This window comes from Mustelus asterias, unplaced genomic scaffold (assembly GCF_964213995.1).
Source record: "Mustelus asterias unplaced genomic scaffold, sMusAst1.hap1.1 HAP1_SCAFFOLD_87, whole genome shotgun sequence".
In the NCBI taxonomy this organism is placed as follows: Eukaryota; Metazoa; Chordata; class Chondrichthyes; order Carcharhiniformes; family Triakidae; genus Mustelus; species Mustelus asterias.
The window spans coordinates 807,251-879,339 of NW_027590140.1; the positions used below are offsets into that span (position 1 = coordinate 807,251).

Here is a 72,089-nt window from a genome sequence, read left to right on the forward strand (position 1 = left end):
TGTGTGAGAAGTAGTTCGGAGAAGGTTTACTTGACTGATTCCTGGGATGAGGGAATTATCATACGAGGAAAAGTTGGACATGTTCGGCCTGTATCTATTGGGGTTTAGAAGAATGAGAGAGGATCTGATTGAAACATATAAAATTCAGAGGGGACTTGACAGAGTGGATGTTGATTGTAGAGAGAGGAGAACTAGAGGCACAGTTTAAAAATAAGAGGTCTCCCATTTAATGAGGAGAAGAAACCTTTTCTCTCAGAGGGTTGTTAGAGTGTGGAATTCTCTTCCACAGAGAGTGGTGGAGGCTGGCTCACTGAATATTCTGAAGTCTGAATTTAATAGATTCTTGATTGACAAGAGAGCCAAAGGGTGTGAGGGGTAAGAAGGAAAGTGGAGTTGAAGCTACAATCACATCAGCCAGGATCCTATTGAATAGTGGAGCAGGCTCGAGGGGCCGAGTGGCCTTCTCCTGCTCCTAATTCACATGTTCACATTGTGACAGTTGGAGTTTGTTTCTGCTGATGTTAATTTCCCATAAAACTGAGCTGCAGCTTAATCTACAGAATAGAACCAAATAAATCTTGATGATAATCTGATTGATCAGCCAGAGTCTAACTGAATGACAGGGCGGACTCAAAGGGCTGAACAACCTACTCCAGTTCCTGTGTAGTTTCTCCCCAGGCTTCTCCCACTCTCTAACTCTGCCCTAGTGCTGGTTTCTGATGAAGTCTCTTCTCCCCAGTTCTCCCATCACTTTCCATTCATCAGCTGGTGTCTGAGTCCAAGTTTACCAGGAACAGGAGGAGGCCATTTATCCCCTCAAGCCTGTTATGTCATTCAGTGAGGTCAGGGCTGATCTGTGACCTAACTCCATTTACCTAGATATTATTTTAATCCTGACTTCCCCAGCCTGTTACAATGTGATTTAAAAATAACTTTCATTTCCATCAGACCGTTAATGTAGGAGAGTGTCCCAAGGTGAATCTCAGAAACATCAACTGACAAATCAGACAACTGACACTGAGTCAAAGAAGGGGATGTTAGGAGGGCTCAGCAAAGACTTGCTGCAGTGTAAAAGGTTCATGTTAAATTTATAAATATTCTACACAGTGATGATTGATCAGATGACAAGAGCGTGCTGAGATGGTTCTCTGTGAAGCCTCGTGCTGAGCCTTGTACTGTACATAGTTCGAAGAATGTGCAATTAAAGGTTACGTTTATCAACAGCCTTGCCTCCAGCAGTCTCTGTAGATCCTGACCAATTTCCTTCTTCACTTGATCTAAACCCACAAGGCTGAGTTCTCAGCCCCCTTCTATACTCCTTATACACCTATGACTGTGTGGCCAAATTCCCCATCAATTTGATTTTCAAGTTTGCTGCCGAAACCACCATAGTGGTTCGGGTCTCAAACAATGACGGGACAGAGTACAGGAATGAGATAGAATCTGGTGAACTGGTGTGGTGACAATCTCTCCCTCAATGTCAACAAAACAAAAGAGATTGTCATCAACTTCAGGAAGCATAGAGGAGAACGTGCCCCTATCTACATCAATGGAGACGAAGTAGAAAGGGTCGAGAGCTTCAATTTTCTAAGTGTCCAGATCACCAACAACCTGTCCTGGTCCCCTCATGCCGACACTATAGAACAAAGAAAATTATAGCACAGGAACAGGCCCTTTGGCCCTCCAAGCCTGCATCGACCATGCTGCCCGACTTAACTAAAACCCCCTACCCTTCCGGGGATCATATCACTCTATTCTCATCCTATTCATGTACTTGTCAAGACGCCCCTTAGAAGTCACTACTGTATCCGCTTCCACTACCTCCCCAGGCAACGAGTTCCAGGCACCCGCTACTCTCTGTGTAAAAAATCTGCCTCATACATCTCCTTTAAGCTTTGCCCCTCGCACATTAAACCTATGCCCCCTAGTAATTGACTTAGTTAAGGAAGCCCACCAATGCCTCTACTTTCGTGGAAGACTAAGGAAATTTGGCATGTCAGCTACTACTCTCACCAACTGTTACAGATGCACCACAGAAAGCTTTTCTTCTGGTTGCATCACAGTTTGGTATGGCTCCTGCTCTGACCAAGACCGCAAGGAACTACAAAAGGTCATGAAATCCATCACGCAAACCGGTCCCATCCGTTGACTCTGACTACACTTCCCGCTGCCTCGGCAAAGTAGCCAGCATAATTAAGGACCCCATGCACACCAGACATTCTCTCTTTCACCTTCTTCCATCGGGAAAAAGATACAAAAGTCTGAGATCACGTACCAACCGAGTCATGAACAACTTCTTTCCTGCTGCTGTCAGACTCTTGAATGGACTTCCCTTGCACTAAGTTGATCTTTCTCCACACACTAGCTATGATTGTAGCACTACATTCTACACTCTCTCGTTTCCTTCCCTATGAACTGTATGCTTTGTCTATATAACGTGCAAGAAACAATACTTTTCAGTGTATGTTAATACATGTGACAATAATAAATCAAATCAAATCAAACCTGTCATAATGGTGTTCACCTCTATCAGATCTCCCCTCCACCTCCTTCATTCCAAGTAGAACAACTCCAGCTTCTCGAACCTAACCTTGGAGTTCTGGTAAGTCTCCTCTGCACCTTCTCAAGGACCATCCCATCCTTCCTTAAGTGTGCTGACTGGATATGAACACAATACTCACATTGTGGTTTAAACACTACTTTATAAAGCTTCAGCGTAACAACCTGCTTTTAACACAATGGCCCTATTGAAAACCAATGTATTATCTAAATGTGCAATCATAGAATCCTACAGTGCAGGAGGCGGCCTTTTGGCCCATCGAGTCTTCACTGACCACAATCCCACTCAGGCCCTATCCCCATAACCCCTTGCATTTACAATAGTTAGTCCCCCTGATACTAAGGGGTAATTTAGCATGGCCAATCCATGCAGCCCGCACACCTTTGGATTGTGGGAGGAAACCAGAGCATCCAGAGGAAACCCACGCAGACACGGGGAGAATGTGCAAACTCCACACAGACAGTAACCCAAGCCAGGAATCAAACCCGGGTCCCTGGCGCTGTGATGCAGCAGTGGTAACCACTGTGCCACCATGCTGCCCTAATCAGTTTGCTTTATTTCTTTGATATTCAGTGTCGACGGGTTGTGGTGTAACCCTGTGTGTGGAGTCTGTCTCATGGTGATAACATGGAACATCGAGGGAGATAGAAGAACCCAGACTGAAGAATATCTGAAGAACTGCACTGAACTGCATTGTGGGTTCAAAATGCAATGCATGCTGGTCAATGTAGTCAAGTCGCCGCCTTGCCGGAATTAGCAATGTCTGCAAACTGGGTTAACGTGTGCAGGAGAACTGGCCTCAAACTGTGAGAATGATGTGTTTGTTTGAGGAAAGAAAGATGTCTGTAGCAGCTTGGGGGCTGATTACAGTGTCAGGTAACACAGTGGAGTCAGGCTGGCTCTATTCCTTCAAACAGAACCGTGTAAGAGGCCCAGGACAGAAGAACAAGGGACGTCAATGAAATTCAATCGGCTAAAAACAGATTTTACCTGATTTTTTATTCATTTACAGCCCACAACCTGTCCTGAGTTAGAAAATGTGGGCATCACTGGCTGCACCAGCATTTATTGCCCATCCCTAATTGGCCTTGAGAAAGTGGTGGTGAGCTGCCCTCCTGAATCACTGCAGTCCCTGTGGTTTACACCTACACTGTCCCTGTGGTGTACACCTACACTGTCCCTGTGGTTTACACCTACACTGTCCCTGTGGTGTACACCTACACTGTCCCTGTGGTTTACACCTACACTGTCCCTGTGCTGTACACCTACACTGTCCCTGTGGTTTACACCTACACTGTCCCTGTGCTGTACACCTACACTGTCCCTGTGGTTTACACCTACACTGTCCCTGTGGTTTACACCTACACTGTCCCTGTGGTTTACACCTACACTGTCCCTGTGGTGTACACCTACACTGTCCCTGTGGTTTACACCTACACTGTCCCTGTGCTGTACACCTACACTGTCCCTGTGGTGTACACCTACACTGTCCCTGTGCTGTACACCTACACTGTCCCTGTGGTGTACACCTACACGGTCCCTGTGGTGTACACCTACACTGTCCCTGTGGTGTACACCTACACTGTCCCTGTGGTGTACACCTACACTGTCCCTGTGGTGTACACCTACACTGTCCCTGTGCTGTACACCTACACTGTCCCTGTGCTGTACACCTACACTGTCCCTGTGGTGTACACCTACACTGTCCCTGTGGTTTACACCTACACTGTCCCTGTGGTGTACACCTACACTGTCCCTGTGCTGTACACCTACACTGTCCCTGTGCTGTACACCTACACTGTCCCTGTGGTGTACACCTACACTGTCCCTGTGGTTTACACCTACACTGTCCCTGTGGTTTACACCTACACTGTCACTGTGGTTTACACCTACACTGTCCCTGTGGTGTACACCTACACTGTCCCTGTGGTGTACACCTACACTGTCCCTGTGGTTTACACCTACACTGTCCCTGTGGTTTACACCTACACTGTCCCTGTGGTTTACACCTACACTGTCCCTGTGTTTTACACCTACACTGTCCCTGTGGTGTACACCTACACTGTCCCTGTGGTGTACACCGACACTGTCCCTGTGGTTTACACCTACACTGTCCCTGTGCTGTACACCTACACTGTCCCTGTGCTGTACACCTACACTGTCCCTGTGGTTTACACCTACACTGTCCCTGTGGTGTACACCTACACTCTCCCTGTGGTGTACACCTACACTGTCCCTGTGGTTTACACCTACACTGTCCCTGTGGTGTACACCTACACTGTCCCTGTGGTGTACACCTACACTGTCCCTGTGGTTTACACCTACACTGTCCCTGTGGTTTACACCTACACTGTCCCTGTGGTGTACACCTACACTGTCCCTGTGGTTTACACCTACACTGTCCCTGTGGTGTACACCTACACTGTCCCTGTGGTGTACACCTACACTGTCCCTGTGGTGTACACCTACACTGTCCCTGTGGTTTACACCTACACTGTCCCTGTGGTTTACACCTACACTGTCCCTGTGGTTTACACCTACACTGTCCCTGTGGTGTACACCTACACTGTCCCTGTGGTTTACACCTACACTGTCCCTGTGGTGTACACCTACACTGTCCCTGTGGTTTACACCTACACTGTCCCTGTGGTGTACACCTACACTGTCCCTGTGGTGTACACCTACACTGTCCCTGTGGTTTACACCTACACTGTCCCTGTGGTGTACACCTACACTGTCCCTGTGGTTTACACCTACACTGTCCCTGTGCTGTACACCTACACTGTCCCTGTGGTGTACACCGACACTGTCCCTGTGGTTTACACCTACACTGTCCCTGTGGTTTACACCTACACTGTCCCTGTGGTGTACACCTACACTGTCCCTGTGGTGTACACCTGCACTGTCCCTGTGGTTTACACCGACACTGTCCCTGTGGTGTACACCGACACTGTCCCTGTGGTGTACACCTACACTGTCCCTGTGGTGTACACCGACACTGTCCCTGTGGTGTACACCTACACTGTCCCTGTGGTGGACACCTACACTGTCCCTGTGGTTTACACCTACACTGTCCCTGTGATTTACACCTACACTGTCCCTGTGGTGTACACCTACACTGTCCCTGTGGTGTACACCTACACTGTCCCTGTGGTTTACACCTACACTGTCCCTGTGGTGTACACCTACACTGTTGTTAGGGAGGGAGTTTTAGGATGTTGACCCTGTGACAGCGAAGAAACAGCGATATATTTCCAAGTCAATATGGTGAGTGTTACGATCCCAGTTGATATAACTGGACGGGAAGATCCCAGAATGGAACCCTGGTTCAAAAGACTGTAACTTTTACATTTAAAAAAAAAAGCTGAGTCACAGGACTGCCAATTAGCTTTTAACAACAAAATATTTATTAAACACGAAGAGTTTGACTATAATAAAATACTCCTTCACTGACACTTACCTTCACAAATGTACAGATTTCAAGGATAACACAGGTAGAAAATGTCTTATGCTGTAATATTCTCAGTAAACACACAGTCCCTTTAAACCCACAGGTTGACTGTGATCAGACAACCCCCACTCTGAAACTAAGTGGCAGATGCAACTCAATTGATCCACTGTGGATTTCGCCTCAAATTTCCCCTAAAATTATTGTCACATGAGTGTTTCCAAACTCCGCTCTCAAAAAGATACACTTTACAATCTTCTTCCAAACCAATGGATGATGTCACCCAGTGGCAGCATGCAGATGGGAAATAGGAGGGGCCATGGATAAATCCTTGGGAGGCACAAATTCCAAGGACTTTGGAGAGGAAAGGAAGGTTGGAGTTGGGACGGTAGTTTGTGATGATAGTGGGGTCAAGGGTTTTTTTCTTAAGATGGATGATGAGGGTGAATTAGAGGTGAGGGGGACAGTCCCAGAAGAGACAGATCCATTAACAATATCAGATTACATGGAGAAGTTGGGTTATCAGTGCTTTAGTGGGAAAAGGTTAAAGGGAGTTGAAAGCAGGTCTCATGGACAAGATGAATGAGCAGAGAGTTTGAAGGGAAGTCGGAGAGAGACTGGAGAAAGATGTGAGTTCAGAGCTTGGACACGGAGGAGCCTTACAGACAGTCTGGTCCAGTGGGTGAGTGGAAGGGAAGGAAGCAGCTGAGGCAGCTGATCAGATTGTTTCAATCTTAGTGACAAGGAAACTCCATCAGCTCCTCACACTTTGTTGTTGGAGGTGAAGATGGAGGAGACAAGAGAAAGGGAGAGTCCTTCAAAAGGAACTAACTTGTGTTAGAGATATTAGAAAGGCTCGACACAACATGTTTAAATCAAAGACAACATATTTGATTTTTGTCCAGAATATTAGTTTCTATAACTGACCTGAAGTTTATTAACATTAGCAGAAACAGACCCTAATGGACATAGCTCAGTTCTCAATCTGATTGACAACACAATCCAATCTCTGGAGTTAATTGTGAATTCGCTGGTGTCTCAGCAGGTTGGGTGTCTGAGTAAATCCCATCCCACACACAGAACACGTGAATGGTCTCTCCCCGGTGTGAACTCGCTGGTGTGTCAGCAGGTTGGATGACTGAGTGAATCTCTTCCCACAATCATTGCAGATGAACAGCCTCTTCCCAGTGTGAACTCGCTGGTGTCTGAGCAGTGCTGATGATTGAGTGAATCTCTTCCCACACCTAGAGCAAGTGAATGGTCTCTGTCCAGTGTGAACTCACTGGTGTGTCAGCAGGGTGGATTGGTGAGTGAATCCCTGCCCACAGTCAGAGCAGGTGAATGGTCTCTCCCCAGTGTGAATTTGCTGGTGTGTTAACAGCGTGGGTGACTGAGTGAATCCCATCCCACACATAGAGCAGGTGAATGGCCTCTGCCCAGTGTCCGCGCGCTGGTGTGTCAGCAGGGTGGATGACTTCGTGAATTCTTTCCCGCAGTCCGAGCAGGTGAACGGCCTCTCCCCGGTGTGACCACGCTGATGAGTTTCCAGCTGGGATGGGTAATTGAATCCCTTCCCACAGACCCCACATTTCCACAGCTTGTCCCCATCATGACTGCATTTATGTTTTGACAGGTCAGATGATCGATTGAATCTTTGTCCACACACAGAACACGAGTATGGTTTCTCTCCGCTGTGAACGGTGCTTTTTTCTTCCATGTTTAAAAGATGACAATATTCAGGTTACGATAAATTGGCCGATGGTATCATTCCCTGATGTGATGTTTGGTTTCAGTTTCCCAACTGCAAATCGTCCCCTTCTAGAACCCTGTGAAATTGATTTAAAACAGAAAAAAGGGAGTGAGAGAGACCCACAAAAGCACAAAGACAGGTTGTGAAATTGAGCTGAATGAATCTGGTCACTTGTGGGGCCGGCACTAGGAAAAAGTGACCATGAAAACTGCTGGATTCAATTGATTCACTCATGTCCTTCAGGGAAACCTGCCAACTTGTCTGGACTCTGCACCCAGGTCCTATCCCCGGAGCCCCACATATCCTGTTACTTCCCGAACCTACACATCTTGGGGCACTAAGGGGCAATTTATCATGGCCAATCTACCTAGCCTGCACATCATTGGACTGTGAGAGGAAACAGGAGCGCCCAGATGAAAACCCACGCAGACACGGGGAGACACAGTCACCCGAGGCTGGAGTTGAACCTGGGTCACTGGAGCTGTGAGGCAGCAGTGCTAACCACTGTGCTACACTTTTTCAAAGAACTGTAACAATCTTGTGAAATGTCTGGGACTATTTTATTTTGTTAAAGACACAGTATGAATACAAATTATCTTCGCTGCCCTGATTTTGTTGTTCTGCTCATCAGTAAGAAATTGGAAGTGAAAGAGTGAAGCAGTTTGATGGACAAGTTGTTCAAATTCTGTCACTGGGAAGAATTTCAAAACATTTCCCCGAATAAACATGGCGGCTACGCATGCGCCCTGCTGTTCCACCTCTTTCTCCAATTCCTCTCCGATCTCCCATACGCCAAGGAACAGCGGCCGGGCCGGAGCGGGCGAGAGGTGACACCAGGGGGAGCAGCAGCCGAGAGGGTTACAGAGAACCCTGGTGGACTGGAGGGGAAACAGCAGCAGCACAGTCTCTGCCCGAAGGCTTCCGCAGTTCAGCTGCTCAAAGACTCTGAGAACCTCTTCAAATGTAAACTTCAGCTTCTCACATTCGCCTATCCATCCCTTCCTCCATCCATCCCGCCCTCCCTCCCTCTCTCCTTCCATCCCTGTCCCTCCATCCACCCCTCCTTCCACCCATCTCACCATCCCTCCCTCTCTCCATCCATCCCTCTCCCTCCATCCACCCTTCCTCCATCCATCTCACCATCCCTCCCTCCCTCTCTCCATCCATCCTTCCCGACAACAAGGACCATTCACTCTGCACAGCAGTTTCACCCTCATTCCCCCAGTCTGTATTCCAGCCTTCATCACATCCACTCTGCTCCCAGATATTTTAGACCAATAGATATTACAATTCAAACTTCACAATCTCTACAATTTAATATTTGTTCAGTAACCTTATAGGCAGCAGAGAAATCATCAATTCCAAACCAACCCGAGCGAGAGGATATATTTATACATTTTCTCATTTCACAATAAACCCACACACTGAGTTTCAAATTTGCTTCTGTCATTACTTTAGTGATGATGTGGAGATGCCGGCGTTGGACTGGGGTGAACACAGTAAGAAGTCTCACAACACCAGGTTAGAGTCCAACAGGTTTATTTGGTAGCACAAGCCATTAGCATTCGGAGTGCTGCTCCTTCGTCAGGTGAGTGGGAGTTCTGTTCACAAACAGGGCATATAAAGACACAAACTCAATTTACAAGATAATGGTTGGAATGCGAGTCTTTACAGGTAATCAAGTCTCAAAGGTACAGACAATATGAGTGGAGAGAGGGTTAAATACAGGTTAAAGAGATGTGTATTGTCTCCAGACAGGAGAGTTAGTGAGATTTTGCAAGCCCAGGCAAGTCGTGGGGGTTACAGATAGTGTGACATGAACCCAAGATCCCGGTTGAGGCCTTCCTCAGGTGTGCGGAACTTGGCTATCAGTCTCTGCTCAGCGACTCTGCGCTGTCGTGTGTCTTGAAGGCCACCTTGGAGAACGCTTACCCAAACATCAGAGGCCGAATGCCCGTGACCACTGAAGTGCTCCCCAACAGGAAGAGAACACTCTTGCCTGGTGATTGTCAAGCGGTGTTCATTCATCCATTGTCGTAGCGTCTGCACGGTTTCCCCGATGTACCATGCCTTGGGACATCCTTTCCTGCAGCGTATCAGGTAGACAACGTTGGCCGAGTTGCAAGTGTATGTATCATGCACCTGGTGGATGGTGTTCTCACATGAGATGATGGCATCCGTGTCGATGATCCGGCATGTCGTGCAGAGGTTGCTGTGGCAGGGTTGTGTGGTGTCGTGCTCAGTGTTCTCCTGAAGGCTGGGTAGTTTGCTGCAGACAATGGTCTGTTTGAGATTGTGCGGTTGTTTGAAGGCAAGAAGTGAGGGTGTGCGGATGGCCTTGGTGAGATGTTCGTCTTCATCAATGACATGTTGAAGGCTCCGGAGACGATGTCGTAGCTTCTCTGCTCCAGGGAAGTACTGGACGACAAAGGGTACTCATTCCGCAGTGTCCCGTGTTTGTCTTCTGAGGAGGTCGGTGCGGTTTTTCGCTGTGGCGCGTCGGAACTGTCGATCGTTCTTATGAACAGGATTATGTAAATTATGTAAATTATTTTGTAAATTGAGTTTGTGTCTTTATATGCCCTGTTTGTGAACAGAACTCCCACTCACCTGACAAAAGGGCAGCGCTCCGAAAGCTAGTGGCTTGTGCTACTAAATAAACCTGTTGGACTTTAACCTGGTGTTGTGAGACTTCTCACATTATTTTAGTGCCCAGCAGATTATTTGGACTGAAATTGGTCTCAGCCTGTCTCTGTGTTGTGAGTGTGTGTGTATTTGTGAAGTCAGAGTGTTTTTTTGTCTGCATGGCTGTGTGTGCGAGTTTGCCTGTGTCTGTCTGAGAGTGCATTTCTGTGAGTGTTTGTCTTCGAGTTCGCCTGTTGCTATTTCTGAGGTTAGTTTCAATTCTCTAAATAGATTCATCTGCGTTAATATGAAAAAAATAGGAACAAGAAAAATCCAGCAGCACAATCCTCCAACGTTTCTATGTTTGAAAATGACCCTTCAGTCGCCTGAGGGTTCAGTGATCTCCCAGGCAGAGGCCATTTACCTCACTTCGCCACTAGAGGGAGCTCCCTCACTGTGATTGTGTGGAATGAAGGAGTCTTGTGTTACTGTCAATATTTTCATGTCCGCCCTCTCTGCTCCGTCCGGGAAGATGGCCAAGCGCACCGAGGTGGGGATCGTGGGGAAAGTTACGGTCAATTGAGCCAGGGTTTTATTCTGGGACCTTCCTGCCCAGAAGTAACATCAGCTGGGATTGTAACTTAGCAGCAGAAACCCATCTTCTGTTCTGTTCCCCCAATTCCCACAAAATAGTTTTTAGATTTGGGTGAGTTTGTATAAAATTGACAAAGGTGGAGATTCAAGATACTTAACAAGTGAATAAAGGCAAAAGATTCCACAGATTCTGCACAAACAAATTAAACTTTACTATACACAATGAGAAAGGGAAAACAAGTTACAATATGTGGAAGGTAAAACATTCAAGGACTTTAGAGAGGAAAGGGAGATGGGATGGTAGTTTACAAGGGCATGTGTCAAAGATATTTTATTGAGAAGTGGGTGATGATATCGGATTTGAAGGAGAGGAAGATATTGACAATATCAGCTGATATGGAGAAGTTGTGCTGTCAGTAGTACAGTGGGAATAGGATTGAGGGATCAAGAGATGGGTCTCATGGGCAAAATGAGCTCTAAGAGGACGTGAGGGGAGGCAGGAGAGAAACTGCAGAAAGATGAGAGTTCAGAGCTCAGATAAAGGGCAGCGTTAGAGGAGGTTTGTTCCAGTGGGTTAGGGGAAGGAGGGAAGCAGTAGAGGCAGCTGATTGGATTGTCTCAAACTTAGTGACAAAGAAGATTGTGAGTTTTATTCCCAATGAGCACTTGTGGGGAGGTGAAGATGGGAGAGGGACAATAGGAGAGCAACTCAAAAGGAATTCAGTTGTGCTGATGATATTAAAAAGATTCACAGTACTGAACACAAAGGTAATTTATTTGACTTTTATTCAGAATATTAAACCGTATAACTGGCTGGAGTTCATTAACATCAACAAAAACAAACACAATGAACATATTACAGTCCTGGATAGGATTAACAGCAGATTCCAATCACCATGGTTACTAGTGAATTCTTTGGTGTATAAGCAGGTAGGATGACTGAGTGAATCTCTTCCCACTCTCAGAGCAGCTGAATGGTCTCTCCCCAGTGTGAGCTCGCTTGTGTCTCAGCAGACTGGAGGACTGAATGAATCCCTTCCCACATTTCGAGCAGGTGAATGGCCTTTCCCCAGTGTGGGTGCGCTGGTGTACAATGAGGTGATTTGATCGCCTGAACCCAGTAGCACAGTAAATGCACCTGAATGGTCTCTCATCAGTGTGAACACGTTGATGGGACATCAGTTCCCCCGAACTTTTATAGCACTTCCCACAGTCAGAGCACTTAAAAGGTCTCTCCCCAGTGTGAATACGCTGGTGTATCAATAGCTGGGATGACCGAGTGAATCCTTTTCCACACTCGGAGCAGGTGAATGGCCTCTCCCCAGTGTGAATTCGCTGGTGTACAGTAAGGTTATGTGAATGCTGGAACCCAATCCCACAGTGAGAGCACCTGAACGGTCTCTCATCAGTGTGAACACGTTGATGGGACATCAGTCCCCAAGAACTTTTGAAGCACTTCCCACAGTCTGAGCATTTAAAAGGTCTCTCATCAGTGTGAACACGTTGATGGGACATCAGTTCCCAATAACTTTTGAAGCACTTCCCACAGTCTGAGCATTTAAAAGGTCTCTCATCAGTGTGAACTCGCTGATGAGTAAGTAGGTGGGATGACTGAGTGAAACCCTTCCCACACTCAGAGCAGGTGAATGGTCTCTCCCCAGTGTGACTGCGCCAATGAGTTTCCAGCTGGGATGGGTAATTAAATTCCTTCCCACAGTCCACACATTTCCACAGTTTTTCCAAGGAGTGGCTGCACTTACGTTTTGACAGGCCAGATGATCGGCTGAAGCCTCGTCCACACACAGAACCCATGTACGGTTTCTCTCCACTGTGAATAGTGCTTTTTCCTTCCATGTTCAAAATCCACTGATATTCAGTTATGATAAATTAGATGACTCTGGCAGTTCCTGATATGATATTTACTTTCAGTTTCCTGACTGCAAATCGTCCCCTTCTCGTCCCTGTGAAACTGATTTAAAACAGATAAAAGGGGATTGAGAGAGACATTTTGATAGAGACACATGATGAAGAGTCCAGACCGAAGCAACAATAAAAAAAAACACGCAGGAGGCCAGGAACTGAGTTCTGCATCCAACACGCAGCCTGATTCAAACCGGCTCCTAACTGAGTTTCTAAATTCGAACCTATAAAACACTAACACAGGAAACTCTGTGGAGGCTGTATCTTCGACAAAAAAACAAATCCTCGAGATATTCAGCAGACTAGGCAGCCTGTGAGAGTTACAAAGAGAATTGAGGGCTCAGTTTGCCCTCAGTCTATAATGAAACATCTAGAGGCAGGCACTGACTAATGGCGGTCATATTTCCCACAATGCTCTGCGCCTCAGAAATCCCTCCATTCAAAAGTTGTTCACCGTAATTCACTAATCATAGAATCCTTACAGTGCAGAAAGAGGTCATTTTACCCATCGAGTCTGTACTGACTCTGAGAGCATCTTTCCCAGGCTCACCCCCTATCCCAGTAACCCCACGCACTTACTCTGCTAATCCCCATCCTGACCTTTTTCTTCACCCTGCCTGCAACCACAACAATATATTCTGGACCCGACTCTGTTCCTTTCCCCCCATGTACTTTATCAAGTTATGGGTATAACACGCAAGAAATAATTTTCACTGTATCCCAGAACATGCAACAATAATAAATCAAATTAGACCCTACACATCTTGGGACATTAAGGGACAAATTTAACATGGTCAATTCACCGAACCTGCACATCTTTGGGCAGTGAGAGGAAACCAGAGCACCCAGAGGAAATGCACACAGACAGGGGGAGATTGTGCAAACTTCACACCTGAGGTGGAGATGTTGGACTGGGGTGGGCACAGTAACAAGTCTCACAACATCAGGTTATTTGGAACCACGAGCTTTTGGAGTGCTGATGAAGGAGCAGCTTTGACAAACGGTCATCTGGACTCAAAATGTCAATTCTTTTCTCTCTTTACAGATGCTGCCAGCATTTTCTCTTTTGGTTTCAGATTCCAGCATCCGCAGTAATTTGCATTGATTCCAAATAAATTTATTGGACTTTAACCTGGTGTTGTGAGACTTCTTACTGAGCAAACTCCACACAGGCACACACCCATGGCTGGAGTCGAACCCTGGCGCTGTGAGGCAGCAGTGCTAACCACTGTGCCACAGTGAAGGGAGTTTGCCGCAAATTTCGGGTGATAACAATGGGCTGGATGTTGCTCAGGATGTGGAGCACTGCAGCAAAGTACAGAGCAGCAAACTGGACTGAGAAATGGAGTCTGCAGACTGGAACTGGCAGCATGAGGAGAGGTTATTTAGTCTAACACTCACAGCAATCTACAACCCACCCCCATTACCGAGACAGTGAGACAGAGATTACAAACACTCACCAAAACAGCTCCACTGAAACGTCCCAGGAAAAAGGGGGAATCTGTGGCTGTTCCTGTCCAGATATAGCCCCAGGACTGTCACTCAAACCCCCAACCCGGCCCAGTTCACAGCTCAGCCTCTCAGCTTGCAGCTTCCTGCACCTTGAGCCAACCCTGTCCAGGTGTGGGAGGGATGTGGAACCACAGAGTGGGGGGAGGGGTGACCTCCTTGCTGTGTCCCAAATAGTTTCTCCTTCCCCTCCCCCTTGGCGCTCTAAGGTCTGAATGTGAATGTGTTGATGGACATTGCAGAGCCTAACTGAGCTGCGCCTGTCCCTTATCCTGGGTCACCCCCTCCCCCTGGGTTCAGTGTGTTCAGTTCGCTGCTTCTTTCCCTGCTGAACCTTCAGTTAATCAAAAACAGAAAGTGCTGGAAAACCTCAGCAGGTCTGACAGCATCTGTGATCATCCAGACTGGAAGCATTAACTCTATTCTCTCTCCACAGATGCTGTCAAACCTGCTGAGATTTTCCAGCATTTTCTGTTTCTGTTTCAGATTCCAGCATTCGCAGTATTTTGCTTTTATCTTCATTTAAACAAGCATTCTTTGACGGCCTTTACCCCCATTGCTCCTTTCCAGAGCTTCCCACCTTCTGCTATTGTCCCTGACTCCCACATTAACTCTGTCATTCTTTACCCCGCTCACCCTGTCGAAAGTCAGACTCAGAGTTTTACCGCCATCTCCCCCTCCCCCAGCCTCCACATCCCAACACCCGGAATCTCTAACCCAGCGGTTCCAGTTTATCTGGTTTGAGTTCAGATTTGCCGCAGCACCGACAGGATTTCACTTCAAACCAGCCGGAATTCACTGCTCACAAATCCCAAAATGTTTCTCCAGCAGCCCTGGCTTATTAACGTTGTTTAAAGTCAGCGCCCAAATGCAGCTACTCTCCTCAGTTTAAAAAACTTCTCCGTTGAATGTAAGGTATTATTCACACCAGACACAAATATAAAATTGTGAACGTTACCCCGCCCCCCCCCCTCTCCCCCCATCCCCCGGCCACCCAGACCCGAGCTGGGGTGTCCTGAGGAAGAGACATCTGTTCCAGGTGTGACAATTCTTACACATTCTCTGGTTGACATCAAACGGAAAACGCTGGAAATACTCATGAATGAAAGCAAATTGCTGCTTTTGTCAAAAGGGTCACCTGGACTCGAAACCTCAGCTCTTTTTGTTTCCTTACAGATGCTGCCAGACCTGCTGAGATTTTCCAGCGTTTTCTCTTTTGGCTGGAAATACTCAACAATTCAGGCAGCCTCTGTGGAGAGAGAAACAGACTGAATGTGACCTGTCATCGGAACTGGGAAATATAATATTATTTCTCGCAACTGAAAGAGACACTTTACAGCCTTCAGAACAAAACTGAGCTCAACAATTTTACACCACAATCTCTGCCCCCATTGTGTTCTGTGTTTCGTTGCTGCTTTTTTCACCTCATTTCCCTCTTGTTTTCTTTACTTTACATTCAGACTATTGCTAACCGGCTATTCACACCTCATCCAGAACATCTTTTGTGTCTTTACTTGTCCCAGTACCACTCGCTTTGGTCTTGGGCCGTGAAACATTTTGACAGTTTACAGATCTTTCATTTTGTCTCCTCCACCTCCCTCTCTCAATTCTTCAGAGGTCAGTCTTTGACAAAGGGTCACCTGGACTCGAAACGTCAGCACTTTTCTCTCCTGACAGATGCTGCCAGACCTGCTGAGATTTTCCAGCATTTTCTCTTTTGGTTTCAGATTCCACCATTCACTGTAATTTGCTTTTATCCTGATTTTCCCTGTGTGGCTCTGGAGAGCGCTTGAGACGTTATGGACAGAGAAAACGAGATTTTTCTCTCTCTCTCAGAGGGTCTTTGGTCTGTGGAATTCTGTTCCTCAGAGAGCAGTGGAGGCAGAGTCAATGAATATTTTTAAGGCTGAATAAATGGATTCTTGATTGACAAGAGAGTCAGAGGATTTGGGGGGTGGGGGTGGGGGGGGGGGGGGAGACAGAAAAATGGAGTTCTGGCCACAATCAGATCAGTCGGGATCTTGTCAAATGCTGGAGCAGAGGGGCCCAATGGTCCACTGCTGCTCCTCATTCATATGGATGTTTAGCTGTATGTTTCACTCTGTTTTTACCTCCATAGAAGCTGCTGAGCCTGTTGACTATTTGTGGCATTGACTGTTTTATTTCAGATTTTAAGACTCTGTAACATATCACTGTGTAATCCAACAATTAATCCAGTTCTCCTGGATTTCTGCTCTGTAACATATCACTGTGTAATCCAACAATTAATCCAGTTCTCCTGGATTTCTACTCTGTAACATATCACTGTGTAATCCAACAATTAATCCAGTTCCCTGGATTACTGCATTGTGGCATAGTGGTTAGCACCGCTGCCTCACAGCACCAGGGACCTGGGTTCGATTCAAGTTTTGGGTCACTGTTGAGTTTATTTGTTGAGTTTGCACATTCTCCCCGTGTCTGCGTGGGTTCCCTCTGGATGCTCCAGTTTCCTCCCACGGTCCAAAGATGGGTGGATTATGTGGATTGGCTATGCTAAATTGCCCCTTAGTGTCAGGGGGAACTAGCTCGGGTAAATGCATGGCGTTAAGGGGATAGGGCCTGGATAGGATTGTGGTCGGTGCAAACTCAATGGGCTGAATGGCCTCCTTCTGCACTGTTGGATTCTATGATTCTAGTTAGAAGTCTCACAACACCAGGTTAAAATCCATCAGGTTTATTTGGTATCACGAGCTTTCGGAGCACTGCTCCTTCATCGGGTGAGTCAATCGTCCATGATTCTAGATACGGACAAACTCACAGATGCACAAATACATTCCACAGACACGCAAATATGATTTCAAGAAGTAATTAGATATCGCTCATGGGGCGAAAGGGATCAAGGGATATGGGAGGAAGGGGGGATCAGGATATTGAATTCGATGATCAGCCATGATCAAAATGAATGGTGGAGCAGGCTCGAAGAGTCGAATGGCCTACACCTGCTTCTAGTTTCTATCCTTCTATGGACACACACACACGCATGCACACGCATGCATGGACGCACGCGCACACACACACACTCAATCTCAGACACTCTCACAAACACAGAGACAGACTGAGACCATGAAGGGTTGATGTCAGTCTCACTCTAATCTACCTGCTGGGCACCAAAATAATAACAGAAGCAAATCTGAAACTCAGTGTGCGGGTTTTATTGTGAAATGAGATAATTTATAAATATATCCCCATAGCTCCGGGTGGGAGTGGAATTGATGATTTCTTGACTGTCTGTCTGCACTGCTGCCTCACAGCGCTAGGGACCCGGGTTCAATTCCCGGCTTGGGTCACTGTCTATGTGGAGTCTGTACGTTCTCCCCGTGTCTGTGTGGGTTCCCTCCAGGTGCTCTGGTTTCCTTCCACAGTCTGAAAGATGCGCTATTTAGGTGCATTGACCCAAACAGGTGCCGGACTGTGGCGACTAGGGGAATTTCACAGTAGAACATAGAACATAGAACAGTACAGCACAGAACAGGCCCTTCGGCCCATGATGTTGTGCCGAGCTTTATCTGAAACCAAGATCAAGCTATCCCACTCCCTATCATCCTGGTGTGTTCCATGTGCCTATCCAATAACAGCTTAAATGTTCCTAAAGTGTCTGACTCCACTATCACTGCAGGCAGTCCATTCCACACCCCAACCACTCTCTGTGTAAAGAACCTACCTCTGATATCCTTCCTATATCTCCGACCACGAACCCTATAGTTATGCCCCCTTGTAATAGCTCCATCCAGTAACTTCATTGCAGTGTTAATGTTAGCCTTACTTGTGACTAATAAATAAATTTAACTTTCATTTTGTGATCTCATAGAATCATAGAATCTTACAGAGCAGAAGAAGGCCATTCAGCCCATCGAGTCTGCACCAACCACAATCCCACCCAGGCCCTACCCCGGTAACCCCACATATTTAACCTGCTAATCCTCCTGACACTAGGGTCAATTTTGCATGGCCAATCAACCTAAGCAGCACATCTTTGGACTGTGGGAGGAAACCTGAGCACCCAGAGGAAACCCACGCAGACACAGGGAGAACGTACTGACTCCGCACAGAAGTGACCCAAGGTAGGAATTGAACTCAGGTCCGTGGCGCTGTGAGGCAGTAGTGCTAACCACTGTGCCACCATGCCGCCCTCATCTCCTTGAACAAATAGTAAATTGTAGAGATTATAAAGTTTGAATTGTAATATCTAATGGTGTAAAGTATCTGGGAGCAGACTGGATGTGATAAAGGCTGGAATACAGACTGTGGGAATGAGGGTGAAACTGCTGTGCAGAGTGAATGGTTCTTGTTGTAGGGAGGGATGAGAGGAGGGAGAGAGGGATGGATGGTGAGAGGGAGGGATGGAGAAAGGGAGGGAGGGAGAGACGGATGAATGGGGGTGAATGTGAAAAGCTGAAGTTTACAGTTGAGGAGGTTCCCAGTCTCTCTGATCTCCAGTCTCCAGCTGAACTGGGGAAGCTTTTGCACAGACTGTGCTGCTGCTGTCTCCCCTCCTGTCCACCAGGGGTCGCTATAGGCCTCCCAGCTGCTGTTCCTCCCAGTGTCACCACTTGCCCACTCCGGCCCCTCCAGTACACCTCACTGGGGCCCCGGACCATTCTTGCCATCCTGCCAGGTCACGAGTACTGACGCCAACAGTAAAGTTTATTTATGTGTCACAACTAGGTTTACATTCACACTATAATGAAGTTACTGTGAAAATCACTGTGTTGCCACACTCCGGCACCTGTTCGGGTACACTGAGGGAGAATTCAGCATGGCCAATGCACCTAACCAGCCTGTCTTTTGAACTGTGGGAGGAAACCGGAGCAAATCCACACAGACACGTGGAAAATGTGCAAACTCCACACAGTGACCCAGCCGGGAATCGAATCCAAACCCCTGGTGCTGTGAGGCAGCAGTGCTAACCACTGTGCCACTGTACCGCCCAGTGCTCTAAGGTTAAGTTTCTTCTTCAAACCGAAGAAGATTCAGTGTCACATCAGGGCGGGGAAAAAGGAGTCCATTGGCTTCAGATGGATAATGGTAAAAGTTAATATCCCAATTTATTCACTTTATTCCTTCAAGCTGAGATTTACAAAGTGAAAATTCCACTGTTTATAGCAGTGACTAAATAAGCAATGACCCACCACATAGCTAGTAATGCAGAATTTATCCCATAGGCAGCTCCTTGGCTCATTGTCTGCTGATGTGTCATCCAGAACTGTTTTCATGGCAGTTTGTGTCAGTAGTAGGCTGCCGTTACCATTCACTCTTGGGCAGAGTGAGGAGACAGCTCCGACACCGACCTCAGCTGGAATGGGAATTGATCCATACATTAGTCCGCAAGCCAGCAATGCTGCAGGAATTGCAAAGGGGCTGCACAGAGGTCCAGAATTAGAAGAGGGGGTTGTGAAGATGGAGGAAGCGTCTGCAAGACATGGGGACATTTTGGATTATCTCAAAATTACAGAATGTGGGAGACCAGTCAGGAATGTGTTGAAATTGTCAAGTCTGGCAGTAATGTGTGGATGTGGGATTCAGCAGCAGATGAAGGGCTGCACTGTGGAACGGTGGTTAACACTGCTGCCTAACAGCACCGGGTTTGAATCCAGCCTTGGGTTTGTGTGTGGAGTTTGCACCTTCTCCCTGTGTCTGAGTTTCCTCTGGGTGCTTCAGTTTCCTCCTACAGTCCAAAATTGTGCAGGTTCGGTGGATTGGCCATGTTAAATTATCTGTTAGCGTCCAAAGATGTGTAGGTTGGGGGGGTTAGCAGGGTAAATGCACAAGGGTACAGGGCCCATCGAATCTGCACCGACTCTCCAACAGAGCATCTTACCCAGGCCCTATCCCCGTCGCCTCACATATTTACCCCGCTGTTCCACTGTGTTACTTATTCATTACAAAAGGACCAGAGTCTGAGGTTATAAATGGGTGAGTTTACTCCAATAGTAATTCCTTCAACATCTGACAAGTTTACAGCTATGAACATCCCACCTATCAAATAGCTCCAGCCGACAGATGAGATTACCAACATTCAGAACTTACACATCCTCATCCTGAAGTTACAAAACAGACTTTAGTCATCGGCTTTACTGATACATCGGCACATTCACACAGGTGTGGATTGGACTGTGATCTGTTTATTGTTCATCTTTAGTTCAATACAGTTTCTGAGTGATTTAAATTTAAAACAAGGTCTGCAGGTGTGATTATTTATTGACATATGAATGTGAGATGCTGTGGGGCTCACCCCAAGTTCAACAGGGCCGATTTACATCAAAAATAAACTCCAGCTATCAGAATAAACATAATTCAGTCTGGGATGTGATTAACAGCAGCAATAACAGCAGAATCACACCCCTGTGATCACTGGTGAACTCACTGGTGTTTCACCAGGTTGTATGACTGGGTGAATCTCTTTCCACACAAGGAACAAGTGAACGGCTTCTCCTCACTGTGAACTTGTTGGTGTCTCAGCAGAGTGGATGACCGGGTGAATCCTTTCCCACACTCAGTGGAGGTGAACGGTCTCTCCTCAGAGTGATTTCGCTGGTGTGCGAGCAGAAGTTTTCTGCTTTTAAAGCTCTTCTCACAGTCAGAACATTTGAACGGTCTCTCATTTGTGTGAACAAGTTGGTGAGAAGTGAGAGAGGATAAACAAGTGAATCTCTTCCCACACACAGGGCAGGTGAATGGCCTCTCCCCAGTGTGAACTCGCTGGTGTACAGTGAGGTCGCCTGATCGCCTGAAGCCAGTCCCGCAGTGAGAACACATGAATGGTCTCTCGTCAGAGTGAACACGTTGATGGTGACGCAGTTCCTCAGAACTTTTATAGCTCTTCCTGCAGTCTGGACATTTAAACGGTCTCTCTTCACTGTGAACTCGTTGGTGTTTCTGCAGGTTGGATGATCGGTTAAATCCCTTCCCACATTCAGAGCAGGGGAATGGCCTCTCTCCAGTGTGAATGCATTCATGTGCCACAAGGTGGAATGATGTCCTGAACCCTTTCTGGCAGTGGGAACAGCTGAACGCTGTGGAACCGGTGTGAATGTACTGGTGCTCCCGCAGTGTGCATCGAGTTTTAAAATTCTTTCCACACTCAGGGCATTTAAACTCTTGTCGGTGTGAACTCGCTGGTGTCTCTGCAGGGCAGAGAAATCTGTGAATCCCTTCACTCACACGGAGCAGGTGAAAGGCCTCTCCCCTGTGTGAATGTGTCGCTGTATCAGCAGGGCCAATGACTGAGTAAATCCTTTTCCACATTCGGAGCAGGTGAACTGCCTCTCCCTGCTGTGAATGCGCTGGTGAATCAACAGGCCAGCTGTCTGAGTGAATCCCTTCCCACACACAGGGCAGGTAAAAGGTGTCCACTCCAGTGTGAGTGCGTTGGTGATTTTGCAGGTCAACTGGATAATTGAATCCTTTCCCACAGTCTCCACATTTATACGGTCTCTCCCTGGTGTGACTGCGCTTGTGTCTCGACAGGCCAGATGATCGATTGAAGCCTTGTCCACACACAGAACACATGTACAGTGTCTCCTCTCTGTGAACGGTGCATTTTTCTTCCATGTTCAAAGGCCGATGATGTTTAGATCCTGATGGATCAAAGCTCTCTGTCTGATCTTGATGTGATCCTTGATTTACAATTTTCTGTAATTCCTCACCTTCTAATCCCCTGAAAAATGAATTGAAAACAGAAAGAGGGAAACATGAGAGACAAGCCATAAATATACAAAGACAAAATGTGAAACTGAGTTGAACTAATCTGGTAAATTGTGGGATTGGAACTAGGAAATAGTGGATATGAAAGCTGCTGGATTGTGACAAAGCCTCAAACTGTTCACCAATGCACTGAGGGAAAGGAACCCTCCACCTCTTCAGAGCCAACAACAAGAATTCAGCCTTTATGCGTGAAGAGGGAGAGGTCGGGAGGAGGGTGATGGAGAGAGACTTTATGCATCAGCAACTCAACCAGGATTTTGGCAGAATCTCCTCAACCCACAATCTTCCCCACCTGGAAGTACCAGAGCAGCTGGGACATGGGAAAACCACACAACTCCCTGACTTGGACAAATATCACTGTCCCTTCAACGTGACTGGGTTAAAATTCTAATACTCTTGCATTGTGGGAGCACCTTTACTATATGGACTGCAGAGGTTCAAGAAGAACAAGGCCAACTATCACCATCACAAAGGACAATTGGTGATTGGTAACGTATCGCTGTCTGTGATAGTAATTCAGGACAAATACCTGGGCCTTTTTTGTTCGTTTGCAAATCTGTATGAAACCTGCAATTTCATAAGATATAGGAGCAGAATTAGACCATTCGGCCCCTCGGGTCCGCTCCGCCATTCAATCATGGCTGATATGCTTCTCATCCCCATTTTCCTGCCTTCTCCCCATAACCTTTCAACCCATAACCAATTAAAAATCTGTCCAACTCCTCCTTAAATTACTCACTGCCCAGCATCCACCGCACTTTGGGGTAGCAAATTCCACAGATGAAAGGAAAACAAGGAAACAAAACCCATGACCGCTACAATCTAGGAGGACAAGGACAGTGGACAGGTGGGGAAAACCACTACTTGGAAGTCCCCCTCCAAACCACTCACCATCTTGACTTGGAAATATGTCACTGTTCCTTCACTGTCATTGGATCAAAATCCTGGAATTCCCTCCCTAACAGCACTATGGATGTACCTACACCACATGGATTGCAGTGATTCAAGAAGACAGCTCACCACCACCTTTTCAAGGGCAATAAATGCTCATCTAGACAACGACTAGAATCCATTGAATGATTTTAAAAATGACTTGGAATATCCATGAGAAAACAATCCTGACAGTTACTCAAATAAATACTTCACGCAGTCACACCAGCTTCCGAGTTTACATTTGACTGGAGTGGTTGGATTTTGCTGTCATTGCTGCTGTTTGTGGAAAACCTTGGGGCATTTGCCCAGTCCATTACGCAAACCAGCCTCCCATCCATTCACTCTGTCTACACTTCCCGCTGCCTCGGAAAAGCAGCCAACATAATAAAGGATGCCACACACCCCAGACATACTCTCTTCCACCTTCTTCCATCAAGAAAAAGGTACAAAAGTCTGAGATCATCTACCAACTGACTTAAGAACACCTTCTTCCTTGCTGCCATCAGACTTTTGAATAGACCTACTTCTCATTAAGTTGATCTTTCTCTACACTCTAACTGTGACTGTAACACTACATTCTGCACTCTCTCCTTTCCTTACCTATGTACAGTATGCTTTGCATGTATAGTGCACAAGAAATAATACTTTTCACTGTATACTAATCCACGTGACAATAATAAATAAAATCAAAAAAGAACCCCACACACCCTCTCTTCCACCTTCTTCCATCGGGAAAAAGATACAAAAGTCTGAGATCACGTACCAACTGACTCAAAAACAGCTTAATCCCTGCTGCCATCAGACTTTTGAATGGAGCTGCCTTATATTAAGTTGATCTTTTGCTACACCCTAGATATGACTGTAACACTACATTCTGCACCCTTTTCTTCCCTTCTCTCCTATCTGCTCTATGAATGGAATGCTTTGTCTGTACAGTGTGCAAGAAATAATAATTTTCATTGTAAACCATAACATGTGACAATAATAAATCAAAATTATCCACCAGTTCCCACTTCTGTTCTTTCTGATGAATGAAGGATCTGTGCACAGCTTTTTCAACCCTCCTTCCAATCTCCACATCACAACAAAAAAATGACCAGTCAATAATAACGACTTTCAATGACGGAGCGTTTACCCAGCATTCGCCGCGGTGGTGAATGCCCCCTATTTACACCAGAGGAAGTTACTGCGCAGCCGCAGTATCGCCCAGTACTGGAGCATGCGCACTGTCAGTCATGGCGATGGGGTGAGTCTCTCTTTTTGTCTCTTTGCCACGGGGAAGGAAGCGGAAACTCTGAGGGAGCGATGGAGCCGGCTCTGGATAGAGAAAGTTTCTAAACACCTGGTGGGCGCCTCAAACCCCGATTGAGACTCTGCGCTTCCGTGTTTGCAGCTCCGGATCTTTTTCTGCCCGAGGCCCAAGTCCAGGTTAACGGCCGCCATCTTGGATCAACGAGAGGCGCATGCGCCAGGGTCTTCGTGACGCAACAGTGAGGGCGGGGCTTAGGTTTTACAGTTCCCACCGGATCCTAGTTTCCAGCACATCAGACTTCCAATTATTGATTCGTGTCAGAAGTAGGTTTACATTGACACTACAATGAAATTACTGCGAAAATCCCCTAGTCGCCACACTCCGGCGCCTATTCAGGTACACAGAGAGAATTTAACATGGCCAATGCACCTAACCAGCACGTCTTTCGGACTGTGGGAGGAACCCTGAGCACCCGGAGGAAACCCACACAGACAGAGGGATGATGTGCAAACTCTACACAGAGAGTGACCCAATCCGGGAACTGAAGCCAGGTCTAACCACTGTGCCACCATGCCTCCCACCAAACTGGGCAACAGGTGTCTAAACAGTTTCACCCACTCCCAGCCTGCAGCTGATGTTTGCAGGGGTCCATGAACCATGTACATATTCAGTGTGAGAGGTTGCAGTCCCTGAAGGAGCTGCTTCTCCACTTTTAGTTCCACTTCTATTCTTCCCCACGCTCCTAATCATTGGCTGCCCATGTGGAGAAGGCTTGGGAGGTCAGAGGATCTTTTCCTGGACCTGCTCTTGGGGCTGGTTAAAACAGTGATTTGTAGATCTGCATGGGGTAACTAGGTTGTTGGCCTCTCTTCCGTGGTCTTGTCCATGCTTGTGTGGTCCTGCAGAAGAACCGTGCAGTGTCGACTGGAACACTCGAAAACTCCACAACTCAGGGTACAGAGTGTCTCATAGACACTGGAAACAAAGTTCTGGTTTAGTTGAGATGGAAGTTTGATTGGACCACAAGATTGGGGAAACAAGATTTGAAATAATATTCCATGGAAACGAGAATTGTCTGTTCTGACTTTCTATCCTGTGCTGACAATGATACTGACTCTGTCAATGTCTTTTACAAGGTCCACAAGGGTGATGAATTGCAGATGGGAAACTGAAACCAAATATCACATCAAGAGCTGACAGAGTCACTCAATTCATCAGAACCTGAATATCATCGACCTTTAAATGTGGAAGGAGAAATGTTTTTCTGTTTTGGCGGTGCGGAAAGATTTCAAACATCAGTGTGACTGGAAAAGCACCAAGACTTACACACACACCCGAGTGAGAGTGTTCCAGTAAACTGACTTAGGAAAGAGCTTTAACCAGTTACACAGCCTGATTTTAAAAAAATCTCACTATTCACAGCAGAGAGTCAAAGGATGAGAAGATCTTGGAGCAGAATTAGGCCATTGGGCCCATTGAGTTTGCTCCACTATTCACTGATCTGATATAATCCTGAACTCCAAGTTCCTGCCTGATCCCCATGACTCTTGATTCTCTTACTGAGAAATAATACACACGTTCTTTGTGTGGGCAAGGCTTGAACAGATTGTTTAACCTAGACGGACACAAGGACACCTGTACCATGGAGAAACCATGGAAATGTGGGGACTGTGGGAAGGGATTCAGTTACCCATCGCTGCTGGAAATACATCGCCGCAGTCACACTGGGGAGAGGCCATTCACCTGCTCCGTGTGTGGGAAGGGATTCATTCAGTCATCCCACCTGCTGACCCACCAGCAAGTTCACATTGAAGAGAGGCTTTTTAACCACTCTGACAGCGATAACAACTCTAAAAGCTCTGAGGACCTGGTCAAGCACCAGGTTGTTCACATTGCGAGACAGTTCAGTTGCTGTCACTGTGGGAAGCTGTTTAAACGATCACAGAACCTCATTGAACACGAACGCACTCACACTGGGGAAAGGCCATTCACCTGCTCTGTGTGTGGGAAGGGATTCACACGATCAACCCACCTCGCTGCACACCGACTGGTTCACACTGATAACAGACCTTTCAAATGTTCCGAATGTGAGAAGAGTTATAAAACCACAAGTGATCTGCTGATACACCAGCGAGTTCACAATGAGGAGAGGCCATTCAGATGTACAGTGTGTGGGAAGGGATTCATTCAGTTATCCAGCCTCCAGAAACATCAGCGAGTTCACACTGGGGAGAGGTCATTCACCTGCTCCTTGTGTGGAAAAGGATTCATTTATTTAACCAGCCTCAGATCACACCAACTTGTTCACTCAGATAAGAAACCTTTCAAATGTTCTGAATGTGAGAAGAGCTTTAAGACCTCAAGTATTCTGCAGAGGCACCAGCAAGTTCACTCCGGGGAGAGACCATTCACCTGCTCTGACTGTGGAAAGGGATTCACTCGCTCATCCAACCTGCGAACACACCAGCACATTCACACCAGGGAAAAACCGTTCACTTGCTCTGAGTGTGGGAAGGGATTTTCTCACTCACCCCACCTGCTGAGACACCAACACACTCACAATGGAGAGAGACCGTTCACCTTCTCTGAGTGTGAGATGGGATTCACTCAGTCAACCCATCTTCTAACTCACCAGCAAATTGACAAATGTCTGGAGGAATTGGATTCTGCTGTTATTGCTGCTGTTAATCACATCCACGACTGAACAATGTTCATTCTGACAGTTGGGGTGTGTTTTCGCTGATGTGTGTGATCGCTATAACTGGGCTGGAGTTTATTACTCCGGATAAATGTCAAATTAACTAATATTATTTAAGACACAAAGCTGGGACCTTCATTTCTCCAGGATAAGAAAAGATTAATCAATGTCTTGTTACTAATTGCTGCATTTTTGTGGCCTTTTCGCCTTTCTAGTTCTAGATTATTTCAGTTTTTATACCTTCAGTTACTCTCCTGGGCAAGTCCCTGCTCCCCACACCTTCCAGAGTGTCTTTCCTGGCCTTGGAATCCATGGAAGGCATCAGTAACACATCCGCGATCACCAAACACAAATCACAGTTGTTTGCATTGATCCACTTCTTTCCCCAGTCATTCAGGATGGTGATGTTTGTGGAGCTTTCTCTCTCTGTGATTTGTTTAATTGTCCCCCACCATTCACGACTGGATGTGGGGGGACTGCAGCTCTGATCTGATCCGTTGTTTGTGGGATCGCTTGGCCCTGCCTGGAACATGCTGCTTCTGCTGTTTAGTGTGTTTACAGTCCTGTATCATAGAGTCACCAGATTGGAATCTCAGGTTTAGGGTGCCCAGTGCTGCTCCTGACTTGTTCTCCTACACTCCATGTTGAACTAGGGGAGGTGATGACTGGTGGTATTATTGCTGAACTATTAATCCAGAAACTCAGCTAATGATTTGGGGACCGGGTTTCGAATCCTGCCACATCAGTTGGTGGAATTTGAATTCAATAAAAATAACCTGGAATTAAGAATTTACTGATGACCATAAAACCATTGTTGATTATCATAAAAAACCCGTCTGGCTCACTATGGCCCTTTAGGGAAGGAAATCTGCTATCCTTACCCGGTCTGGCCTACATGTGACTCCCTCTGAAATGGCCTCGCGAGTCACTCAGTTTAAGGGCAACAAGGACTGGGCCATAAATGCTGGCCATCCAGCAATGCCCATTTCCCACGAATGAATAAAAAAGAATTTCAAGTTGAGGAGTCCCAGGATGACTCACTTGCACTGTCCACCTCTGTGCTGCTCCCTCTACTCAGGTCTGAACTGCTGGTAGGACAGGATATTCTGGCAGGAAGAATAAAAGGGAAGCAGATTATCTAAATGGTGAGAGATTGTAGAGCTCTGAGATGCAGAGGGATCTGAGTGTTGTAGAGATTGAATAAACTGGGATTGTTCTCCCTGGAAAGACGGAGGCTGAGGCGCGACCTGATAGAAGTTTATAAAACTATGAGGGGTGTGGATAGGGTGAACACTTGGGAGCTTTTTGCCAGGGAAGAAATGACAATTACAAGGCAGCACAAGTTCAAGATAAGGGGGAAAGGTTCAGTGGAGATGTGCGGGGGAAGGTTTTTACACAGAGGGTGGTGGGGGCCTGGAATGCACTGCCAAGTGAGGTGGTCGAGGCAGATACGTTAGTGACATTTAAGTCTCATCTGGATAGACACATGAACAGGTGGGAATAGAGGGATATAAGCGGTTGGTCTAGAGAGGACAGTGTGATTAGCGATGGCCGAAGGGCCTGTTCCTGTGCTGTTCTTTGTTCTTTGCATGAATCACAAAAAGCTGGTAAGCAGGTAAAGCAAGTAATTAGGAAAGCTATCATTTATTGTGAGGGGAATTGATTACATAAATATGGAGGTTATGCTTCAGTTATCCAGAGCACCAGTGAGACCACATCTGGAGTACGGTGTACAGGATTGGTCATCTTGTTTAAGCAAGGATGTAAATACATTGGAAGCAGTCGATTGACCAGACTAATGCCAGAAATGTGTGGATTATGGGTAAAGCTTGGACAGGCTAGGTTTGTGTCTGCTGGAGTTTAGAAGAGTAAGATCAATTTGATCGAAACATAGAAGAAACAAGAAGGGTCTTGACAGGTTGATGTGGAAAGGATGTTTCCTCTTGTGTGAGAATCTAGAGCGAGAGGTCCCTGTTTAAAAATAAGGGTTCGCCCATTTAAAACGGAGATGAGGTGAAATATTTTCTTTCAGAGTCTCTGGAACACTCTTCTGAAAAGGCGGTGGAAGCAGAGTCTTTGAAGATTTTTAAGGCAGATGTAGATAGATTCTTGGCAAGCAAGTTGGCGATAGATTATTGGGGGTAGGCAGGATGCAGATTTAAAGTTACTATCAGATCAGCCCTGATCTGATTAAATGGTGGAGCAGACTCAAGGGGCCAAATAGCCGAATCCTGCTCCTTGTTCCTGTGAGACATTGGCAGTAAGATATGATTCAAAGTATGACTGTGTCAGCCTGCTGCTTGACTGGACTGTTCGACTGTAGGAATGGTCATATTTAATAGTTTGTAGCTTAGTTATGTGTAATAATCAAGTAATTGAAGCTTATTAATCACGATGGCACAGTGGTTAGCACTGCTGCTTCACAGCTCCAGGGACCTGGGTTCGATTCCCAGCTTGGGTCGCTGTCTGTGTGGAGTTTGCACATTCTCCTCGTGTCTGCGAGGGTTTCCTCCGGGTGCTCCAGTTTCCTCCCAGAGTCCAAAGATGTGTGGGTTAGGTTGATTGGCCATGCTAAAATTGCCCCTTAGTGTCCTGAGATGCGTAGGTTAGAGGGATTAGCGGGTAAATATGTAGGGATAAGGGGGTAGGGCTTGGGTGGGATTGTGGTCGGTGCAGACTCGATGGGCCAAATGGCCTCTTTCTGCACTGTAGGGCTTCTATGATATTCTAATCTGCTGTGATATTCTGCTGAATTGTAATATATTAGTATCATGTTACTGGCTTTGTCTGTAACTGCATTCTTATTTGACAAGTGAAATACATCACATGACCCGAGGCCGGTGTAAAGCTTCACTTTTATACTTTAATTACAGAGTCCTGTGGATCCCATCAACTCTGGATGAGCTGAGGTCTGGAACTGTTAACCCCTCAGCCATTGACAATAACAGTTATACTTGAGTTAGAGGCCATATTGTGTGAAGAAACCAGCTGTGAAGTTTCAAACCTTCAGCACTGTGTCGTAAATTAATGTATCCTTTTAACTTGTAATATCTTAAAAGAAGCAGTTACTTTCCTTCACACTATATCACCATATTTGGTTTGAAAAATTAAAGATTTCAGTTCTCCAGTTTTCGTAACACAGTAGTTATTCTGACTCATTAGTTTTGAACATTTATCAATTGAATGTATCATACTGTATTTGTGTTTCCTGCTCTCTCACCTTTTACACACTGATTTGATGCCCACTATCTTTGGATTTCAGATCTGAAGTAACTTTGTAATTTCTGTATTAGTTTAAGGCTGTGTGTCACTTTGTGTCCTTTTAATTAACTGTGTTCCAAGCTCTGGCAACCACTACAAAAACCAGCAAGCACTTTCTTTAACCAAAATATACTGATAGTCACCTGCCCCAATGAGAACTCTACAGGATTTCTACACATCAATTAGACATTTGAGACAATGAACCCAAATGTTAACCATTGGGATTTGACACCATAAGCTTGCTTTTCTCAAATAAGTGACAAAGAAGATATCTTTAGGCCCCCATTATCTCAGTACGAAGCCATAAAATTTAATAAAATGACAGGAAAGGTTATAACGTGGGGCAAACTCCGAAAGTAACTGATACATTAGAGGGCCAGTCGGGAGGTTGCAGGAAATGATCGGTAGATGACCATCACCATGAAGAAACCAATCAGAAACTGATTCAACACCACCGACATCAATCAGGGACATCTTTCTTGTGTCCAACCAAATAAACAAAATCAGCTGAACTTATGGCTGCTCTGAGAGGACACAGGTTTAAGGTGCTGGGGGGTAGGTACAGGGGAAATGTTAGGGGGAAGTTTTTCACACAAAGGGTGGTGGGCGAGTGGAATCGGCTGCTGTCAGTGGTGGTGGAGGCAAACTCAATAGGGTCTTTTAAGAGACTCCTGGATGAGTACATGGGACTTAATATGATGGAGAGGTAGGCCTAAAAGGTAGGGATATGTTCGGCACAACTTGTGGGGCCGAAGGGCCTGTTTTTGTGCTGTAGTTTTTCTATGTTTCTAACTTAGGGACAACTCAAAAGGGGCAGCTCCCTAAAAGGAGGGGAACTGCCCGAAACAAAAAACAAAGCGGAAAGGAAACTTAAAACATCAAATTAAAATGTGATTAAAGGGGTCAATAACACACCCCAGTCCCTGCAGTGCCCAGTGGGCATGGAAGGCTTCAGTGGTGCCCTCGGACACTGCATGCTTCCTTTCCAGGGACACCTGGCCATGAATATAGCTGCGGTAGAGGGGGCAGACAGTCAGGTTGAAGACCCCTTCGATCGCCCTCTGTCTGGACCTGTAGATGGAATTAAATCAATCAGAGACTGATCATGTGAACCAGAGTTCAGGAACACCATTGATCATGTACAAGGGGCTGTGTCCAGAAAAGGTTAATAAATGTCAGCTTTCAGCTGCCCGGTTCACCGCCCAGAGAAGCTGAGTAGGAAGAAGATAGACAACAGTCTATCTGTATTATGTCACCCAGTGGCGGCATGTAGATGAGAAACAGGAGGGGCAAAGGATAAACACTTGGGGGACACCTAGTTCAGGGGCTTTGGAGAGGAAAGAGAGGTTGGAGATGGGGTAGTAGTTGGCAAAGACTGTGGGATTTGAGTGTTTTTTTAGGATTGGTGATGACAGTAGATTTGAAAGTGAGAGGGACAGTGAGAGAGAAAAGAGAGAACCGTCAACAATATCACCTAATGTGGGGAAGGTGGATGATCAGCAGTTTAGTGAGAATAGGGTTGATGGAGCACAAGGTGGTTCTCATGGACAAGATGCAGAGGGCATGAAGGGAGATAGGAGAGAAACTGGAGAAAGCTGTAAGTTCTGGGCTTGGGCAAGATGGAACTTTAAACACGGTTTGTCCCAGTGGGCTAGTGGAAGGGAGGGAAGCAGCAGAGGCAGCTGATCAGATTGTCCCAATCTTACAAAGAAGCTCCATGAGCTCCTCACACTTGGAGGTGAGGATGGAAGAGACAGGGGAGTGTGAGAACCCTTCAAAAGGAAATAACATATGTTAAAGGAGTTAAAAGATTAAACACTGTTAACACAAAGCTAATTTATTGAAATTACTTGTGAATTCGCTGGTGTCTCAGAAGGTTGGATGACTGAGTGAATCTCTTCCCACACTTGGGGCAGGTGAACGGCCTTTCCCTGGTGTGAACTCGCTGGTGTGTCAGCAGGGAGGATGACTGAGTGAATCCCTTCCCACACTGGGAGCAGGTGAATGGTTTCTCCCCAGTGTGAACTCGCTGATGTACAGTGAGGTCAGATGATGTCTTGAACCCAGCGTCACAGTGAGAGCACCTGAATGGTTTCTCGTCAGTGTGAACACGTTGATGGCGCATCTGTTCCCCAGAACTTTTAAAGCACTTCTCACAGTCTGGGCAGTTAAAAGGTCTCTCCTCAGTGTGAACTCGTTGATGGTGGAGCAGTTGTCGGGAACTTTTGTAGCACTTCCTGCAGTCTGGACATTGAAATGGTCTCTTCTCATTGTGAACACTCTGGTGATTCAGCAGAGTGGATAATTGAGTGAATCCCTTTCCACACTCAGAACAGGTGAAAGGTCTCTCCCCAGTGTGAATTCGCTGGTGTGTCCGCAGGTTAGATGACCGACTGAATCCATTCCCACACACGGAGCAGGTGAATGGCCTCTCCCCGGTGTGAGTACACTGGTGTTCAATGAGTTGAGATGATTGTTTCAACCCAGTCCCACATTGAGAGCATCTGAATGGCCTCTCCTCACTGTGAGCACGTTGATGGAGTATCAGGTCCCGGGAACTTTTATAGCACTTCCCACAGTCTGGACATTTAAATGGTCTCTCGTCAGTGTGAACTCGCTGGTGCGCCATCAAGTCAGAGGACCGAGCGAATCCTTTCCCACACTCTGAGCAAGTGAATGGTCTCTTCCCAGTGTGAACTTGCTGGTGTCTCAGCAGGTTGCCTGACTGAGCGAATCCCTTCCCACAGTTGGAACAATTGAAAGGTCTCTCTCCAGTGTGAACTCGCTGGTGTTGCAGCAGGCTGGATGAGCGAGAGAATCCCTTCCCACACTTGGAGCAAGTGAATGACCTCTCCCCAGTGTGTCTGGGCCAATGAGTTTCCAGTTCCGATGGGGATCTGAATCCCTCCCCACATTCCCACTGTTTCTCCCCACTGTGAATGGTGCTTTTTCCTTCCATGTTCAAAACTCACAAATATTCAGCTTACAATAAATTGGGTGACTCCAATCTGATCCTGATATGATGTTTGGTTTGAGTTTTCTGATTGGAAATCCTCCGCTTCAGATAATCTGTGAAATTGATTTTAAACAGAAAACGGGATGAGAAAGAACTCACAAAGGCAGGTTGTGAAATTGAGCTGAATGAATCTGGTAAATTGTGGGGCTGGCACCAGGAAAAAGTGACCATGAAATCTGTTTGATCTTTTGTCAGAAATGAAATGGTCACTAATGTCCTTCAGGGAAGAAAGCCTGCCTCCGGTCTGAGTCTACACAAGAAATAGGAGCAGGAGTAGGCCATTTGGCCTGTCGAGGCTGCTCTGCCATTCAACACACATCTCATCATCTCAGCCTTAAATATATTCACTGATGGAACCCTCTGGGCTAGAGAAATCTATGTCACAAGAGAGACAGTGAGAGAAAGCAAAACAGACAGAAAGAGACAGGGAGAGAGGGGGGCAAATGGGAGGCATTTTTATAGACCTAGAACTGAACCTCCTAAGCCCTCAACCTCCACCATCTGGATTGTCCAGGGCAGCAGGAGTATTTCAAAACCATTACCTGTAAGTTCCCCTCTGAGCTCACACCATCTGAACTTGTCTGACATCCAAGATTAGATGAGCAGAAATGTCCTCCATTTAAATATTGACAAGACTGAGCCCATTTCCTTCAGTCCCCTCGACAAACTCCAGTCCCTAGCCATCAACTCCATCCCAGTCCCTGCCAAATGTCTGAGACTGAAACAGGAGGTTTGCAGTCATGGTGAAATATTTCACCCCAGATGATCTTCCAAACTGATCCACATCAGCACCAAAATCACCTATTTTCACCTCAGTAACATCGCCCAATTACACGTTAGCCTCAGTTTATCCACTGCAAAAACCATCATCCATTCCTTTGTTACCTCTAGACCAAGTTATTCAAACACACTCCCAGCTGGCTTTCAACATTAAACAACCCCCTCCAGGCAGGTAAAATCACTGCCTCCAATGCGCTCAACATATTCTATGCCCATTTTGAGCAAGAGGTCAGTGAGAGCACGCCCTCCATCCCGGAAGCTCCGACGAACCTGTATTCGAGCTCACCACTGCTGACATCAGAACAGCCGTCTCAAAAGTCAACCCATGGCAAGTGACCCCCCGGATGGACTATCTGGACGAGGGCTCAGATCTTGTGTAGACCAGCTCACAGGGGTATTCATAGACATCTTTAACCTCTTTTTACACCAATCTGGTGTCCTTATCTGCTTCAAGAAGGCAAACATCATCCCGATACCAAAGAAAAGCCAGGCAGCGTGCCTTAATGACTATCGCCCAGTGGCTCTGACATCCATCAGTATGAAGTGCTTCAAAAGGTGAGTCATGGCTCAAAATTAATTTCGACCTCCCAGATTGCCTGGATCCACTACGGTTTTTGCAGTGGATAAAATGAGGCTAACGTGTAATTGGGCGATGTTACTGAGGTGAAAATAGGTGATTTTGGTGCTGATGTGGATCAGTTTGGAAGATCATCTGGGGTGAAATATTTCACCATGACTGCAAACCTCCTGTTTCAGTCTCAGACATTTGGCAGGGACTGGGATGGAGTTGATGGCTAGGGACTGGAGTTTGTCGAGGGGACTGAAGGAAATGGGCTCAGTCTTGTCAATATTTAAATGGAGGACATTTCTGCCCATCGCCGCAACAGGTCCATAGCAGACACTAACTATCTCCTTGGCCCTACACTCAACACCTGGAATACCTGAATAACAAAGACACTTATGTCAGGTTCCTATTCATTAACATTATTCTGACAGAACTCATCTCCAAACTGTGTGGCCTGGGGCTCAGCTCTTCCCTCTGTGACTGGATCCTAGACTTCTTAACCCACAGACCACAATCAGTAAAAATAGGCAACAACATCTTCTCCACAATCATCTTCACACAGGTGCCCCACAAGGCTGTGTCCTCAGCCCTTTAATATGCTCCTTATACACCTATGACTGTGTGGACAAATTCCCTTCCAACTCAATTTCCAAGTTTGCTGATGACACCATCATAGTGGATTGGATCTCAAACAATGATGAGACAGAGTACAGGAAAGTGATAGAGAAGCTGGTGAACTGGTGCGGCGACAATAATCTCTCCCTCAATGTCAAAAGGAAGGAGATAGTCGTTGACTTCAAGGAGCCGAGTGGAGGACACGCCCCTGTCTACCTCAATGGAGATTAAGTGGAAATGGTCGACAGCTTCAAGTTTCTAGGTGTCCAAATCACCAACAGCCTGTCCTGGTCCCGCCACGCTGATGCTATAGTTAAGAAAGCCCACAAACGCCTCTACTTTCACAGCTTCTTCCTTGCTGTCATCAGACTTCTGAATGGACCTATCTTATACACCCCCAGCTATGACTGTAACACTACATTCTGTACACTCTCCTTTCCTTCTCCCCTATGCATTCTATGAACGGTATGTTTCTGTCTGTCCAGCACAAGAACAATACTTTTCAACTTCATAGTAATACTTGTGACAATAATAAATCAAATCAATCAAATGTGACAATAATAAATCAAATCCCTTAAGACTCTTTAAAACTCACCACTTGTCCAATCTTTTGGTCATCTGTGCTAATATATCCTGATGTATCTGGATGTTCCTGTGAAGTGCACTGGGATGATTTCTGATGTTAAGGATTTTAAATAAATAGAAGTTGTTGTTGACTGGAACCCTGACTTCCTGTTTTACAACCCATTGATTTCAATCTGAGGCTTTGCTCCTGCGGCTTTGCAGCCTGAGCCTAGCATCGGCAGTGCGCATGCTCCAGCTCACCCGGGGAGTGATTGACGGCGGCTCTGGACCAATAGAAAGAGTGGGCGGGGCTGGAGGACCGAGCAGGAGAGGCTGGTCCTCCAGCCAATCGGAGTGAACGAGGGGCGGGTCTAGGCGCGAACACTCCTGTTGTGACTGAGAACATGCGCAGTGCCGATGAGAACTCACGATCGAGGCGGTTGTGGAAATTCTCAGCCGGTGAGATACCGTGGGATGGGTCGTGAGGGAGGGATGGCGCCGGCGGGTAGGTTTGGAGGCCTCATAAACATCCCGTGCGGGCCGAAGCTCCGATGCGGCGTTTGTAGCGGCGGAAGCTGCTCAGGCTTTTCCCCGAGACAGGCCCGTGTGAACAGCCGCCATATTTACTGATGTGGAGATGCCGGCGTTGGACTGGAGATAAACACAGTGAGAAGTCTCACAACAGCAGGTTAAAGTCCAACAGGGTTATTTGGTAGCAAAATATTTGGCTCAGAACACCAGGACTTTAACCTGATGTTGTGAGACTTATTACTGTATTTACTGGGGACAGTGTGCGGCCGGGCGCATGCGCAATGAGGGAGAGTTAAGAGATTCCAGACGTCACAATGGAATGGGTGAGGGTTTGATTTGATTTATTGTCACATGTATTAACATACAGTGAAAAGTATTGTTTCTTGCGCACTACACAGACAAAACATACCGTTCATAGAGAAGGAAATGAGAGAGTGCAGAATGTAGTGTTACAGTCACAGCGAGAGTGTAGAGAAAGATCAACTGAATGCAAGGTAAGTCCATTCAAAAGACTGACAGCAGCAGAGAAGAAGCTGTTTTCGAGTCGGTTGGTACGTGACCTCAGACTTGGAACACAGAACAGTACAGCACAGAACAGGCCCATCGGCCCACGATGTTGTGCCGAGCTTTATCTGAAACCAAGATCAAGCTATCCCGCTCCCTATCATCCTGGTGTGCTCCATGTGCCTATCTAATAACCGCTTAAATGTTCCGAAAGTGTCTGACTCCACTATCACTGCAGGCAGTCCATTCCACACCCCAACCACTCTCTGTGTAAAGAACCTACCTCTGATATCCTTCCTATATCTCCCACCACGAACCCTATAGTTATGCCCCCTTGTAATAGCTCCATTCACCCGAGGAAATAGTCTTTGAACGTTCACTATCTATCCCCTTCATCATTTTATAAACCTCTATTAAGTCTCCCCTCAGCCTCCTCCGCTCCAGAGAGAACAGCCCTAGCTCCCTCAACCTTTCCTCATAAGACCTACCCTCCAAACAGGCAGCATCCTGGTAAATCTCCTCTGCACTCTTTCCAGCGCTTCCACATCCTTCTTATAGTGAGGTGACCAGAACTGCACACAATATTCCAAATGTGGTCTCACTAAGGTCCTGTACAGTTGCTGCATAACCCCACTGCTCTAAAACGCCAACCCCCTGTTAATAAAAGCTAACACACTATAGGCCTTCTTCACAGCTCTATCCACTTGAGTGGCAACCTTCAGAGATCTGTGGATCTGGTCCCCAAGATCTCTCTGTTCATCCACAGTCTTCAGAACCCTACCTTTGACCCTGTAATCCACATTTAAATTAGTCCTACCAAAATGAATCACCTCACATTTATCAGGGTTAAACTCCATTTCCCATTTTTCAGCCCAGCTTTGCATCCTATCAATATCTCTTTGCAGCCTACAACAGCCCTCCACCTCATCCACTACTCCACCAATCTTGGTGTCATCAGCAAATCTACTGATCCACCCTTCAGCCCCCTCCTCTAAGTCATTAATAAAAATCACAAAGAGCAAAGGACCAAGCACTGATCCCTGTGGCACTCCACTGGCAACCTGCCTCCAGTCCGAAAATTTTCCATCCACTACCACCCTCTGTCTCCGATCAAACAGCCAGTTACCTATCCAATCGGCCAACTTTCCCTCTATCCCACACTCCTCACTTTCATCCTGTGCTGACCATGATGCCTTAATTTTTAAAAAAATCAGCTGAGATTGGGTGGGGGGGGGGTGGAGTCAGGTGATGTCACTGAGGTGGAAGAACAAACAAAAGTACAGACAGGAACAGGCCCTTTGGCCCTCCAAGCCTGTGCTGACCATGACCAGACTAGGAAAATGGGCTGAAAAATGGCAAATGGAATTTAACGCAGACAAGTGTGAGATATTGCACTTTGGAAGGACAAATCAAAGTAGAACGTACAGGGTAAATGGTAGGACTCTGAAGAGTGCAGTTGAACAGAGGGATCTGGGAATACAGGTACAGAATTCCCTAAAAGTGACGTCACAGGTGGATAGGGTCGTAAAGAGTGCCTTTATAAATCGGAGTATCGAGTATAAAAGTTGGAGTGTTATGGTAAGGTTATATAGCAGCAGCCTGGGAAGGTTTTGGAGGGTTTAAAAGTAGGCCGCACCTTTGAGCGGGCAGTGGAGTGAGCAGGGGGCAGAGTGAGAGCTGAAGGGCTTTGGCTCAAAACAGGCTTCGGCGAGAACAGGCAGAGGCGAGAGTAAGTTTTTTCTTTCCCAGAAAGTTTATTCTTGTTTTTCCCCAGACTAAAAAAAAATGCCAGGCAGGATGTTGGAATGCCCCTCTTGCAGGATGTGGGAGATCAGGGAGACCTCCGGTATCCCTGACGACAGCACCTGCAAAAGATGCATTCAGCTGCAGCTGCTAGCAAAGCGTGTTAGGGAACTGGAGAAGGAGCTTGATGACCTCCATCTAATTCGGGAGAATGAGAAGTTTATAGACAGTAGCTTTAGGGAGATAGTTACACCTAAGCAGCAGAGCACAGGTAATTGGGTTACTGTAAGGAGAGGAAATGGCAGTGTGAAAGGACAGGCAGAGCAGGGTTCCCCTGTGGCCATATCCCTCCACAACAGGTATACTGAATTGGATACTGTTGTGGGAGATGCTTTACCTGGGACAAGCTGCGACAGCCGGAACTCTGATACTGCGTCTGGTTCTACAGCGCAAAAGGGTGGGATGAAGAAGAGGAGAGCAGTAGTGATAGGGGACTCAATGGTCAGAGGTACAGACCGGAGGTTCTGTGGTCGGGACAGAGACTCCCGCATGGTTTGTTGCCTCCCGGGTGCCAAGGTCAGCGATGTCTCTGATCGCGTGCACAGCATTCTAAAGTGGGACGGTGATCAGCCAGATGTCGTGGTACACGTCGGTACCAATGACGTGGGAAGGAAGAGTGAGGAGGTCCTAAAGAGTGAGTACAAAGAGCTTGGAAGGAAGTTAAAAAGCAGGACCCCGAGGGTAGTAATCTCAGGATTGCTACCTGAGCCACATGCCAGTGAGGGCAGGAGTAGGATGCTTGGGCGGATAAACACGTGGCTGAGGAACTGGTGCAGGGGGCAGGGTTTCCAATTCTTGGATCATTGGGACCTCTTTTGGGGCAGGTGGGACCTGTACAAGAGAGACGGGTTACACCTAAACTACAAGGGGACCAATATACTTGCAGGGAGATTTGCTAGTGTTATTGGGGAGCGTTTAAACTAGATTTGCAGGGGGTGGGAACCAGAGTGCCAGAGCAGATAGTGGAGCAGGGGTAAAAAGACAGGTTAGTTCAAGCAAAATCACAAATGGAAGGGTAGAGTGTGGTGGAAATAATTTTTTGAGGTGTGTCTATTTCAATGCCAGGAGTATTGTGGGGAAGGCAGATGAGCTGAAGGCGTGGATAGACATGTGGAAATATGACATTATAGCCATCAGTGAAACTTGGCTACAGGAGGGGCAGGACTGGCAGCTCAATGTTCCAGGGTTCCAATGTTTCAGGCGGGATAGAGGCAGAGGGATAAAAGGTGGGGGGGTGGCATTGTTGGTCAGGGAAAATGTTACAGCGGTACTCAGGCAGGATAGATTAGGGAGCTTGTCTACAAAGGCCCTATGGGTGGAGCTGAGAAACAGGAAAGGTATGACCACATTAATGGGCTTGTATTATAGACCACCCAATAGTCAGCGAGAATTGGAGGAGCAAATCAGCGGAGAGATAGCTGACAACTGCAAGAAACACAAAGTTGTGATAGTAGGGGATTTTAATTTTCCACATATAGATTGGGACTCGCATACTGTTAAAGGTTTAGACGGGGTAGAGTTTGTAAAATGTGTTCAGGAGAATTTTCTACATCCGTATATAGAGGTGCCAACTAGAGAGGATGCGATATTGGATCTCCTATTGGGAAATGAGTTAGGGCAGGTGATGGATGTGAGTGTGAGGGAATACTTTGGATCCAGTGATCATAATGCCATTAGTTTCAACCTGATCGTGGATAAGGATAGATCTGGTCCTCGGGTTGAAGTTCTGAACTGGAAAAAGGCCAAATTTGATGAAATGAGAAGGGATCTGGGAAGTGTGGATTGGCACAGGCTGTTCTCTGGTAAGGATGTAATTGGAAAGTGCGAGGCCTTCAAAGGAGAAATTTTGAGAGTGCAGAGTTTGTATGTTCCTGTCAGGATTAAAGGCAAAGTAAATCGGAATAAGGAACCTTGGTTCTCGAGGGAGATTGTAACACTGATTAAGAGGAAGAGAGAGTTGTATGAAATGTACAGGCAGCAAGGAACAGATCAGATGCTCGAGGAGTATAAAAAGTGCAAGAAGCTACTTAAGAGGGAAATCAGGAGGGCTAAAAGAAGACATGAGGTTGCTTTGGCAGACAGAGTGAAGGAAAATCCAAAGAGCTTCTATAGGTATGTTAGGAGCAAAAGGATAGTGAGGGATAAAATTGGTCCTCTTGAAGACCAGAGTGGTACACTGTGTATGGAACCAAAAGAGATGGGGGAGATACTAAATGGTTTTTTTGCATCCGTATTTACTGAGGAAACGGGCATGGAGTCTACGGAAATAGGGCAAACTGGTAGGGAGGCCATGGAACCGTTACAGATTAAAGGGGAGGAGGTGCTCGCTGTCTTGAGGCAAATCAGAGTGGATAAATCCCCAGGACCGGACAGGGTATTCCCACGGACCTTGAGGGAAGCTAGTGTTGAACTTGCAGGGGCCCTGGCAGACATATTTAAAATGTCAGTATTCACGGGGGAGGTGCCGGATGATTGGAGGGTGGCTCATGTTGTTCCGTTGTTTAAAAAAGGTTCCAAAAGAAATCCGGGAAACTATCGGCCAGTAAGTTTGACGTCGGTGGTGGGCAAGTTATTGGAAGGTGTGATAAGGGATAGGATCTACAAATATTTGGATAGACAGGGACTTATTAGGGAGAGTCAACATGGCTTTGTGCGTGGTAGGTCATGTTTGACCAATCTATTAGAGTTTTTCGAAGAGGTTACCAGGAAAGTGGATGAAGGGAAGGCGGTGGATGTTGTCTACCTGGATTTCAGCAAGGCCTTTGACAAGGTCCCTCATGGAAGGTTAGTTAGGAAGGTTCAGTCGCTAGGTATACATGGGGAGGTAGTAAATTGGATAAGACACTGGCTCAATGGAAGAATCCAGAGAGTGCTTGTGGAGGATTGCTTCTCTGAGTGGAGGCCTGTGACTAGTGGTGTGCCGCAGGGATCGGTGTTGGGTTCATTGTTGTTTGTCATCTATATCAATGATCTGGATGATAATGTGGTCAATTGGATCAGCAAGTTTGCTGATGATACAAAGATTGGAGGTGTAGTGGACAGTGAGGAAGGTTTTCAAAGCTTGCAGAGGGATTTGGACCAACTAGAAAAATGGGCTGAAAAATGGCAAATGGAATTTAACGCAGACAAGTGTGAGATATTGCACTTTGGAAGGACAAATCAAAGTAGAACATACAGGGTAAATGGTAGGACTCTGAAGAGTGCAGTTGAACAGAGGGATCTAGGAATACAGGTACAGAATTCCCTAAAAGTGACGTCACAGGTGGATAGGGTCGTAAAGAGTGCCTTTGGTACATTGGCCTTTATAAATCGGAGTATCGAGTATAAAAGTTGGAGTGTTATGGTAAGGTTATATAAGGCATTGGTGAGGCCGAATTTGGAGTATTGTGTACAGTTCTGGTCACCTAGTTACAGGAAGGATGTAAATAAGATTGAAAGAGTGCAGAGAAGGTTCACAAGGATGTTGCCGGGACTTGAGAAGCTGAGTTACAGAGAGAGATTGAATAGGTTGGGACTTTATTCCCTGGAGTGTAGAAGATTGAGGGGAGATTTGATAGAGGTGTATAAGATTTTGATGCGTATAGATAGAGTGAATGCAAGCAGGCTTTTTCCGCTGAGGCTAGGGGAGAAAACAACCAGAGGGCATGGGTTAAGGGTGAAAGGAGAAAAGTTTAAAGGGAATATTAGGGGGGGCTTCTTCACGCAGAGAGTGGTGGGAGTGTGGAATGAGCTGCCAGATAAAGTGGTAAATGCGGGGTCACTTTTACCATTTAAGAAAAAGTTGGACGGGTTCATGGATGAGAGGGGTGTGGAGGGATATGGTCCAAGTGCAGATCAGTGGGACTAGGCATAAAATGGTTCGGCACAGACGAGAAGGGCCAAAAGGCCTGTTTCTAAGCTGTAATTTTCTATGGTTCTATAAGGCATTGGTGAGGCCGAATTTGGAGTATTGTGTACAGTTTTGGTCACCTAGTTACAGGAAGGATGTAAATAAGATTGAAAGAGTGCAGAGAAGGTTCACAAAGATGTTGCCGGGACTTGAGAAGCTGAGTTACAGAGAGAGATTGAATAGGTTGGGACTTTATTCCCTGGAGCGTAGAAGATTGAGGGGAGATTTGATAGAGGTGTATAAGATTTTGATGGGTATAGATAGAGTGAATGCAAGCAGGCTTTTTCCGCTGAGGCTAGGGGAGAAAAAAACCAGAGGGCATGGGTTAAGGGTGAAAGGAGAAAAGTTGAAAGGGAATATTAGGGGGGGCTTCTTCACGCAGAGAGTGGTGGGAGTGTGGAATGAGCTGCCAGATAAAGTGGTAAATGCGGGGTCACTTGTACCATTTAAGAAAAAGTTGGACGGGTTCATGGATGAGAGGGGTGTGGAGGGATGGTCCAAGTGCAGGTCAGTGGGACTAGGCATAAAATGGTTCGGCACAGACAAGAAGGGCCAAGGGCCAGTTTCTGAGCTGTAATTTTCTATGGTTCTATGATGCCTTAATTTAAGAAAACATCTTTTGCCCTTACTCAGTACTTATCCCTCTATTCCCTCCCTATGCATGCACCCATCCAGATGCCTCCTAAATGTTGCTAATGTGCCTGTTTCCACCACCTCCTCTGGTAGCGCATTCCAGCCACCCACCACTCTCTCCCTGAAACTTTCTCCCTCTCGCCTTGAACCTGTGTCTCCTTGGAAATAGGCGGTCTTAATCATGATGTGGATATGTGGTTGGAAGCTCAAATTGGGGTGAAATATTTCACCACAGTTGCGAACAGCCTGGTTCAGCCTCAGATAGTTGCCAGGAAGTTGTTGGCGAGGGAATGGAGTTTGTAGTTCGGACTGAAGACAATGGTTTCAGTCTTCCCAGTATTTATAAAAAAAGTTTCTGTTCTTTGAGTACAGGATGTCAGATAAGTCAGGATGATGTGTGAGTTGGAGGGGAACTTGGAGTTGATGGGGTGTACTTTTACCTGCTACCCTGGTCTTTGGTAGTGGAGGTTGAGGGCTTGGGAGATTCTGTCAAAGATCTGTTGAGTTGTAGATGTATAAAATCCCTCTCCTTCACCCCCGATCTCTCCTATTTTTCTCTGTCTCCTCCAAGAGTGTCCACAGTCTTGTGTTGATCCAGACTGGGTGTCAGGTTTCCTTCCCTGAAGGATATTGGTGAACCAGTTGGGTTTTGATGAAAAACCAGCAATTTTCCTAGTGTCGACCCCGCAAATTCCCAGATTCATTCAGCTCAATTTCACAACCTGCTTTTGTGTTTTTGTGGGTTCTCTCTCACTCCCTTTTTTCTGTTTTAAATCAATTTCACAGGGTTTCAGAAGAGGAGGATTTGTAGTTTGGAAACTGAAACCAAACATGATATCAGAACCTGATGGAGTTGGTCAATTTATTATAACCTGAATATCGTTGTATTTTGAACATGGAAGAAAAAAGCACCGTTCACAGTGGAGAGAAACTGTACACGTGTTCTATGTGTGGACAAGACTTTAACCAATCATCAAGTCTTTCGGAACATAATTGTCGTCACAACAGGGAGATGGCATGGAAGTGTGAGGATTGTGGGAAGGGATTCAATTGCCCATCCCTGCTGGAAACCCATCGATGCAGTCATGCTGGGAAGAGACCATTCACTTGCTCCCTGTGCGGGAAGGGATTCAATTGGCCATCCAACCTAGCAATACACCAGCGAGTTCACACTGGGGAGAAACCGTTCACCTGCTCCCAGTGTGGGAAGCAATTTTCTCACTCGTACAACCTGCGGATACACCAGCGAGTTCACACTGGGGAGAAGCCATTCACTTGTTCTCAGTGTGGGAAGGGATTCGCTCATTCAGCCAATTTGTTGAGACACCAGCAAATTCACACTGGGGAGAAGCCGTTCACCTGCTCCCAGTGTGGGAAGGAATTCGCTAACCAATCTCACCTGCTAATACACCAGCGAGTTCACACTGGGGAGAGGCCGTTCACTTGTTCTGTATGTGGGAGGGGATTCACTCAGTCATCTGACCTGCTGATACACCAACGAGTTCACACTGGGGATAGGCCTTTTATCTGCTCCCAATGTGGGAAGGGATTCACTCGTTCAGCCAAGCTGCTGATACACCAGCAAGTTCACACTGGGGAGAAGCCATTCACCTGCTCTGTGTGTGGAAAGGGATTCAGTCAGTCATTCAATCTATTGGCACATCAGCGAATTCACACTGGGGAGAGGCCTTTCACTTGTTCTCAATGTGGGAAGAGATTCAGTCAGTCATCCCATCTGCGGACACACCAGCGAATCCACACTGGGGAGAGGCAGTTCACTTGCTCCCAGTGTGGGACGGGATTCACAACCTCATCCAATCTCCTGAGACACCAGCGAACTCACAAGTAACTATTGTGATTGGATTTTGCTGTTAATCATATTCAAACTGAACCATGTTCATTTGGGTCTGTTGGTGGAATTGAAAAATAACTCCAGCTCTGTTACAGATGTTAATATAGTTGGTCTTAGAAGGGGAGGATTTGGGTTCAGGAAGCTCACACAAAACATTAGTTCAAGGTACCACATGGTAGGTTGTTGCATAAGATTAAATCTCACGGGATCCAGGGTGAGGTAGCCAAATGGATACAAAATTGGCTTAATGACAGAAGACAGAGGGTGGTTGTAGAGAGTTGTTTTTCAAACTGGAGGCCTGTGACCAGTGGTGTGCCTCAGGGATCAGTGCTGGGCCCACTGTTATTTGTCATTTATATTAATATTGTGGATGAGAATTTAGTCGGCATGTTTAGTAAGCTTGCAGATGACACCAAGATTGGTGGTACAGTGGGCAGTGAAGAAGGTTATCTAGGATTGCAAAGGGATCTTGATCAATTGGGCCAGTGGGCTGACGAGTGGCAGATGGAGATTAATTTAGATAAATGCGAGGTGATGCATTTTGGTAGATTGAGCCAGGGCAGGACTTACTCAGTTAATGGTCGGCCACTGGGGAGAGTTACAGAACAAAGAGATCTAGGGATACATGTTCATAGCTCCTTGAAAGTGGAGTCACAGGTGGACAGAGTGGTGAAGAAGGCATTCGGCATGCTTGGTTTCATCGGTCAGAACGTTGAATACAGGAGTTGGAATGTTTTGTTGAAGTTGTACAAGACATTGGTAAGGCCACACTTGGAATACTGTGTGCAATTCTGGTCACCCTATTATCGAAAGGATATTATTAAACTAGAAAGAGTGCAGAAAAAATTTATTAGGATGTTACCGGGATTTGACGGTTTGAGTTATAAGGAGAGGCTGGATCGACTGGGACTTTTTTCTCTGGAGCGTAGAGGCTGAGGGGTGACCTTATAGAGGTCTATAAAATAATGAGGGGCATAGATCAGCTAGATAGTCAATATCTTTTCCCAAAGATAGGGGAGTCTAAAACTAGAGCGCATAGGTTTAAGGGGAGAGGGGAGAGAGACAAAAGTGTCCAGAGGGGCAATTTCTTTCACAGAGGGCGGTGAATGTCTGGAACAAGCTGCCAGAGGTAGTAGTAGAGGCGGGTACAATTTTGTATTTCAAAAACGTTTAGATAGTTACATGAGTAAGATGAGTATAGAGGGATGTGGGCAATTGGGACGAGTTTGGGGGTTAAAAAAAGGGGTGTCATGGACAAGTTGGGCCGAAGGGCCTGTTTCCATGCTGTAAACCTCAGCACAATTTATCATAACCTGAACAGCAGAGAATTTTGTCCATGGAAGCAAACCACCATCCACAACCACAGTGAGAAACCAGGGAAATGTGGAGACTGAGGAGATATTCAGTTCCACATCAGAGCTGGAAACTGATTGACGCACTCATCTGCTGTGTGTGTGGGAACGGCTTCACTGTCGTCCCAGCTTTCTGCACAACAGCGAATTTACACCGGGGAGACGCCATTTATAAGCTTCAAGTATGGGAAGTGTGATGAGAATGTTGCGATGGATATGTATGTATATATACTTATTATATACATATATATTACATACATTGTTTTTATGTTTAGAGAGAATGTTTAAAAATTCAGCTTTATTCTACAGGCTCAAGGGTTCTGAAAGCAAGTTAATAACTCATTTTAGCTAGAAATTTGTTTCTTTGATAGAGCTAATGAGCTTTTGTTTATATAAGAAGCTCCCCTTGGATTTCTGACTAGTATTGTTACAGGGTCATGGGATAGTGTGGGTCTGTGCAGCAAGAAAGAAGCTTTTGCAGTTCTGGCAAGGAACTGTTGGAGGGTTTCTACAAACTGATCTGAGGCTTGTTTTCTCTCTAAAAGCTTCAAGACTGTCTAGACTCAGTGAAGAATCCCTACAGTGCAGAAGGACGCCATTCAGACCATCGAGCCTGCACCGACAACAATTCCACCCAAGCCCTATCCCCATAGCCCCACATATTTACCTTTCTCATCCCCGTGACACTGAGGAAAAACTTTACTGGGTCAATCTACCAAACCTGCACATACTTAGAGTGTGGGTGGAAATGGGAGCAATGGAGAAAACCCACGCAGACACGGAGAACGTGCAAACTCCACATATTCATCCAAGGCCACAATTGATCCTGGCTCCCTGGCACTGTGAGCAATGCTGACATGCCACCCTAGCAAGTATACATATGGTTGCTAACTGTATTTAAAGTGTCATTTACATCTCTTAAGAGGAACTGAAACAATGAAAGGTTAGAAATTAAAGTTGTTTCATTTTTAAATATTGTTCAACTGTTAATAACTGCTTCATTTGTTAGAGTTATCTTTGAACTGTGATATTAAATAAAGTTTGTTTTACTATAAAAGATCCCCAAGTCAGTGAAATTACTCCTGGAATGAAACATTCTAACCTCACATTTATGCCAACATAGAAATGTTGTTGGGGTCTGGTCTGGCTTCCTAATGTAATTTAGGGGTTTTAGTCCAGGACGTTTCACACTGGGGAGAGACCTTAAAAGTGCCCAGCCTGTGGGAAGTGTTGCAAAAGCTTTGGACAACATGTTCACACTGATGAGACCATTCAGTTGCTTTTCCTGTGAGACTGGGTTCAGGAGATCATCTCAACTCACTGTGCACCAGTAAGTTCACACTGGGGAGAGGCTATTCACCTGCTTTGAGTTTGGGAAGAGAATCACTCTGTTTTGAAGTTGGATTTGCAGTTTCTGCAGTATCTGGAATCATAGAATCCCTGCAGTGCAGAAGGAGGCCATTTGGCCCATCGAGTCTACACCGACAACAATCCCACCCAGGCTCTGTCCGCGTAACCCCACATACCTACCCCACTAATCCCTCTAATCTATGCATCCTGTGACACTGAGGGGCAATTTAGCATGCCTAATGAACCTAACCAGCACCTCTTTTGGACTGTGGGAGGAAACTGGAGCACCCGGAGGAAACCCATTTAAACATGGGCAGAACATGCAAACTCCACACAATGACCCAAGCCGGGAATCAAACCCAGGTCTAGTTTTTGGGTCACTGTGGATCAGTTTTCTGTCACTTACCATTACCTGTTTAAAGGTAAAGGAGTTTTTAAAGAATAAGGCAACAGTAACTGTCACCCTGTTCAACATGAAACTCTCTATTAATTCTTCCTCAGTAACAATTTTAAACACAAAGTTTGCAGTGGGGATTGAAGCGGGGACTTTCTCCAATAAAGTTGCAGTGATAATGAGTGTCCTGGGGAAACCCACCTGATGAAGGAACAGCCGGTTCCGAAAGCTAGTGGCTTTTGCTACCAAATAAACCTGTTGGACTTTAACCTCGTGTTGTTAGACTTCTTACTGTAATGACCCGGACAGAGGGGAACTGACCATCCATCCCCAGCTCTAATTCCCAAACAGAAAATGCTGCCAATAATCTTCAATAAGAAGTTTAACAACACCAGGTTAAAGTCCAACAGGTTTATTTGGTAGCAAAAGCCACACAAGCTTTCGAGGCTCTGAGCCCCTTCTTCAGGTGAGTGGGAATTCTGTTCACAAACAGAACTTATAAAGACACAGACTCAATTTACATGAATAATGGTTGGAATGCGAATACTTACAACTAATCCAGTCTTTAAGAAACAAAACAATGAGAGTGGAGAGAGCATCAAGACAGGCTAAAAAGATGTGTATTGTCTCCAGACAAGACAGCCAGTGAAACTCTGCAGGTCCACGCAACTGTGGGAGTTACAAATAGTGTGACATAAACCCAATATCCCGGTTGAGGCCGTCCTTGTGTGTGCGGAACTTGGCTATCAGTTTCTGCTCAGCGACTCTGCGCTGTCGTGTGTCGCGAAGGCCGCCTTGGAGAACGCTTACCCGAATATCAGAGGCCGAATGCCCGTGACCTTCGCGACACACGACAGCGCAGAGTCGCTGAGCAGAAACTGATAGCCAAGTTCCGCACACACAAGGACGGCCTCAACCGGGATATTGGGTTTATGTCACACTATTTGTAACTCCCACAGTTGCGTGGACCTGCAGAGTTTCACTGGCTGTCTTGTCTGGAGACAATACACATCTTTTTAGCCTGTCTTGATGCTCTCTCCACTCCCATTGTTTTGTTTCTTAAAGACTTGATTAGTTGTAAGTATTCGCATTCCAACCATTATTCATGTAAATTGAGTCTGTGTCTTTATAAGTTCTGTTTGTGAACAGAATTCCCACTCACCTGAAGAAGGGGCTCAGAGCCTCGAAAGCTTGTGTGACTTTTGCTACCAAATAAACCTGTTGGACTTTAACCTGGTGTTGTTAAACTTCTTACTGTGTTTACCCCAGTCCAACGCCGGCATCTCCACATCAATAATCTTCAAGTCAGCCTGAGTCTGTGGCCCCTCCCTCAATCTGAACCGTCACAATGCCCGGCTGATTGACGGCAGCTCTGGACCAATAGAGGCAGAGGGGCGGGACTGGAGGACCGAGCGGGAGCGGCTGGTCCTCCAACCAATGGGAGTGAATGAGGGGCGGGGCTGGGCTGGGAGTGAAGCATGCGCAGTGTGGTGAATGGCGGTTGGAGAGGTGATTGTTATTTTGATCCACAATCGCTAGCAGAAAATAGTGGATGTGAGGGAGCGATGGATCCAGCTACCGGGCGGAGATGTTTCCTAAACATGTTGTGTAATCCCCGAAAAAGAGCTTCCAGGGTCTTCCAGCTGCACTGAGTGGGTCTCCAGCTCCGAGTGATCGGTCCGGGTTAGCGGCCATCTTTATTGGGGCCAATGTGCAACGGGGATAGTGTGCAACAGGGCTTATGCATGGCTGCCATCTTTGTAGGGGGCAAAGTTGTCAATGAGTGGGAGGAGCTTGTTCCCCATTGTTCAGAATGGAGACAACTTGTCCACCAAACTGCATCAACCCTCTGAGTCCCAATGTCTTATCGATGAGGCGCTCTGGTGGCAGAAAAGGAAAGATGAGGCGCTCTGGTGGCAGAAAAGGAAAGAAAGGGAAATAAATGACTAAAAGATATGGCAAATGCACTAGTGGTAATTTACCAAAATTTGCTGGACTCTGGGGTGGTTCCCACAGATTGGAAAACAGCAAATGTGACGCTACTGTTTAAAAAAGCAGGTAGACAAAAGGCAGGTAACTATAGGCCAGTTAACTTAACTTCTGTAGTAGGGAAAATGCTTGAATCTATCATCAAGGAAGAAATAGTGAGACATCTGGATATAAATTGTACCATCGATAAGATGCAGCATGGGTTCATGAAGGGCAGGTCGTGTTTGACTAATTTGGTGGAATTCTTTGAGAACATTACATGCACAGTGGACATGGGGAACCTGTGGATGTGGTGTATCTGGATTTTCAGAAAGCATTTGACAAGGTGCCGCACCAAAGACTGCTACATAAGATAAAGGTGCACAGTGTTACAGGTAATGTATTAGCATGGATAGAGGATTGGTTAACTAAGAGAAAGCAAAGGGTGGGGGTAAATGGGTGTTATTCTGGTTGGTGATCAGTGACTAGTGGTGTGCTTCAGGGATCAGTGTTGGGACCGCAATTGTTTCCAATTTACATAGATGATTTGAAGTTGGGGACCAAGTATAGTGTGTCAAAATTCACAGATGACATTAAGATGGGTGGCAGAGCAAAGTGTGCAAAGGACACTGAAACTCTGCAAAGGGATATAGCTAGTCTAAGTGAATGAGCAAGGGTCTGGCAGGTGGAGTACAATGTTGGTAATTGTGAGGTCATCCATTTTGGTAGGAATAGCAGCAAAATGGACTATTATTTAAATGGTAAAGAATTGCAGCATGCTGCTGTGCAGAGGGACCTGGATGTCCTTGTGCATTAATCACAAAAAGTTGGTTTGCAGGTGCAGCAGGTAATTAAGGCGGCAAATGGAATTTTGTCCTTCATTGTGAGAGGGATGGAGTTTAAAAACAGCGAGGTTATGTTGCAGCTGTATAAGGTGCTGGTGAGGCCACACCTGGAGTACTGTGTACAGTTTTGGTCTCCTTACTTGAGAAAGGATATACTGGCACTGGAGGGGGTACAGAGGAGGTTCACTTGGTTGATTCCAGAGTTGAGAGGATTGGCTTATGAGGAGAGACTGAGTAGACTGGGGCTATACTCATTGGAATTCAGAAGAATGAGGGGAGATCTTATAGAAACATATAAAATTATGAAGGGAATAGATAACATAGAAGCAGCGAAGTTGTTTCCACTGACAGATGAAACTAGAACTAGGGGGGGCATAGCCTCAAAATAAGGGGGAGCAGATTTAGGATTGAGTTGAGGAGGAACTTCTTCACACGAAGGGTTGTGAATCTGCGTAATTCCCTGCCCAGTGAAGCAGTTGAGACTACCTCAGTGAATGTTTTTAAGACAAGGATAGATAAATTTTTGAACAGTAAAGCAAGCAAGGCTCATGGTGGGCAGGCGAGTAAGTGGAGTTGAGTCCATGAAAAGCTCAGCCATGATCTTATTGAATGGCAGAGCATGTTCGAGGGGCCAGATGGCCTACTCCTGCTCCTAGTTCTTATGTTAAATCCTGCTCTCCTGATCCCACTGTCTCATGGGATGTCCTTCCCCATTTGTCTAAAGATCTGCAGGTCTGCTACCAGTCCCACCTTAGCAGTGAACAAGGCATGAGATGTGAAGCGTGTCCTGGTCACAGACCCAGGTTATTGACCACCATCTTTCACTGGGCAAAGTGCAGAAGGGCATGTGGGCAGTGCTCCCTCTCAGCAGAAGAGAATATGGTGAATTTGAAGAGAAGATGGTGAATTTCCATCCCGGACTGACAGTGATGGATTTTGGAAACTCCTTTTACAAGGCATTAGAAGGGGAGAATTTGCATACAGCAAACTAAAACCAAGAAAAACGTTTGTCTCTTCTGAATTGCATTTCTGCACTGTCAGTGCTGGGATTTGTAAACTTCGTTTACAGTATATTAGAAGAGGATTTGTCGAAAAGACATCAATATCTGATAGCACCATTTGATTACAGCATCTGGATGTTATCGGTCTTTGAGTGGAAGTATCGGGTTCCAGGTCATTACCACTCACTGTGGAAAATTTCTTCCTCATATCCCCTTGGTAGATCATTTTCAAAATCCTCAATCTGTGTCCTGTAATCGGATAATGGGAATAGTTAAACCTTATCTACGTTATCTATACCTGTCATAAATTTGTACACCTCTGTCAAATCTCCCCTCAATCTCCTTTGCTCCAAGGAGAATAACGCCAGTTTCTCCAGCCTAACATTGTAACCATAATCCCTCATCCCTGGAACCATTCTGGTCAATCTCCTCTGCACCCTCTCAAGGAGTCTCACATCCTCCATAATGTGTGGTGATCACTGGTTTGCACAGACCCAGATGTTCTGTGTACCTCCTTGTGATCTCATCACATACCCACAATTCCACAGTGACATCAGCCCCACTCCCTAGGTATTTCCTCAACTGGGAGACTTTTCTCTGACTCCAGTGTTTCTGATATCTTTCCAGCTGCAGGTCCCAACAGAAGAGTTTAAATTTTAAACAGTGAAATTGTTTCATAGATGAGTGTTTCTGACCATTCATCTACAATTGAGAGTTGTTAGTGCTGAGCTTTGTTATCTGTGAGAGGTTCCATGTCTTTAGGGCTGGTCTGACTCCTTTACTGTGGATCTGACTCCATGTGCATTCATTGCTCTGTTTCACCTCTGCTCTCCCTGATCACCTCTCTGTCATTGTCTAACTTCCTCTGTCTCTAATAATGGGTGTATTTCACCTGTGTTCAGTATTTCATTATTAGTTCTGCCAAATGTGTCGAAAGAAGGTTCCCACTTGTAACGATGTGCTGCTGGCTTACCAGCTTCCCGCAATATCTTTAATAGTCAGAAATTATTTTTCCTGTGTTCTAATCCACTTCTCCTATTTCTGAGGTTACATTACATTTGGCACCATTTTTATTCCACATAGTTCACCCTGGATCATTCATTCTGTCTTTCTCACCCCAGCTACTGCCTTACCTGCTGAATATTTCCAATATTAGCTCTTTTTAATTCAGATTTCCAGCGGCATCAGTATTGGGCTTTCATTTTATTGCAGACATTTCTGAGTCTAGAAATAGAGAGGAACTACTTAAGAACTGATTTGTATCAGGGTGGACCCTTGCATCTAATGCAGGTTCTTTTTCATTGAGTTCCACAGATTCACAACCCTTTGTGTGAAGAAGTTCCTCCTCAACTCAATCCTAAATCTGCTCCCCCTTATTTTGAGGCCATGCCCCCTAGTTCTAGTTTCACACGCCAGTGGAAACAACTTCCCTGCTTCTATCTTATGTATTCCCTTATTAATCTTATATGTTTCTGAAAGATCTCCCCTCATTCTTCTGAATTCCAATGAGTATAGCCCCAGTCTATCAGTCTCTCCTCTTAAGCCAACCCTCTCAACTCTGGGATCCACCTAGTGAATCTCATCTGCACCCCCTTCCAGTGCCAGTATATCCTTTCACAAGTACGGAGACCAAAACTCTACACACTACTCCAGATGTGGCCTCACCAGCACCCAATACAGCTGCAACATAACCTCGCTCTTTTTAAATCCATCCCTCTAGCAATGAAGGACAGAATTCAATTTGCCTTCTTAATTACCTACTGCACCTGCAAACCAACTCCTTGAGATTCCTGCACAAGGACAGCCAGGTCCCTTTGTAGAGCAGCATACTGCATTTTTTTACCATTTAAATAATAGTCCATTTTGCTATTATTCCTACCAAAATGGATCACCTCACATTTACCAACATTGTACTCCATCTGCCAGACCCTCGCCCATTCACTTAGACTATCTATATCCCTTTGCAGGTTTTCAGCGTTCTTTGCCAACTTTGCCCTGCCACTCATCTTAAAATTATCTGCGAATTTTGACACTACACTTGGTCCCCAACTCCAAGTCATCAATATAAATCGTCAACAATTGCTCTCCCAATACTGATCCCTGAGGCACACCACGAGTCACTGATCACCAAAAAGAAAAACACCCATTTACACCCACTCTTTGCTTTCTGTTCATTAACCAATCCTCTATCCAAGGTAATACATTTCCCGTAACACCTTGCACCTTGATCTTATGCAGCAGTCATTGGTGCGGCACCTTGTCAAACGCCTTCTGAAAATCCAGATACACCACATCCACAGGTTCCCCATTGTCCACTGTGCATGTAATGTTCTCAAAGTATTCCGCCAAATTAGTCAAACATGACCTGCCCTTCATGGACCCATGCTGTGTCTTACCAATGGGACAATTTATATCCAACCAATGGGACAATTTATATCCAGGACGAGCTGGCCTTGGAAAGGGTCCAGAGGAGGTTCACAAGAGTGATCCCTGGAATGAAGAGCTTGTCGTATGAGTAACGGTTGAGGACTCTGAGTCTGTACTCGTTGGAGTTCAGAAGAATGAGGGGGGATCTTATTGAAACTTATAAGATTCTGCGAGGCCTGGGTAGAGTGGACGTGGAGAGGATGATTCCTGTAGTAGGAAAACCTAGAACCAGAGGGCAGCACATCAGGCTAAAGGGACGATCCTTTAAAACAGAGATGAGGAGGAATTTCTTCAGCCAGATAGTCGTGAATCTGCGGAACTCTTTGCCGCAGAAGGCTGTGGAGGCCACGTCATTGAGGTCTTAAAGGCAGAGAAAGATAGGTTATTGATTAATAAGGGGATCAGGGGTTATGCGGAAAAGGCAGGAGAATGGGGATGAGAAAAATATCCGCCATGATTGAATGGCGGAGCAGACTCGATGGGCCTAATTCTGCTCCTCGGTCTTATGGTCTTATGGTATAAGATTCCAGTAGATGGCGTTCCATGACATCTGTGAACGAAACTTTAGATCCGCCACTTCACCGCTGTTACAGGTGACGGCTGGAGTACGGGGAATATCTGTGCGTCGGGACTCCACGACAAACCACATTTTATTCAGGACAAGAGCGTCTATGTGAATTATCGAAGCATCGACACAGAACCATGTCTTCTGGACCAGAAGCTTGGGGTTCCAATCCCACTTCAGGGTCTTATGTCTGCAGAAAGTGTGATCCTTTTCCGATTCACAGGTTGATGATCAGCTTGGAAACTCTTCCAATCCACCTCATGACAGGTGGTAAGAGTGGGCGCGTTTCCCGATCGGTAATACTGCAGAGGTAATGGAAACTACTGCGGTACTTTGTCAGGCAAAATCATTGACCAATCTAATGGAAAAGTCTGGAAGATGTGAAGAGTGGCGCAGCAGTCTTTCAGATTGAATTTTATCAATCAATGTATTCCCATGTCACTGGGTAGTATGGATAAGACGTTCAGCACAGTGCTACTAATCAACGTCGGTCCTCAGTGTAGCATAAAGAGAGAGAGAGAGACAGAGAGAGAGAGAAAGAGAAAGAGGTCTCCATTTGGTTACTGTTTGTGACAAGATCGAAGTAACCCGGAAATTCCTTTACTCTAGGGTCAGAATGACAGTCCTTTCTGACAGATAATTAAACATTCCCACTGCTCTCTGCGTTAATAAAGTTTCTAACATAACAGCAGTAACTACACTGGGAATGAGCTTCCGGCAGTTAGAAAGCGTTTGGGGGCATATGGAATCTGTAAAAGCCGGAATAAAAGTAAAAGAGTTGCTCTTTTCAAGTGAAATTTGATTCGAGAAGCTAAATTCGTTGTCCTCTTGTTTCTACGGGGCACCGTGAAGTTTATTTTTAATTTTATTGTTTTTATTTCAATTTTTTTTTCCGGATTGGGTTAGTGAGCGGTCGCGATCTCCTGGAATTTTGAGGATTCCGTCCCCAGTCGGGTCAGAGATTCTTTCCGTTCCACAGGACACAGGAAGTTCGTCAGGAACAACACTCCGGGATCTTACCGAGGAGACAGTGCAGTGCTCAGGAAATGCTGCACCGTCAGAGCTGCCAGCCTCTCAGTGACCAGTTAAATCGAGGACACCGTCTTCCCTCTCAGGTGGACGTGATGCATCACATGGCCATTGCTTCCAAGAAGAGCAGGAGAAATGTCCTGTTTATATCTGTTCATCAATCACAATCACTGAAACAGACAGAACACTGCGGTATTACTGGATGAAATTGCAGGGGCCTGAAAAAAAGGATAAATGAAAGAAAAATGAAAAGAGTATGTCTTCTTGAAATATGGGTAAATTTAATGAAAAAGACATTTTCCATTGTTCTTTGTTTTCGAGTGAGTTTCAATATCCTGTTTACTGGGCCAAATACCGTGAACAGATATTGTTTGTTTGAGTGATGTAAGCTAAGCCAATCCGTTTGCTACAGAGCTGCACTTTAAGCCAATCAGATTATTTCGGGGGAGGGAAAAATGGCGGGAGGCAGAGGAAGCTGCAGTGGGGAGACACACGTGGGGAAGAGGAGCTGTTTCCATGCGGTAAAAACTCAGTTTTAACGTCGAGGCAAATAATATTTGTAGACTAACATACTTCACAGTGGGGCACAAATATGACTGTGCAGTTAAAGCTCGTGTTTGTCGTAGTTTAGTAACTCATTTTTTTCCAGTTTGAAGTGAAAGGCAGCAAGGTTTAGTCCTGTTTGTTATTTTCATTACAGTTGAGAAAAAGTGTAAAGCGCATCATCTTGTACTCTCAAGCGTGGACGTTTCTGCCAGAAACTGCCGGTGAGGGACAGTCAGCTATAAACGCCGGGCGTAGTTTTCACTGAGAAGAAGGAGAGAACGAGGATTAGCTGAAGCTAACTTGCTAAGTAGCACTGCCGAGGAGGACAGACTTCAGCGCACTGGACCTGCGTCACTACACGGACAGCTTGCTGCATTTTGTTTTCCTGCTGCATTATCTTCCCGCTCGCAGACCCTTCTGGACTGTGTGTGTCGTGGTTGCGTGAGTAACTGGAGGCTATACTATCAGACACTGAACGGTATCGGCAGTGTATTGTTGAGGGCGTGTTTTCTTCATATGTGCACCAACGTATGGGCCCCAACGTTTATAAATCCAAGCGTTTGGTAATATTTTGAACATTTCTCAGGGTTGAAACTGTTTAATTGAAAAATCTTTAGTTCAGGACTCTTTACCTGTTTTATGAGATGCAACAATGCAAGAAAATAAATTTATTTTTGTTATTCCTTTTGCATGGTTGTCCCGAACCTTTTCTTATTATAAGGTTTACATACTTACCAGTTTAGGAGGCACCGCGCTATTATTAATAGGTTATTACTCTAGATTGCAACTGCATACACTAATAGAACATAGAACATAGAACAGTACAGCACAGAACAGGCCCTTCGGCCCACGATGTTGTGCCGAGCTTTATCTGAAACCAAGATCAAGCTATCCCACTCCCTATCATCCTGGTGTGCTCCATGTGCCTATCCAATAACCGCTTAAATATTTATAAAGTGTCTGACTCCACTATCACTGCAGGCAGTCCATTCCACACCCCAACCACTCTCTGCGTAAAGAACCTACCTCTGATATCCGTCCTGTATCTCCCACCACGAACCCTATAGTTATGCCCCCTTGTAATAGCTCCATCCACCCGAGGAAATAGTCTTTGAATCCTTTTCATTCACGCCTGTACTGACATTTATTGGTAAATAGGAAATTTAGCCTAGCTCAACACCAACCGCTAAGAACTCAGGATCCTGTTAATTGAATATTTACACAGTAGCCCCTTATAACATCAAGCACATCCCAGGTACAGCTTTACGTAACTCAGCTGGTCAGAGCATATAGTTGTCAGCAGGGGGTTACATTTTTGGAGGCACCGCTGAGATATTTCCTGTTTACCAGACAGGTCAAATATTTTTTTTCTTACTTCTTTTCGTCAGTCAGTAACAGTTAACTCAGTAATTACAACAGCAAAAAAAAGTTTTTTTCAGTGTTCGTAGCTCACTTAAGACAATGGATTTTTCTCAGGCTGCTGACTGGAGCCGCCAAAAGAATATCAGTCTTTCTCATGGCGTATTATTGAGCAATGTGCCAATAGATACTCGTGAGGAGACCATTGCTGGAGTCTTAGACACAGTGAAAGTCTTTGGTTGCACCAAGATTTGTGGTTGCCGTGGGGATTCTACTGGCACACAGTTGTTCATACTAGTGGAGACTAGCATTGATTTAACCCCAGACACTGTATCTCCAGATGTAGGTATTGAAGGAGAAGCTGGGCCATGGGCTGTGCAAACGCTAGAAAGCCTTGTCACACAGGATGAAGAGGACGCTTTCCATACAAAGCTGTTGTCATTACTGCAACAGGAAGGCAAGTCAATGGAGGATTTTCAGGCCATACCATCAGAAAATCAAGCTCCCAAAGTGGATGTGAACATGGATTTAGTGACTGCTATTGGCAAACTAGTGGACAAGTGCAACCAAGTGTCTACCGATGGGCCTAGCTACAGAAAACTGAGACTGTTTTTAGGACTGAAACCTGTACCCCCAGGTGAAGAAGAATATGATGCCTGGATGGAGCAGGCTACCCAGATGATCAGTGAGTGGCAATGCACTGACGCCGCCAAGAGACAGCGGAGAGTGGAGAGTTTAAAAGGGCCTGCTGCTGACATCGTCCGATTTTTGAAAGTTAGCACTCCCACTGCTACGGCCATCGATTATTGATCTGCTCTGGACACAGCTTATGGCACCACAAAGAGTGGAGACGACATCTTGGCCAAGTTCAGACACACATACCAGGATGAAGGAGAAAAACTCTGCTTTTCTATATCGACTTGACAAACGTCTCCATCGTGCTCTTCTTACGGGAGGAATTACGGCTGCAGACATGAATCGAGCTCGGATGGAACAGCTAGTCGAGGGTGCACTCACTCGAGACATGGTTGCTCTGCGTGTAAGGATGAGCCACACCCTGGACAAACCCCCTTCCTTCTCCCAGCTGATGCGGGAGGTAAGAGAGGAAGAAAATTGGATTAGCGCCAGAGAAGGGGTGAAAGCTACTGCTACCGCAGCCACCACCACTGTACCACAGTCCTCAGTTACGTCTGAGTTGAACAGCCTACGAAATGTGATAAGGGAACTGACTTCTCAGGTGGCCAGACTGTTGAGCGCCATTCCAGTTACCCCTACATCTGAAAGTACGACAGCAAGGACTGGGTCCGTACAGCAAGCGCCAGAAGCTGCTGTTCGGGACGCGTCGCCCCGAGTGAAAATATCCAAACCACTGCCGGCAGGAATTCTTTGCTACAGGTGTGGGCAAGACGGGCATACAAGGAGAGAGTGCAAAGCACCCGAGGATCTGAGGAAAGTGAATCAGAAACTGATCAAAGCAAGCTGACAGCAGGGAACCTTCCCAGGAGCCAGGTGAAGGAATGGTGCTTTGTTTCATGTGAAATACGTTCCACCCAATGTCCATCCCCAGCAAAGCAAGGCTCAAAACAGTTACCTGCAGGATTAGTGGGGTCCATCTCTGATGTACCTGTGCAAATAGAAGGAGTTGATGCAAGAGCTTTGCTTGACAGTGGCTCCTAAGTAACCATTTTGTATCGCAACTTCTATGACACCTACCTGAAACATTTACCTCTCCAGCCACTTGAAGACCGGGAAATATGGGTTTTAAGCTCTCACCAATACCCATATGATGGCTACCTGTCCATGCAACTCGAGTTCCCTGCTGCTGTAACCAGAGTGCCGCAGGCAGTTGACACTGTCGCCTTAGTATGTCCTAACCCTGTGAAAGATGAGAACATTGCCATGCTAGTGGGGACAAATACACGGCTGGTGAGAGAGTTGGTGGAGTCCTGTAAAGAACAGGCAGGAGAACGCTTCTTGGGTACTTTGACCATACACCCCGTCCTCCGAGAAACCTATGAGACACTCACCCAGTCTGAAGCCACAGAAGGGGTAGACAAGCATAGTACTCTGTGGTTGACCCAGCACAAGCCAATCATCACTGGCCTCCCAAAGTTTCCTGGTGATTTCACAGACCAGCTAGCACTGACAGATCAGCCTAATGACACTTTTTCCTCTGAAGAGTTGTGGGTGAGGCCTGAGGTTCATCCTGTATCAGTTGTTTCCAGCAGATGCATTACTGTGACTGTGAAGAACCTGTCATCCAGAGCAATCTCCTTGAAATGTGGGACGCCACTCGCCCACATTTTTCCAGTAGCTCCTGTTCCTCTGCCGAGGACACCGTGTGCAGATGAAGCTGCAATCGAACTGACTCCTTCATCTTTTGATTTCGGAGCGTCTCCTATGCCAGAGGAGGCAAAAAGGCGTCTCTGTGAGAAAATGATGGAGAGGAAGTAGGTCTTCTCACAGCACGAGTGGGATGTAGGTTGTTCTAAAAGCACCACATGAAATAAGACTGAAGGATGCAAGGCCCTTCCGAGAGAGGTCACGTTGCTTGTCGCCTGCTGACTTCGAGGATGTGCGCCAGCACCTACAGGAACTACGGAGCCTTGGCATCGTCTCTGAATCGCGCAGTCCCGACGCATCGCCGATAGGAGTCGTATGCAAGAAGTCCAGGAAGGTACGAATGTGCGTGAGCTACCGAACCCTTAACCTTCGAACAATACCAGACCAGTACAATATCCCAAGGATAGAAGACGCTCTTCACTGCTTGTCTGCGAGTAAATGGTTCACAGTCCTCGACCTGAGGAGCGGATACTATCAAATACCCATAAGTGAGGCTGACAAGGAGAAGACCGCTTTTTTCTGCCTGTTGGGCTTTTATCAGTTCGAACACATGCCTCAGGGAATTTCAGGAGCACCAGCCACTTTTCAGAGAGTCAGGGAACGTACTGTCAGCGACATGAACTTTCTGGAGGTGTTGGTGTACCTGGACGACCTCATTGTGTTTGGACGAACCCTCGAAGAACACGAGGAGTGGTTGATCAAAGTGCTCGACTGGCTACAAGAAGAAGGTCTGAAACTGTCGCTTGACAAGTGCCAGTTTGGCAGGACTTCTGTCACCTACGTCGTACATGTAGTGTCGCAAGACAGAATAGCGACGGACCCATCCAAGATAGAGGCTGTTGTCTCTTGGCCGAGACCCCAAACTGTGACAGAGCTGAGATTCTTCCTTGGATTTTGTGGCTACTATCACCGCTTTGTCAGGGACTTCTCCAAACTCTGCCGTTTCCTCAACGGACTCCTTCAAGGATATCCTCCCCGCTCCCGCTCCAAGGGGAGTCAGACTGCAAACTCACCTGACAAGACTTACTTCAAGCCTTCTGAACCCTTTGGCTCTCGGTGGAGTGAGAAATGTGAACATGCTTTCCAAGGACTCAAGACCCGGCTCATCAAAGCCCCTGTATTGGTGTTCGCAGATCCACAGAAGCCTTACTTTCTGCACGTGGATGCTAGCCTGGATGGACTAGGTGGTGTCTTATACCAAGAGCAGGATGATGGTCTATGCCCAGTTGCATTCATCAGCAGAAGTCTCTCGCCATCTGAGATAAACTATCCAACGCACAAACTGGAGATTTCAGCTCTCAAGTGGGCTATTGTGGATAAACTACATGATTATCTTTACGGAGCTGCCATACAAGTCAGAACGGACAACAATCCCCTGACAAACGTCACAACAGAATTCCCACTCACCTGAAGAAGGGGCTTGGGGCTCTGAAAGCTTGTGTGGCTTTTGCTACCAAATAAACCTGTTGGACTTTAACCTGGTGTTGCTAAACCTCTTAATACGTCACAACGTCAGCTAAATTAGATGCCACTGGTCATCGCTGGCTCTCAGCACTGTCCACCTACAATTTTAACCTTAAGTATAGACCAGGCCGGCATAACCTTGACGCAGACTCGTTCTCTCGACGTCCACATGACAGCATGACACCATAGATAGAACATAGAACAGTACAGCACAGAACAGGCCCTTCGGCCCACGATGTTGTGCCGAGCTTTATCTGAAACCAAGATCAAGCTATCCCACTCCCTATCATCCTGGTGTGCTCCATGTGCCTATCCAATAACCGCTTAAATGTTTCTAAAGTGTCTGACTCCACTATCACTGCAGGCAGTCCATTCCACACCCCAACCACTCTCTGCGTAAAGAACCTACCTCTGATATCCGTCCTGTATCTCCCACCACGAACCCTATAGTTATGCCCCCTTGTAATAGCTCCATCCACCCGAGGAAGTAGTCTTTGAACGTTCACTCTATCTATCCCCTTCATCATTTTATACACCTCTATTAAGTCTCCCCTCAGCCTCCTCCGCTCCAGAGAGAACAGCCCTAGCTCCCTCAACCTTTCCTCATATGACCTACCCTCCAAACCAGGCAGCATCCTGGTAAATCTCCTCTGCACTCTTTCCAGCTCTTCCACATCCTTCTCATAGTGAGGTGACCAGAACTGCACACAATATTCCAAATGTGGTCTCACCAAGGTCCTGTACAGTTGCAGCATAACCCCACGGCTCTTAAACTCCAACCCCCTGTTAATAAAAGCCAGATGATGAATGGCCAGAAATCGCCGTTCCAGGAGTGCGGGCTCTCTGTCAGACTGTGTCGAGTAGCGCACGAGCAGGACACTCCTATCCATGTGTGATAGGACACATAGGAGCTCATGTGTCTGCAGTTCCCAAAGCTTTCTGTCATACTGCTGCAGTAGTAGCTGATCAGCTGCCCACTTTCAGTCCAGCAGAGCTTCAAGCTGCTCAGAAAAGTGACCCGTGTATAGGAGAAGTATGGCTAGCTGTCAATCAGAAGGCAACGGCAAGTCAAATACAGACAAGCCATCCTGATCTTACACTTCTGAAACGAGAGTGGGAGAAGCTGTCCATCGAGCAGGGCCTGCTTTACAGAACAGTCGAAAAGTCTGATCAATGCTTACGGCAACAGCTTGTGCTCCCCAAGCAGTTCCACAGTATTGTTCTGAAGTCACTGCATGACAACAATGGACTTCTGGGATTTGGCAAGACCTATGCACTCGTCTGTGACAGATTCTTCTGGCCCCGCATGAAGCTAGATGGAGAGACATACTGCAAGACATGTGAACGCTGCATTAAGAGAAAGACTCTGCCACAGAGAGCAGCACCACTTTCCCACATCCAAAGTTCAGGCCCTATGGATCTTGTATGCATTGACTTTCTCTCCATAGAACCTGATCCCCGCAACGTATGCAATGTGTTGGTAGTCATTGACCACTTCACTCGGTATGCACAAGCATTCCCAACCAAGGATCAGAGAGCCATAACGATTGCCAGAACTCGATGGGAGAAATACTTCATTCACGACGGCCGACCAACTCGCATACATTCAGACCAGGGTCGGGATTTTGAAAGCCAGTTGGTGAAGGAGATGTTGACCATGTTGGGCGTGAGGAAATCAAGAACTTCACCATACCACCCACAAGGTGACCCTTAACCAGAGAGGTTCAATAGAACCCTGTTGAACATGCTAGGAACTCTTGAGCCCAGTCAAAAGTCCAAATGGAGTTAGCACATTGCACATCTGGTCCACGCGTACAACTGCACCCCAAATGAAGCTACCGGGTATTCACCCTACTTTGTAATGTTTGGGAGGGAAGACAGACTTCCTGTGGACGTTTGCTTTGGCGTGTCAGCGGATCGGACCTCAACAACTTCCCACTTGCAGTATGCATCTAAGATGAAGAAAGAGCTGCAAGCAGCCTATCAGTTCGCCCAAGCCACTTCCGCTAAAATGAACCAAAGTAACAAAGAGAGGTATGACCAGAGAGTGCGCAACCATTGCTTGGAGCCTGGGGATAGAGTCCTCATTCGAAACCTTGGCTTGAAAGGGAAACAGAAGCTTGTTGATCGGTGGAGTGCAAATCCTTATGTGGCTGAGAGTCAAATGTCTGATCTTCCTGTTTATCGTCTAAAGCCTGCAGATGGTTTGGCACCCATTCAGGTCATGCACCGCAACCATATTTTGCCCCTGGGACAAGAGGTCCAATTGAGCACTGAGTTTGACCCAAAGCCTACTCCCTCTCAAGAGCCCTCAGGCACAGAAAAGCAAAAGAAAGGAATCAAACTCCTGAGGTTCACAAAGGTGACTCCGCAGCTGATGTGCCCCTGGGAGATCAAAACTCTTCAGAGTCAGAGTATGGACATTACCCAGAGGACTTGATCATTGACAATCCTGAGGAAATCTGTGAACAAACGGAACAGGATGTCATGCCCACGGAGTCCAATCCCTCCACAAATGCTACAGAAGTGCCCGAAGTTGCAACGAGCTCAGAATCTTTAGAAGGGCGAACTGTTGTGATAGAAGAGGTAGTAACTGGGCAAAGGGAAGTAGAACAAGAAAGTTCTGTTGAGGGCACTTACACTACAGACACGTCCAACATAGCAAATCCAGGACAGAGATAAGGAGATCACAGAGAGAGAGAAAGCCAGCAGACCGTTTACATTATACAAAGCTGGGAGAGCCGTGTGCAAAGTCTGTCGTAGTAGGACATACAAGTGTTCACTCAGCTACGCCACCCAATATGCATTTTCCTGAACACTGCAATAGTTGTCATGCATGATGGTGTAACTCCTTTGCTCAGTGCTTGTCATGTATGAGTAAGGTACCATTCTTTTCGCCCCCTATTATACCAATCATCACACTATGAGGGCCAGTTTAAAGTACATGGTGTAATTGGTTAACTGGGTTCTCCGTCATATAGCCCAGCATGGGGGCTTGCTGTCTTTTGGTGGGGGGAGAATGTAGGGGCCTGGAAAAAGGATAAATGAAAGAAAAATGAAAAGAGTGTGTTTTCTTGAAATATGGGTAAATTTAATGAAAAAGACATTTACCATTGTTCTTTGTTTTCTTGTGAGTTTCAATATCCTGTTTACTGGGCCAAATATCGTGAACAGATACTGTTTGTCTGAGTGATGTAAGCTCAGCCAATCCGTTTTCTAGAGAGCTGAACTTTAAGTCAATCAGATTACTTAGGGGAAGGGAAAAATGGCGGGAGGCAGAGGAAGCTGCAGTGGGGAGACACACCGTGGGGAAGAGGAGCAGTTCCCATGCGATAAAAACTCAGTTTTAACGTCGAGGCAAATAATATTTGTAGATTAACATGCTTTACAGTATGGGCACAAATATGACTGTGCAGTTAAAGCTCGTGTTTGTCGCAGTTTAGTAACTCGTTTTTCCAGTTTGAAGTGAAAGGCAGCAAGGTTTAGTCCTGTTTGTTATTTTCATTACTGTTGAGAAAAACTGTAAAGCATCGTCTTGTACTGTCAAGCGTGGACGTTTCTGCTAGAAACTGCCGGGCGTAGTTTTCACTGAGAAGACGGAGAGAACGAGGATTAGCTGAAGCTAACTTGGTAAGTACCACTGCCGAGGAGGACAGACTTCAGCGCACTGGACCTGTGTCACTGCACGGACAGCTTGCTGCATTTTGTTTTCCTGCTGCATCATCTTCCCGCTCGCAGACCCTTCTGGACTGTGTGTGTGGTGGTTGCGTGACTAACTGGAGGCTATACTATCAGACACTGAACGGTATCAGCAGTGTGTTGTTGAGGGTGTGTTTTCTTCATATGTGCACCAACGTATGGGCCCCAACGTTTATAAATCCAAGCGCTTGGTAATATTTTGAACATTTCTCAGGGTTGAACTGTTTAATTGAAAAATCTTTAGTTTGGGATTCTTTACCTGTTTTATGAGACGCAACAATGCAAGAAAATAAATTTATTTTTGTTATTCCTTTTGCATGGTTGTCCTAAACCTTTTCTTATTATAAGGTTTACGTACATTTTAGGAGGCACCGCGTTATTATTAATAAGTTATTACTCTAGATTGCAGTGCATACACTAATCCTTTTCATTCACGCCTGTACTGACATTTATTGGTAAATAGGAAATTTAGCCTAGCTCAACACCAACCACTAAGAACTCAGGATCCTGTTAATTAAACATTTACATAGTCGACCCTTATCACATCAAGCACATCCCAGGTACAGCTTTACTTAACTCAGCTGGTCAGAGCATATAGTTGTCAGCAGGGGGTTACAATATGAAAGAACATTCTCAACAAAATGGCCATCGCACAAAGTGCACGAATATTCGAGTGGTCTACAAAAATCAAGTTGCATTCTGATTGCTTCTGTTAATTATGACACATGTAACATGAACCGTGTACATTCTATCTGAATCATAAGGCCCGAGATGTTCTTTACGTTTCCCCCCGCCCTCCCTCAAATCACGATGGCTGAAAGGACTTACACAGCAACCTTACCCCTTTGCACATCTGTGATGGACGCCCCAAGCTATAGTGCATCCCTCAGCACGGAGTCCTGGACTCTGGAATGTGTCAGTCTGCAACATTCGGTCAGGGACAACACTTCACACTGGAAAACCCCTTTTTCCCCCGCTCATTTCACCTTGACTGCTCTGTTGGTTCAATGGTTTATCCCTTTCTCCTTTTCTAAACATGGAACATTTATAGCTCTCCCGTTCTCTGGCACCACTCCCATATCCAAGGAGGATTGAAATATTACGGTCAGTATGTCTGATATTTCCACCATTCCAGTCCTCAGTCAACCTCATACATCCAACCCACACTGAGTAAATGTTTGACTTGATTGTGATACAAAACGTTTTGGATTGAAAGGAGTTAACTGAACGTGTTTGTTTAGTGAGTGTAACAAATGACAGCCTCCATGGATCCCAACTGTGTCACTGGAGGGTTTCCCTCTTCTGTTAATAAGGGATTCCTTTCAATGGGAGCATAAACTCTGGCACTCACAGCTCGAATGATAGGGGAAGGAGAGATCAGAATCTGAGAATAGATTGGAACGTTACAACAATGGATCAGAATCTGGGAACAATAGATTGGAATCTTCCAACATTCGATGGCGATTTCCTCTTGAACTTTGTCGAGTCCATTGACGTTCAGAGACCATTGGGTTACAAGATCAACGATATACTGATACGTATTCAAGAGGGATATTATCCCGTCCTGGCTATTGTTGGTGTCCCTGGTAAGTTTCTCTATCCAGTTATTTATCCTAACTGTGTCGGACTGCATCATTTTTCTGGCTATTTACTTTTTGGAAAGAATGAATCCATTCTCTTCAGCTCCAGTCACTCATTCATTTCATATCCCGCGGCTCCACGCCCCTGTCTTGTTGCTATCAAAGGCTGCTTACAACCTACTATCTCCCTTTGACCCTGACTGGATTTGCAACCCCATATTCTCTCCATCCCAAATCCTGTCCTCAGCCACGTCAATAATATCAGACATCCCCACTTCTGCCTCAGCCCAGCCCATCCGTTGAATAAATCATCATCTCCGTGCTAATATTCTCATTCTTGGTTTTACTGCTGCAACTAATCCCGTTCTTCTGTCCACTCACCAGTTTCCTGCAAATCCTTCCCCTTCAGGATTTGTCCAATTCCCTGTTTGAAATGAATTTCGTTCTCCCACCTGTCTGTGATATTCACATCCACATGGTCAAAGTTGCCAGCTCAAAGAAGCTCAGAAGCAATAGAATGATGTGGGAAGTTCTTACATTTACTTCCCGGTGTGGTATCCATATTGGAGAGGAGGTTTTGCAGCTCTGACGCATGTCTTTGTAACTTGGTCTGTGCCTGTCCACTAAACGCCTGTGTTAGTCAGTCTCAGTCGGACATGTATTCAGCAACACGGGGAACCTCCCCTCTAATGTTATTCCTTAAATATATTTTCATTGAAGTTTTGGCATTTTTACGAATAACACAACACACCCTCAAACCAGTACAGCTTGATGATTTGCCCAGATATAAACATGGAAAAGGACAGGAGGAAGACAATACAGTTCATTCAGTACGTTCCGTAAGCGCAGCGACCTCCACATATACAAAAAAAACAAGAGCAGACAAGTAACAGAATGGCTAAAAGAGGATGAAACTCAGCAGCCGCCCTGTGTACTAGCTTCAAGATGCATTGCAGTAATTCACCAAAAGATCCTTTCACAGCACCGTCCAAACCCACGACCAATTCTATCTAGAAGAACCAGGTCAGACGGATTTGGAACGTTAACTCAGTTTCACTCTGCACAGATGCTGTAAGAGCTCCTGTGCTTTTCCTGCATTTTCTGTTTTCATTCCAAACTTTCAGCACCCGCACTGCTATTCTTAAGTATCGAGCTGGACAGCGACTGGGAGGCCGGCAGGGCGGGCTTCTTCACATGGGCCAATATCGGCACTGACAGATCGACGCATGTGCAATGGCCTACTCAGTATAATACTGGCGGCCCCACCGGCGGGAATACAGATTTCAGCATGAAGCACATTTGGGCTCTCTGTAGTGCACAGAGTGGGGCCGATTCCTTTTGAAACTCCCACTGAAAACACCAGGAGGATTTGCTCCAGTGTTTCAGTGAATTTGACACTTAGAAATCTTTTTGAACAAGAGCCCCCATGATCTTTTCTGTTCTGCATTTCTAATAATTTAAGTGCATGGTAATTTTCTGGAAACCATCTTTTCTTATGTGCGTGTCTGTGGGGTTCAGGAATAAGTGATTGTTCCATTTTTTACGTTTTGTAATAAGTAAATGTTTATCCTATGAAAGCCTGCTTTTTGACAGTTCTCAGAAATCACTCCCCTGGAGGGTTTAAATACTTCTTCTCACAATTGCATCTTGTTGCAGTGAATAAATCAAAGAAAAAATTACAAAGAAAATTACAGCACAGGAACAGGCCCTTTGGCCCTCCAAGCCTGCACTGACCATGCTGCCCGACAGAACGAAAACTCCCTTCCTTTCCAGGGACCATATCCCTCCATTCCCATCCTATTCATGTATTTTTCAAGACGCCCCTTAAAAGCCACTATCATATCTGCTTCCACTACCTGCCCCGGCAGCGGGTTCCAAGCACCCACCACCCTCTGTGTCAAGAACGTGCCTCATATATCTCCTTTAACCCTTAACCCTATGCCCCCGAGTAATTGACATTTCCACGCTGGGAAAAAGCTTCTGACTATCCACTCTGTCTATGCCCCTCATAATCTTATAGACTTTTATCAGGTCACCCCTCAACCTCCGTCGTTCCAGTGAGAACAAACCAAGTTTTTCCAACCTCACCTCATAGCTGATTCCCTCCGTACCAGGCAACATCCTGGTAAATCTTTTCTGTACCCTCTCAAAAGCCTTCACATCATTCTGGTAGTGTGGCGACCAGAATTGAACACTCAATTCCAAGTGCGGCCTAATTAAGGTTCTATAAAGCTGCAACACGACTTGCCAATTTTTAAACTCAATGCACCAGCCGATGAAGGCAAGCATGCCGTATGCCTTCTTGACTACTTTCTCCGCCTGTCTTGCCACTTTCAGTGACCTGTGTACCTGTCCACACACATCCCTCTGCCTATCAATTCTCTGAAGGATTTTGCCATTTACTGTATATTTCCTATCTGTATTAGACCTGCCAAAATGCATTGTCTGACATTTGTCCGGCTTAAACCCCATCTGCGATCTCTTTGCCCAAGTCTCCAACCGATGTATATCCTACTGTATCATCTGATGGTCCTCATCATTACCCGCACATCCACCAACCTTTGTGTCGTCTGCAAACTTACAATCAAGCCAGTTGCACTTTCCTCCAAATCATTTATATATATTATGAACATCAAAGGTCCCAGCACTGATTCCTGACGAACGCCGCCTGTCACAGCCCCCTATTCAGAAATGCACCCTTCCACTGCTACTACCCTATGTCATCTATGACCGAGCCAGTTCTGCATCCACCTTGCCAGGTCACCTCTGATCCCATGCGACTTCACCTTCTGCACAAGTCTGCCATGAGGGACATTGTCAAACGCCTTACTGAAGCCCATGTACGCAACATCCACTGCCCTACCCTCATCAATCATCTTCGGCACTTCCTCGAAAAACTCGATCAAGTTAATGAGACCCGACCACCCCACCACAAAACTATGGTGTCTCTTGCTAATACGTCAAGTTATTTCCATGTGGGAGTAAATCCTGTCTCGAAGAATCCTCTCCAATAAGTTCCCGACAACTGACACAAGGCTCACAGGCCTGTAATTACCTGGATTATTCTTGCTACCCTTCTCAAACAAAGGAACAACATTGACTATTCTCCAATCCCCTGGGACCTCCCCGGTAGTCATGATGTGGTGATGTCGGCGTTGGACTGGGGTAAACACAGTAAGAGTTTTAACAACACCAGGTTAAAGTCCAACAGGTTTATTTGGTAACAAATGTCTTTCACTTTCTGAGCGCTGCTCCTTTGTCAGATGGAGTGGACATCTGCTCTCAAACAGGGCATACAGAGACACAAAATCAAGTTACAGAATACTGATTAGAATGCGAATCTTTACAGCTAATCAGGTCTTAAAGATACAGACAATGTGAGTGGAGGGAGCATTAGACACAGGTTAAAGAAATGTGTATTGTCTCCAGACAGGACAGCCATTGAGATTCTGCAAGTCCAGGTGGCAAGCTGTGGAAGTTACCGAAAGTGTGATATGAACCCAAGATCCCAGTTTAGGGCGGGACCATGGGTTCATGTCAGACTACCTGTAACCCCCACAGCTTGCCTCCTGGACTTGCCGAATCTCACTGACTGTCCGGTCTGGAGACAATACACATTTCTTTAACCTGTGCCTAATGCTCCCTCCACTCACATTGTCTGTATCTTTAAAACCTGATTCGCTGTAAGGATTCGCTTTCTAATCAGTATTCTGTAACTTGATTTTGTGTCTCTGCATGCCCTGTTTGAGAGCAGATATCCACTCCATTTGACGAAGGAGCAGCGCTTCGAAATCTAATGGCATTTGCTACCAAATAAACCTGTTGGACTTTAACCTGGTGTTGTTAAAACTCTTGCTGTGTTTAGCTCCTCGGTAGCCAGTGAGGATACAAAGATTTCTCTGAAGACCCCAGCAATTTTCTCCTTTGCCTCTCTCATTATTCAGGGGTAAATCCCATCAGGCCCTGGGGACTTGTCTACATTAGTGCTCCTCAAGAACCCGAATACTTTCTCCTTTTTAATCTCAAAATGACTCAAACTAACTGCACACCCTTTCCCAGACTCATCATCCACCAAGTCCTTCTCTTTGGTGAATACTGACGCAAAGTACTCATTTAATACCTCGCCCATTTCCTCTGGCGAAACGCACAGATTCTCTCCCCACTCCTTGAGTGGGACAACCCATTCCATTTCAACCCCCCTTGCTCTTTATATATGTATAAAAAGCCTTGGGATTTTCCTTAATCCTGCTGTCCAATGATTTTCTGTGATCCGTTTTAGCCCTCCTTACTCCTTGCTTACGTTTCGTTCGACTTTCCTTGTATTGCACACTTGCTTCGTGTGTTCCCAGCCTCCTAGCCTTGACAAATGCTTACTTTTTCTCTTTGACTGGGCTCACAATATCTCTCATTGTCCAAAGTTACCAAAACTTACCATTCTTATCCTTCATCCTTACACGTATGTGCCAGTCCTGAATGCCGATCAACTTACATTTGAAAGCCTCCCACATGCCAAGTGTTGATTTGGCCCCCAATCTACATTCTTCAGTTCCTGCCTAATATTGTTGTAATTAGCCTTCCCCCAATTTAGCACCTTAACTTGAGGACTGCACTCATCTTGATCCATCAGTATCTGAAAGCTTACTGAATTGTGGCCGCTGTTCCCGAACTGCTCCCCGACTAAAACGTCGACTATCTGGCCGGGCTCACTTCCCAATACAAGGTCCAGTCCGGCCCCTTTCCTAGTTGGACTATCTACATGTTGTTTCAAGAAGCCTTCCTGGATGCTCCTTACAAACCCTGCCTCACCCACGCCCTTAGCACTAAGTGAGTCCCAGTCAATATAGGGTGTGTTAAAATCTCCCACCACAACAACCGTGTTACATTTACACCCTTGCCAAATTCTGCCTGCATATGTGTTCTTCTATCTCCCGCTGGCTGTTGGGCGCCCTATATTAAATCCCCAAAATTGCGACTACACCCTTCTTATTCCTGAGCTCTACACATATTGCCTCGCTGCATGGGCCTCCCAGCTGTCCTCCCGCCGTACAGCTGTGAGTTTCTCCTTAATTCTTAACTGTTCCACCCCTTTGACGTCCCCATCTAACCAGCCTGAAACATCTAT

The 72,089-nt window shown here is 46.0% G+C and overlaps 3 protein-coding genes and 1 pseudogene across 3 annotated transcripts; 1 reads left to right on the forward strand and 3 right to left on the reverse strand.

Moving 5' to 3' along the window:
• The window catches only part of LOC144484036 (uncharacterized), a 22,182-nt pseudogene extending 14,457 nt beyond the window's left edge, over positions 1 to 7,725 (reverse strand).
• A 4,155-nt stretch (positions 7,726 to 11,880) lies between these two features.
• Positions 11,881 to 24,531, reverse strand: LOC144484037 (uncharacterized). The gene is made up of 3 exons (XM_078202603.1): positions 24,425 to 24,531; positions 20,821 to 22,102; positions 11,881 to 12,636 (listed from the first exon to the last, which is right to left on the reverse strand). Exons 1-3 carry the CDS (start codon positions 24,523 to 24,525, stop codon positions 11,881 to 11,883), a joined length of 2,139 nt encoding a protein of 712 aa, XP_078058729.1. The 5' UTR covers positions 24,526 to 24,531.
• Positions 24,532 to 25,976: 1,445 nt separating this feature from the next.
• LOC144484038 (uncharacterized) lies at positions 25,977 to 47,444 on the forward strand. The gene is made up of 3 exons (XM_078202604.1): positions 25,977 to 26,908; positions 29,189 to 29,195; positions 44,218 to 47,444. The coding sequence occupies exons 1-3, from the start codon at positions 25,977 to 25,979 to the stop codon at positions 45,040 to 45,042; spliced, it is 1,764 nt and encodes a 587-aa protein (XP_078058730.1). The 3' UTR covers positions 45,043 to 47,444.
• LOC144484023 (uncharacterized) lies at positions 32,140 to 33,252 on the reverse strand. The gene has a single exon (XM_078202577.1). The coding sequence runs from the start codon at positions 33,250 to 33,252 to the stop codon at positions 32,140 to 32,142; it is 1,113 nt and encodes a 370-aa protein (XP_078058703.1).
• Positions 47,445 to 72,089: the final 24,645 nt, after the last annotated feature.

Coding starts and splice junctions, on each gene's coding strand:
- LOC144484037 (XM_078202603.1), bottom strand. CDS start 24,525: ATGGCGGCCGTTAACCTGGACTTGGGCCTCGGGCAGAAAAAGATCCGG. Junction 22,103..24,424: donor GGGTTTGAGGCGCCCACCAG/GTGTTTAGAAAC, acceptor TTCATTTTTCAG/GGGATTAGAAGGTGAGGAAT. Junction 12,637..20,820: donor TCACCCAGTCATACAACCTG/GTGAAACACCAG, acceptor CGCAGTCACACT/GGGGAGAGACCATTCACCTG.
- LOC144484038 (XM_078202604.1), top strand. CDS start 25,977: ATGGAGAAACCATGGAAATGTGGGGACTGTGGGAAGGGATTCAGTTAC.
- LOC144484023 (XM_078202577.1), bottom strand. CDS start 33,252: ATGGAAGGAAAAAGCACCATTCACAGTGGGGAGAAACAGTGGGAATGT.